We start from the raw sequence: 72,089 nt of genomic DNA, 5'->3' as shown, positions 1-72,089 counted from the left end.
AGGGCTCCGCTTCGTACACCTTGTACACACACAGCTCCGCTCTGTACATCTCATACATACATGGCTCTGCTCTGTACACCTTGTACACACACAACTCCGCTCCGTACACACAGGGCTCTTTTTCGTACACCTTGTAAACACGCGCTCCGCTTCGTACACCTCATACACACGTGGCTCCGCTCCGTAAACCTCGTACACACACATTGCTCTACTTCGTAAACCTTGTACACATGCGGCTCTGCTCCATACACCTCGTTCACATGCGGCTCCGCTCCGTATACCTTGTACACGCACGGCTCTGCTCCGTACACTTTGTACACACAGGGCTCTTTTTCATACACCTTGCTCACCCTCGGCTCCGCTCCATACATCTCGTACACACACCGCTCCACTCCGTAACCTTTTACACACACTGCTCCGCTCCATACACCTCTTACACACAGGGCTCTTTTTCGTACACCTTGTACACACGTGGCTCCGCTCCGTACACCTCGCACACACGTGGCTCCACTCCGTACACCTCGTACACATGTGGCTCCACTCCATACACCTCGTACACATGTGGCTCCACTCCGTACACCTTGTACATGCATGGCTCTGCTCCTTACACCTCATACACGCACGGCTCCGCTCCACACACCTCGTACACACACAGGGCTCCGCTCCGTACACCTCATACACACACAGGGCTCTGCTCCGTACACCTCGTACACACACGGCTCCGCTCCGTACACCTCGTACACACACATCTCCGCTCCATACACCTTGTACACATGCGCTCTGCTACATCTACCCTGTAAACCCCTCCTGACCCCACTCATAAACTTCCTCTCATCCAGCACCATGACAACCAGCACAGCAGAGTCCTGCATGCATTGAGGCCCCTGATTATGTGACACCTGACTCCTCCCCTCCTGTGACCTCATCACAGTTCCTGTGTGCATAGAGCATCCCAGCCACATCAATGCTGGGATTTATTAGCCGTGAGGGCCCGGGGCTGCGGTGTGTCACTCTGGGAGGGCGAGGATAGGGTGCATGGGGGGCGTGGAGGTGGGAAAAGTAAACTTGCTCTCCACTAACGCAGCCAGGAGGTGTTCTTTAATTGTGCACCCCTGCTTCTGGGGGAGGGCAGCTGCCCCCCCCCCCCGTCCCACGGTGGGTACGCCCATGAGCAGAAGTCTGAATTGTTACTTACAGCAGCACTGTGTCCCCTGTCCTGCTCCTCTCTGGATGAAAGAAGTGCTGTTCATCCTGACTGCTCTGCAGCAAACACCACACAACATGGAATGTGGGCATGTCTGCAGTATACTGGAGGCAGCTGTCATAGGTACAGTGCCGGCACCCAGAGTCCAGTGGGACATAGGCTCCTCTGCCTCTCCCCCGGCCACTGTCCACAGTAATGCAGAGATCGTGTCTCACTGCTCTACCACGGAGCTTAACTATATCGGTGGGCTGTGCTCGCTGATATAATTAAGGATAGTGTTAGCTCCGGGTGGGTCCCTGTGAGCAGTGGGCCTCACCCTCTGCCCCCCTGGTAGATATGCTACTGCGACCCAGGAATCTCGCAGAACTTAAAGAATTTTCCAAAGAAGAATGGATAATCCCTCATATAAGAATTGAAAGACTCTGTCTTGACTGAATACAAGCTGTGATACTTGCAAAAGGGGATACTACTAGGTACTAACCATGCAGGGTGCCCGAACTTTTGCATCAACCCTTTTTCTTTTTTTGCAATTTATAAATTGCAAATTATGAGAGCATATATTTTTTACCTAAAGTACAAATGTGCAATCTTTAACTTTAGCCCTTTTAAATATTATTTAATCTTCAACTTAGCAAACTGATCACAATAACAGTAATTTTGACCCGGAGTGCCCAATCTATTACATGCCACTGTAAAAGTGGAGAAGTTGTCTAAACACCCTCTCCGTAGACTTCCTATATATTAATGTATTGATCTGCTGTTTTATGAATTTCATTCGAATGTGGGCTGCAGATTCCTGGTGATTTAGAGGCGACAGAGTTATCTGTTAAGGGCAAGTCCAAGTGGGGAGAAGTTAATTGGGCTTAGGAAGCTAGTTACTGGTTGTTGCTGAGTTAGAGAGAAGCTTTTGAAAAAGAAGGAAGCATTATACACTGTTGTTCAGAATATAGGCCATGCAGGAAGAGAATAAAGATAGCATGTTTGAGATCAAGTAACCTATCAGCAACTGAGTGTAATATGGCCGGAGTGTGGAGATTGAGTAACAGAAACTAAGAAGGCATCTGCCACCCACAGTGAGTACAGCTGGTAGCATAACAGTATATACTAGTGAGGGAGGTGTAATTCCCATAGGTAGCTAGAAGGATTGGGATGCATAGCACCGTGTTAGCCTTTTTTAAGAGGATTAAAGAATTCCTTTTCCATCAAGGAGAGGACACATGGTATTACTGTAGTGGTGGATGGAGAATGCAAAGACCAGGGGAGGAGAGTTTGGTAAATATCTCCAATATGCAATAACACTGAAGTGCCGTATCTAATAAGCTCAAAGAAAGAACATCTGTGTGCCAAGAAGAAATGTATCAAAAGTACGGTGCCTGCTATCAATTGCTGAAATCCTGTCTGATGAGTTCCAGTAAAAATGTTTATATTTTTATACAGTACATTGGACTTTGGTCTCATTTAACTGCCAACCATTGCAAAAGTTCCCATACTATCTACAGACATGTGGCCTGTACAGGCGAAGTCAGCAACCCCTTACATCACACACTCAAACTTAGAAATACAACCAGGTGGTTTGAGACCACAAAGCAAACCGGACTACAAGAGGTCCCTTGCAATCATAGCATCAATTCTTCTAGACATATGTGCACACAGGTTTCGAAGGAACTTAGCAGAGATGTTCCAAACATCTTGGAAAACTAACCACAGATCTCCTGTGGATGGAGGCTTGCTCAAATCTTTCTGCATCTTCATATAATCCTAGACAGACGCAATGATTTTGCAATAAGGGCTCTGTAGGGGCCATATCATCACTTCCAGGACTCTGTGCTCTTCTTTACGCTGAAGATAGTTCATTGTGTTTCGTTAAATAACTTTGTCCAGCATGAAAAGTTATAAAACTTTGTAAATCACTTTATTAGGCAATTTGTCTTCATTACTTCAGCAGCATAGATGTCAGAAAGTACTCATTTGAAGCACAGATGATGGTAGTGAAAGGGTCAGCACCTGCCTCTTTCTCTTAGTACTATGCTTATCTGAACAGTACCCAGCAGCAGCTTATCCTCAGAGTTAATGAGACACAAGTGCTAAGCTGATCCTTTCACTGTCATGCTCTATACTCCAAATGAGTATTTTGTGATGCAGATAAAGACAGGCAAAAAAAAATAGTGAAAAGCAGGGTTTACATTTGTGTCAGATTGCACCATTTTTTGCTGACTTGGCTAAAATGGACCTCATGGAAGACGACTGAGAAGTAAAAGCAAATCATCAAAAAACAAGACTGGTATTTGACAAAAAATCATATTTACGAGCCACAAATCTTCTGGGAGAATATCCTTTGGGCAGATAAGACAAAACTGGAGATTTTTGGCAAATCACATCACCTCTATGTCCACAAATGCAAAAATGAAGCATAAAAAGAAAACAACATTACACCTACTGTGAAACATGAAGGAGGCTAGGTTATGTTTTGAAGCTGCTTTGCTGCATCTGGCACAGTGGTGTCTTGAACCTTTGCAGGGTACATAATGTAATCTCAAAACTATATGCTGAGAAGTGTTAAGATGTGCTACCCAGTGTCCGAAAGCTTGGTCTGAGTCGCAGGCCATAGGTCCTTCAACAGGATATTGACCCAAAATACCCAGCTGAAAACATCCAAGAATGGCTCATAGCAAAACATTTGACCATTCTGGAGAGTCTTCTATGAGCCATAATCTAAATCCTATTGAACATCTGTGAAGGGAGCTGAAACTTGGAGTCCGGATAAAGCACCTTCACACTTGAGACAGCTGGAGCAGTTTGCTCACGAGGAGTGGCCCAAAATACATGTAGACGTGTGCAGACATCTCACTGAGAGTTAAAGAATTCATTTGTTTACAGTAATTGCCTCAAAAGGTTGTGCAACAAAGACTAAATTAAGGGTACCATAATTTTATCCAGACAATTTCCATTAGTTTTTTTAAATGTTTCTGTCCAAATTCGATTCAGAAGCAATGTCTGATTTTCATTAGTTTGATACTCAGTAAATTTAAAATTTCCTTTGTCAGTTTCAAGTTATTTCAGTGTCCGTGCATGTACTTATCCATCATGCATTACCATCAGGGAGGCGTCTGATTGGCTCCAAATGTATTCTGCAGCAGGACGAGTCCAAACATACAGCCAATGTAATTTGGAACTATTGTCAAAGTAAAGAACAATGTCTCCTGGAAGGGATGATATGGCCTCCATAGAGCCCTCATCTCAACATTATCAAATCGTTCTGGGATTGCATAAAGGGACAGAACGGTTTGGTCAAGGCTATATCCATAGTTCTCCCAGACATTTGGAAAACCTCTCTGCCAAACTACTTCAAAAACTATAGGCAAATGTACCTAGAAGAATAGATGCTTTTTTGATGGCAAAGGGTACAAAGGGTGGTTACTAGAAATGAACAGATCTGACCAGATTTAAATTCCCCAAATTTGCCAATTTTTACTGGGAATTTAATCATAGAACCATAGAATGGTAGAGTTGGAAAGGACCTCCTGGGTCATCTGGTCCAACCCTCTGCTCAATTTAGTTTTGTAGTGAATTAATTTTCTACAAATTGATTGTATTTGTTTCTACTTTGTGCTTTAGAGAGAGCCAAGAACATAATAAACATAAGATCTAGAAACAAATCTGATTAATACTCACCTCACCACTGACCTCCGCTGCTCACTGCCTCCAGTACAGTCCATGGGACCTCTTCCTACCACCACTGCATGCTCAATCCTCGGCATCTTCACAATAGGGCAGGAAATTGCAACTTTACTGTGTGCATGTGCAGGGAGGTCCAATGCTTAGTAATGGCGGAAGTCCCAGGCCTCGCATGATAAGGTTTTGGTACACGTCGTGAAGACACAGCGTCTCCATGATCTTACAACATGCATGTGCAGAAGAGAGAAGTTCTGGCAGGGTTTCAGCATATAACAGTGGTAAAAAGAGGTGTCAAGAACCATATGGGGGAGAACAAGCAGAGGAGTTGGTTTCAGAGAGGAGAGCGTTGAGGAATTAATTTTTCCTCCTAAATTTTTGTCGGCCTTTATTTTGCTGAATTTGTGTGGAGTGAATTACCCCAAAAAATCTGCATTCTGGAGAATACAGTTTTATAAAATTCGAATACAATTGAATTTTATTTGACTAAATTCACCCAACTTTAGTGGTTACACCAAATATTGATTTATTTATTTTTCATTTGTTTTACTCATTTATATAGCGCCATTAATTCCACAGCGCTTTACAGACAATATCGGCACTGTCCCCGATGGGGCTCGCAATCTTGATTTGGTTTAGATTTTTCTCTTGTTCATTCATTTTTGTAATTAATAAAGGTAGACTATTCACATTTCTATTTTTCAAAGAATTCTTTCTTTTCAGCAGTTTTTTCCACACCTGCCTCAAACTTTTAGATAGTAAATAGCATTATCTTTATGGAAATGCACTGTAATTAGTATATATGGCTTCTTAGTGTACAATGTGTACCCCACCCCCTACTCATTCAGGAGTTTGGAGGACTGTTCGAGTGAATTGTTATTAAAGCTTCCACGTTGTAATAAGTCACTGATCTAGAAGGCTGGTGAAAGCCATCTTATAAAATCAATCATTCTGCATGTGCGGCGCGGCAGCAGCTGTTGTTCCACATTTACACAATTTCATGTAATCAACTCAAACTGCAGGATGCAAAACTGCATACTATCTGCATACACAGCGAAGCTCATTTACAAAGAGGAGAAACAGAACAAAAGCTGAGATTGCAAGTCTTAAGGGAAAAATCGGTTCTATGCAGAGTAAATGTTCCATGACATGGCATTCATATTACCTTTGAAAAAGGAGCCGCAATAATCATATTTAATAAAACTTTGTTCACCCCTTCAGAATACTGCTTTCCTTTTGAAAACACAGCAGAATCTGATAGCTGTAGTTTTCAACATCTGAATTTTCTTAAAAGAATAGAATGACATCTTTAAAGGGAATGTCACTGTCATGATCTAGGCCAGGTTTATCTTGTCTCTCCTTTCCTGGTCTGGTTGTGTCAGGGGTTAATTTTCTTTTCCTCATTCCTGTGTCAGGTAATACATATCTGTGCTGGAACCTGTGTGCAGTGCCAGTTATATTGCTTGCCTTCGGCGTGTGTGCTGGCTCTGGTGAGTTCCTGATTTGTCCTGCTGCGTACATCTGAACCTACCCGTGTCTGTGTACTTCCCTTATGCCCGCCCCTGCTCCTTATCTTTCTGTGTGTTTGGATTCCCCAGTATTGACTTTGGCTCGTGCCTGACTTGATTTGTCTCTCCCTTCTGATACCTTTGCTACTGACTGGTACTGACCTGTTGCTCTCTCCTGACACATTGTTTTGGATTTTCCCTTTGTACTTCATATTCTCTTTTTACTACCTGGCTCTCTGACTATTCTATTGCCACCTAGTGGTTGTTTCGCTGTGTTACTGCAGGTCTGCTTGTGAGCTAATATTCCACTCTCTCTTTCTGCCCTGCTGCTATCTAGAGGAGTTGGTGTACTCTGTTTAACCCTTCGTATCACAGCATGACAGTCATCAAGTTTTTGTCGGCTAATCTGAGAGGAGCATGATGTAGGGGCAGAGACCTTGATTCAAGCAATGTGTCACTTACTGGGCTGCTGAGAGTTATATTCAAGTGAGAACAATAACAGCAGGCGCCGTTTGATGGAACCATTACTCCCATCAACTACCCCTAATAACAGTGACAGCAGGAGCAGCTGATGGGAGTATTCATCACCCGCCTGCGCTATAAATAAATAAATTAAAAAGCCTGGCGTTATTTTCTGTAACCAGCCAGGCAAAACTCACAGATGGGGGCTGAAACCCTCAGCTGTCAGATTCATTAAGGCTGCTAATCAATAATAAAGGGGTCCCACTTTTTTTATTATTTAAATAATTTTAAAAAACGGCATGGGGCCCCCCTATTTTTGACAACCAGCCTTGCTAAAGCTAACAGCTGGGGGTTGGTATTCTCAGGCTGGTAAGGGGCCATTGATATTAACTCCCCCCAGCCTAAACATAGCAGCCCGCAGCCACCCAGAAAAGGCATATCTATTAGATGCGCCAATTCTGGTGCTTTGCCTGGCTCTTCCCACTTTCCCTGTAGCAGTGGCAAGTGGGGTTAATATTTGTGGGGTTGATGTCACCTTTGTATTGTCCGGTGACGTCAAGCCCACTGATTACTAATGGAGAGGCGTCTATAAGACACCTATCCACTACTAATCCTATAGATACATGGTAAATAAAGACACAGCCAGAATAAAGTTCTGTATTAGAAGTAAAACAAAACACAGTTTTCCACTTTTATTTAAAAATTATAAACACAGATATACCCACCTAACGCCTATTCTAACGAATAATAAAACTAAAATAAAAAAACAACAATATACCATACCTGTCCATCGTTTCGTGACATGCCGTAATCCATGTGTGTGGGACAAATAGTTTTCCACCTGGATGGTGCCAATATGCCACTTTCCAGGCTGAGAACCACTGATGAATAGGCTGCTGCGAGCGGCAGCAGCTATTAAACCCATAAAAATGTAATGAAAATGTAACGCTGAGGCCGTGTTCACATGTAGCATAAATGCTGCATTTTTCTGCATGTTTTCGGCAGGTGTCAACAAAAGCTTTGAGTCTGCGCTTAAAATACAATGGCAATTTTTTACATGCATTTTTTCAGGCTACCCATAGAAGCTTATAGAGAAGAAAAGCACTAAAACTGCACACTTTGGCAGCATATTTAGAAACATCAAGGGTCACCGAAAAGGAGAAACTCGAATTTACGGATCTAGGGAAAGGTCAATAAATATATCAGTAAAGATATATATAAAAAAATATAAATGAAAAATACAATATAAAATAATCGACCTTTATTTAGACATAATTGGTATATAATAATACTAAAAGCAGAACGTGCCGATACTTGGATTTATATGATAAAAAAATGAATGTTGATGAATATCAAACTTACAAATAACACGGCGGACCAGACATTTGTATAATATATAAATAAAATACACATGCAAAATAAAAATACAGTCATGGCCAAAAGTATTGATACCCCTGCAATTCTGTCAGATAATACTCAGTTTCTTCCTGAAAATGATTGCAAACACAAATTCTTTGGTATTATTATCTTCATTTAATTTGTCTTAAATGAAAAAACACAAAAAGAATTGTCCTAAAGCCAAATTGGATATAATTCCACACCAAACATAAAAAAGAGGGTGGACAAAAGTATTGGCACTGTGCGAAAAATCATGTGATGCTTCTCTAATTTGTGTAATTAACAGCACCTGTAACTTACCTGTGGCACCTAACAGGTGTTGGCAATAACTAAATCACACTTGCAGCCAGTTGACATGGATTAAAGTTGACTCAACCTCTGTCCTGTGTCCTTGTGTGTACCACATTGAGCATGGAGAAAAGAAAGATGACCAAAGAACTGTCTGAGGACTTGAGAAACCAAATTGTGAGGAAGCATGAGCAATCTCAAGGCTACAAGTCCATCTCCAAAGACCTGAATGTTCCTGTGTCTACCGTGCACTGTGTCATCAAGAAGTTTAAAGCCCATGGCACTGTGGCTAACCTCCCTAGATGTGGACGGAAAAGAAAAATTGACAAGAGATTTCAACGCAAGATTGTGCGGATGTTGGATAAAGAACCTCCACTAACATCCAAACAAGTTCAAGCTGCCCTGCAGTCCGAGGGTACAACGGTGTCAACCCGTACTATCCGTCGGCATCTGAATGAAAAGGGACTGTATGGTAGGAGACCCAGGAAGACTCCACTTCTTACCCCGAGACATAAAAAAGCCAGGCTGGAGTTTGCCAAAACTTACCTGAAAAAGCCTAAAACATTTTGGAAGAATGTTCTTTGGTCAGATGAGACAAAAGTAGAGCTTTTAGGGCAAAAGCATCAACATAGAGTTTACAGGAGAAAAAAGAGGCATTCAAAGAAAAGTACACGGTCCCTACAGTCAAACATGGCGGAGGTTCCCTGATGTTTTGGGGTTGCTTTGCTGCCCCTGGCACTGGACTGCTTGACCGTGTGCATGGCATTATGAAGTCAGAAGACTACCAACAAATTTTGCAGCATAATTTAGGGCCCAGTGTGAGAAAGCTGGGTCTGCCTCAGAGGTCATGGGTCTTCCAGCAGGACAATAACCCAAAACACACTTCAAAAAGCACTAGAAAATGGTTTGAGAGAAAGCACTGGAGACTTCTAAGGTGGCCAGCAATGAGTCCAGACCTGAATTCCATAGAACACCTGTGGAGAGATCTAAAAATGGCACTTTGGAGAAGGCACCCTTCAAATATCAGGGACCTGGAGTAGTTTGCCAAAGAAGAATGGTCTAAAATTCCAGCAGAGCATTGTAAGAAACTCATTGATGGTTACCGGAAGCGGTTGGTCGCAGTTATTTTGGCTAAAGGTTGTGCAACCAAGTATTAGGCTGAGGGTGCCAATACTTTTGTCCGGCCCATTTTTGGAGTTTTGTGTGAAATGATCAATGTTTTGCTTTTTGCTTCATTCTCTTTTGTGTTTTTTCATTTAAGACAAATTAAATGAAGATAATAATACCAAAGAATTTGTGTTTGCAATCATTTTCAGGAAGAAACTGAATATTATCTGACAGAATTTCAGGGGTGTCAATACTTTTGGCCATGACTGTACATAAAAAATAGTCTATATTCAAAGCATGTGTAATATAAATCATATATGTATTACCTTCAAGCCAACCCTAAAAATATATATATATATATATATATATACACAAAAACATATATATATATATATATATATATATATATATAAGAAAAAATTTGAAAAGGTGTGTATAGAAAAATTGTGTGTATTAATATACTAGTATAAAATAATACAAGAAATTACATGCAAAAGTGCCAAAATTCAGTGTGCATGATGTGTGTGGTGAGTAGAAACATATTACATGCCATAGTAACAAAGTAAAAAACAAATAAATAATTTCATGTGCAAAATAATTCCGCAGCACTAAACTCACAAATTAATAATCATATATTGAAAAAAGGCACATGTGAAGCGCTACTAGTGTATACCAAAGTGCAGTGTGCAGCCAAATAGAGGATGGCAGTATAATTTATACAAATAAAGAGCCAGAGTGCTAATGAAGTAAAAAAGTGCAAGGTGCAATGGGCAAGGATTGGCAAGGGAATCTATACCTTAAAGGTCCACCGGGCCAAGGATAGCACAGCCCCGACGCGCGTTTCGGATACAACGATCCTTCGTCAAGGATTCATTTTTTTATCATATAAATCCAAGTATCGGCACGTTCTGTTTTTAGTATTATATACCAATTATGTCTAAATAAAGGTCGATTTTTTAATCTTGTATTTTTCATTTATATTTTCTTATATAAATCTTTATTGATATATTTATTGACCTTTCCCTAGATCCATAAATTCGAGTTTCTCCTTTTCTGTGTTTCTTCAATATCGCGAATGGTCTACCATTCTTTCCATTAGCCACCATACATCACGTATTCAGTACTTATTAGTGTGTGTGTGTGTATGTGTATATATATATATATATATATATAGTGGCATGTAAAAGTTTAAGCACCCCTGGTCAAAATTACTGTTATTGTGAACAGTTAAGCAAGTTGAAGATAAAATGATCTCTAAAAGGCCTAAAGTTAAAGATGACACATTTGTTTTGTATTTTAGGCTAAAAAGTAATACACATTGTCATCTTTTCACATTTTAAAAATTACAAAAAGAAAAATGGTCTGATGCTAAAGTTTGGGCACCTTTGGAGATTTGGGTGCTCAGATAACTTTGACCAAGGTTTCAGACCTTAATTAGCCTGTAAGGGTTATAGCTTGTTCACCCTCAATGTTAGGAAAGGCCAGCTGATGCAGATTCCACAGGTTTAGAAACACATGGCCTCCTCTAACATTGTGCGAAAAAACAGCCACCATGGGTTCTTTTAAGCAGCTGCCTAGCACTCTGAAAATGAAAATGGTGGAGGCCCACAAAGCAGGAGAAGGCTATAAGAAGATGGCAAAGCGTTTTCAAGTTGTCCTTACCTCAGTTCAATATGTAATTCAGAAATGGCAGTTTACAGAAACAGTGGAGGTCAAGATAAGGTCAGGAAGGCCAAGCAAAATTTCAGAGAGAGCTGCTCGTAGGATTGCTAGAAAGGCATATTAGAACCCCCACTTGACTGCAAAAGACCTTCAGAAAGATTTAGCAGATTCTGGAGTTGTGGTAATTGTTCTACTGTTCAGAGACACCTTATCAAATATGGCCTTCATGGAAGAGTCATCAGAAGAAAACCTCTCCTGCACCCTCACCATAAAATTCAGCATCAGAGGTATGCAAAAGAACATCTAAACAAGCCCAATGCATTTTAGAAACAAGTCCTGTGAATCGTTGAAAGTTAAAATAAAATTCTTTGGTCGCAATGATAAAGGTATGTGCAGAGAAAAAATTGCATAGAATTTCAGGAAAAGAACATCTTTCCAACCAATAAGCATGGGGATGGATCAATCATGGTTTGGAGTTGTGTTGCAGACAATGGCACAGGAAACATTTTATGAGTAGAGCGAAGAATGGATTTAATGAAATTTCCACAAATTCTTGATGCAAACATAACACCATGTGTAAAAAAGCTGAATTTGAAAACAGGATGGCTTCTACAAATGGATAATGATCACACACATCAAAATCCACAATAGACTACCTCAAAAGGCGATAGCTAGAGGTTTTTCAATGGCCCTCACAGTCCCCCGATTCGATCATGATTGAAAATCTGTGGCTAGTCCTCAAAATAGCAGTGCATGCAAGACGACCCAGGAATCTCACAGAAATGGAAGAATTTTCCAAGGAAGAATGGATGAAAATCCATCAAACAAGAATTGAAAGACTCTTGGCTGGCTACTAAAAGCGTTTACAAGCTGTGATATTTTTAAAAGGGAGTGCTACTAGGTACTAACTATGCAGGGTGCCCAAACTTTTGCATTGGCCTATTTTCCATATTGCATGTGAACACAGTTTAAATGTCCAAGCAAAGTGGATGTGATTTCATGAAATCTCCACCCTTGATGTTTAAAAAACACCAATATAACCCAAGGAAAGCCAATACCATATATCACTTTATATATATATAGATATATAGATATATACAGTGGCATTTAAAAGTTTGGGAACCCCTGGTCAAAATTACTGTTATTGTGACCAGTTAAGCAAGTTGAAGATGGAATGATCTCTAAAAGGGCTAAAGTTAAAGATGACAAATTTTCTCTGTATTTTAGGCCAAAAAAAGTATATATTGTCATTTTTTACATTTTAAAAATTACAATAAGGAAAATAGGCCAATGCAAAAGTTTGGGCACCCTGCATAGTTAGTACCTAGTAGCACTCCCTTTTAAAAATATCACAGCTTGTAAACGCTTTTAGTAGCCAGCCAAGAGTATTTCAATTCTTGTTTGATGGATTTTCATCCATTCTTCCTTGGAAAATTCTTCCATTTCTGTGAGATTCCTGGGTCGTCTTGCATGCACTGCTATTTTGAGGACTAGCCACAGATTTTCAATGATGATTGAAAAACCTCTAACTATCGCCTTTTGAGGTAATCTATTGTGGATTTTGATGTGTGTGATTATTATCCATTTGTAGAAGCCATCCTGTTTTCAAATTCAGCTTTTTTACACATGGTGTTATGTTTGCATCAAGAATTTGTTGAAATTTCATTAAATCCATTCTTCGCTCTACCCATAAAATGTTTCCTGTGCCATTGTCTGCAACACAACTCCAAAGCATGATTGATCCATCCCCATGCTTATTGGTTAGAAAGATGTTCTTTTCCTGAAATTCTATGCAATTTTTTCTCTGCACATACCTTTATCATTGCGACCAAAGAATTTTATTTTAACTTCAGCGATTCACAGGACTTGTTTCTAAAATGCATTGGGCTTGTTTAGATGTTCTTTTGCATACCTCTGGTGTTGAATTTTATGGTGAGGGTGCAGGAGAGGTTTTCTTCTGATGACTCTTCCATGAAGGCCATATTTGATAAGGTGTCTCTCTGAACAGTAGAACAATTACCACAACTCCAGAATCAGCTAAATCTTTCTGAAGGTCTTTTGCAGTCAAGTGGGGGTTCTAATATGCCTTTCTAGCAATCCTATGAGCAGCTCTCTCTGAAATTTTGCTTGGCCTTCCAGACCTTATCTTGACCTCCACTGTTTCTGTAAACTGCCATTTCTGAATTACATATTGAACTGAGGTAAGGACAACTTGAAAACGCTTTGCCACCTTCTTATAGCCTTCTCCTGCTTTGTGGGCCTCCACCATTTTCATTTTCAGAGTGCTAGGCAGCTGCTTAAAAGAACCCATGGTGGCTGTTTTTTCGCACAAGGTTAGAGGAGGCTACGTGTTTCTAAACCTGTGGAATCTGCATCAGCTGGCCTTTCCTAACATTGAGGGTGAACAAGCCATATCCCTTTCAGGCTAATTAAGGTCTGAAACCTTGGTCAAAGTTATCTGAGCACGCAAATCTCCAAAGGTGCCCAAACTTTAACATCAGACCATTTTTCTTTTTGTAATTTTTAAAATGTGAAAAAAGACAAATGTGTATTATTTTTTAGCCTAAAATACAAAACAAATGTGTTATCTTTAACTTTAGGCCTTTTAGAGATCATTTTATCTTCAACTTGCTTAACTGTTCACAATAACAGTAATTTTGACCAGGGGTGCCTAAACTTTTACATGCCACTGTAGATAGATAGATAGTTTGTGGACAATCCATAAATATGGGGAATGTTTTTTCAAGCAATGTCCCTTAAAATAATTTCATGCGTCTGTGAATTATTTGAAGCTGGAGAAACTTGTACAAATATTTAATGGCTGTAATTATCATCATTTTACAGTTTATAGAAAAAGCAGCTAATGGCTTCATATGAGATTTATGGATTATAGACATATATCACATATAATCTTAATTAGTTATTATAGTTTTCTAATGTATCCTTGAAAAAAACTTGGCTACCCAAGATTGTTTGATAAGCTGTGTAGAAAAATTAAAAACTCAAGTTGGTCAACTCTTAATCCTTGTTATATAATAAATGTTATATCCAGTATGTTTGAATGCTGCCTTAAAGAGCACCTTTCAGCTCTGTTGACATGTCTACTTTACTACATACAGTTGCATGGTAAAGTAAGTGAACCCTTTTTATTAATTAGATTTCTGCATTGATACTAGCAACATGTGGATTGTTATTTGCATCTTATTTATAGATAAACACAATCTAAGTAAACTAATAGCATGCATAGAGTTGTAGAGTTGTATAATTCATGAAAATTAGTTTTTAGATATAGTTGTGTCTAGTTGGTATACTGTATATGTTAGGCTGGTTTCTCACTTGTGTTTTTTTGCGCTGCGTTTTTGCGCATAAATGCGCATGTGTTTTTTTTCCTATACTTAACATGGGTGCGCATAGTCATGCGTTTGTACGCGTTTGTATGCGCATGCATTTTTTTTAGTGTGCGCCCGGGCGCACAAAATGCATCCTGTTGCATTTTTTGTGCGCCTAACCTGTCTCAAAAAACGCATGCACACGCAATGCGCATGAAATTCACCCAAAAGCCCATTATGGTCTATGTGCACGTCAGTGCAAAAAAAGCATGCGTTTTTTGTAAAGACCATGCGCAAAAACAAGAAAACGCATACAAAACGCATGATGCGGTTTTTATGCGCGTTTGCACTGCGCACGCAGCGCAGCGCAAAAAAACCGCAAGTGTGAAAGTAGCCTTAATAGATGATTATTTGCTTTTTATATTGAATTTATGGCTATTCATATGTATATTACCTTGTAAAGGAGCAGGAGGTAAAGTCCTGGATTACACGTATATGTCACTGAGGTGGCTAACCTCATTGACGTAAGTCCCAGAATTGAAGGCTCCAGCAATGGTACATTGCTGAGATTGTTTCCATTGGGACCAGATTTGAGGTCCAGGATTTAGGAGCGACCAAAAGAGCCTGGGTGGGAAAGGTCGCTCCCATTCCTCCAGTACGGGCATTGCAGGTCCTATGAAAGGCAGCTAAAGCGTCTAAAGTGTTGGAACTGTAGTGTGATGTTGGAACTGGAAAGTAACCAATAAATATGAAACACTGAGCCTACTGCAGTACCTTGAATTGCTGTCTGGGTGGGAGAGGTTGTTCCTTTGCCTTCATTTTGAAAGGATGTGATCTTTGTTATTTCGCTTGTACCAGAAAAAAGGTTGTTTTTTAAATTAAAGAACTGTAAAATATTTTAGAGTTTAATAAACCTCACACTATTTTGACACAAGAACCGGTCGGTATAAACTATAGTGTCTACCTAAGTGCATATGCAAATTGCTTCTTCAGAGAGAAAGAGGACTTGAACTCTATAGCGCCACCTGTTGGTAGTAGCGATCCTACAAATCACAATCAACCATTTAACGAGTCTTGTAATATGACTTAGGATAAAAGCCAAATCAGAATCTCAATTTGCAGACACGGTGTTTCGGGCTATTGGCCCTCGTCAGTGCAAAGTATGAGATCTGATTTGGCAGGGTGAGAGGCTCTGGACTGAGGTCTAAGGGGTAAGGTTTCTCCTTGTGGAGAGTGACATACCAGCTCTGGCTTGTCAAGGTAAGGAGGCTTATTCACCGTGCAATGCTCCTCTGGGAAATTTAATATGCAAATTGCCTCTTCAGAGAGAAAGAGGACTTGAACTCTATAGCTCCACCTGTTGGTGGTACGTAAGTGCATGAACCTCTACAGTGTCGATACAATTGCTTGTTCTCCAGGAATCTATTTATAATTTATTATGCAGTGTCCATTTAGGTTTTTGTAAATTAATGCAATGTAAATAGTATCTGCAGCTACAGGAAACATTTGGTGGAATGCATTAATTTCAAGGATTCATTTACTTTTCCCCTGTACTGTGGACCTTTACATAATTTGCTCAGTAAAACACATAAACAGTTACACTATTTGTGCGTTCATCCCTTTTCTATGACTGACATAACAATCAGGCCACATTTTATTTGTAATCAATGCAGAAATATTTAAGGAATGAAATAGGTACTTCCAAAGAGTTCACTTACTTGTTCTTGCAAATGTAAATTTATTTCCCAATTTGAGAATGCAACCACTTATTGGAGAAAACCAGATTGGGTAGGTGTAAAGGAGTGGAAAAGGTGTTGACATCCCTCTTGAAGACGTTATGATTACTTAAGCCCCCTCTCACAAAGCGAGAACGGTAGCGAGATGGCTGAAGTGTCACCGATTTTGTAACGCACCAGCGACCTCGCCAGCAATCCCGCTACATGTGACACGCAGCGGCGACAGGGCCCCCGCTAGATATCGCTGATCATGCTTGAATGTCCTTAGCCATTCTTTCATCGTTGGTGTCCCACTGGCCAGCGCGCATCGCTGTGTTTGACCCGACGAGCGACCTCGTTGGCAACGCAGAACTCAAGGACGCAGGAAGGAATCGTTCAGAAAAGCTGCTGTGTGACAAGGTACCAACGACCGCCAAGGATCACTGGATGGTTGCTGCATCGCTTAAGAGATCTGCCTGTTTGGCAGCTTACTAGCGACCATTTAGCGATGCACCAGCGATCCTTACCAGGTCGTATCGTTGTCAGGTTCGCTGGTGCGTCGCTTAGTGAAACGGGACCCTTACTGTATTGTACTGTTTTAAATGTTCATTCATCCATTTTGGGTTCTGCAGCAATTAGCTATCCAGTGTACAGGGTTAATTATTTGGGGCCAGCCCATGGTGGGAAGGCTAAATAGGCATAGGAAATGTATTTTCCTGTTAGAAATGTTTATTTTTGGACTCTGGTCTCTCATTCATCTCTACTTTGATGGGTCCTGGCCTGCCATGCCAAGCGGCAGCAAACAGTCTTCTGTGGTGTATCCCTAAGGTAAAAGCATACACATGCAAATAGGATACCCCCTTTTTTTTCCATAACATTTGGAGTAGTCATCAAAATTGAGTCTTGCAGAAAGGAAATGTGGGAAAGACTCATGGCGCAGTGAAAATGGTGCCTGAATGGTATGTTAAGATGGCGATTGGTGTTGCAGTACAGAAGATAATGTCCGCTCATCATAAGCATTGTGGGCACAAAAGAGAGCAAAGGTTTGCCAGATTTCGAGATTTCAGTCTCAAGAAGGAAGTGTCTTGTAAAGAGTAGCCAGCCTGCTATGGAAAATGCATGTCAGAGGAAGGTGTTATGGAAGGAAAAGTCCTGCCCACTGGGACATGAAGTAAGAAGACAGGAGTAATGGCTGGAGACATAGACACCAGAAAAAGGAGTAAGACATGTTTAAATCAGGAGAAAGACAGCCCAAGCAAGAGTGGTACTACCATAGGAAGAGCGAGGTGAAGTTAATATCGACACCATTAGTTGGAATGGTAGCAGTGTCTCTTGTGTTCGAAAAAGAATGTCTGGAACACAATGACGGTTGAAAGTTTCAATTTTGTCGAGACTACATTAGCCTCTGCAGAGGAGCCCTATATCAAAGCGACTGCTTTGCGTCCTTTGCCTGAAGTGCTTAAGAAGACAATGAGAGGTACCGGCCTGGTGAGGAGTTGATGCCAGAGGATTTCCTGGGAAGGAAGTTCAGGCTGGCGATACATTCGGAGGGGCACAGGTAGATCAGGGAAAATATGTCTCAGCAGGACAGAAAGACCCTTAAAACTCTACAGGAGTAAAGTCACTATCGGTTCATTGTACTGTAAGTTGACGAAAAGGGTCATGTTCTGGAGATTCCCTTTCAAGTGGCTGTTCATATGGAGCAATTGAGTTCATGAGGTAAGAAGCTTTGCAGCCTCACTTACTGATAGCTGGATGGCGGAACTTTGTTTTAGTTTTATTTTTGTTGAGCCTGTTGCTCCCTTTTTTGCTGGATTGAGGGTACTTAGGTAGCTGAAAGATCCTACACTCTCAGTTATGGACTGGGCCGTATTCAGGACTGTTGTTGCACTATACTGTTACAAAGTTTAAGGACTTTGCTCCGGATGTGGGGTCCTTACCAAAAATGACCAAAACAACTCTATTGACTGTTGCACCTTAAAGGAAAAGATGTTCAAAATCATCCCAAGTTCAAAAATGCATTATATTGTGTTTTATGGTGTTGCTGCTTTTATTGTCATGCAGACTGAGGATGACTAAGGACTGCATCCTCAAAGGAGGAGGGAGTGTAAAGGAGTGGAGAAATTCTTGATGTCCCCCCTGCTTAAAGATCTTATGATTGTATAATACATTTTTATGCTTTCAAATGATAGCTAACCAGTGAGAAGGATTAACTATTGAAGGGGGCAAACCAAGGATGGGAGGAGTTAAGTGGGCATAAAAAAATGCAGTTTCCTGTTAGAAGATAGCTAGGGAAAAGTGCTGAAGAGAGGAGGACCTTTGGTCCTATTGTTAGCAGACCTGTATTGAAAAAGGTGTTGTGTGCGAAGAAGGGAGACCATACTCGGATAGCATGTTCTAAAGTAAACAAAAATTAAGTGTCATAACTATTTCTTATCTCAGGCATCTCATACCAGATAACAAGTGAAAGTGTAGCCAGACCTGAAGGTCATAGAGAAGAAGATGGCCAGGCTGGGACACATGCTCTCCTATGGGTAATTGAAGATGCAGTGGCTCACGAAGATGTGTGTGGCCACATCAATTGAAAGTTGAGAATAGTTGTAAGGAGTCGTAGCAACGTACCTCAGCCGATTATATTCTCACAAGGAGGAAAGATGGCGGTTCCCATTGTGATGTGTTTATTGACTGTTACGTGTTACAGAAGAAATGTACTGCCATGTGTAACCGTGAAGTTCCTGCCTCTGGATTGTGCAGGAGATGTGTTCTTTAAGCGTCATGCCTGATATCTGATATATATGTTTCTTCAGTTCATTCAGTAAATAAATGTTTATTTCTAGTCTCTCTTTCATCTCTACTTTGTCGAGTCCTGGCCTGCCATGACAAGCGGCATCATGCAGTCTACAGTGGCGTATCGCTAAGGTAAAAACACACACACTCAGCCAGGATCCACCATTTTCTGCCATGGCTGCCCTGTCCGTTGCATAGGGACTTTTTATTGAGAAAGGAACTAGTTTAATGTTTTAAGTGATTGTTCATATAGATCAAATAATGTAAAATCCTACCAGTTTTCAGCTCCTGGAAGATTTTAAAGCATAATTTTAATAGTGGAAAAAAATTCTATATTGGTCTGTATATATGTAGTATAGTATCTGAAAATATGCTTGTGAGTCTAAGAAAAACTTTTCTACTTTTCTTGCCCCTTCTCTCTTCACAGCTTCGTGCAGCTAAAACTAGCAGAAAAATATGCTATATCACCCAAAAACTACTGACACTATGCTGCATTGCTTTTATCTGTTTTTGGCAGTACAGAGGCTTTTGTCAGCTCCTTATGAGTTAGTAAACTTGCTGAATTATATTGCGTCCTACGTTCTTCTGACAGTGCAGCAGAGTTATCAGGAAGATGGAGGGCAGTGTGCAGTGCTAGCAGACGAAGTAGCTTAATACTAGTTCTGCAAAAGAGATAATTGACAGAGTTCGTCCTTTAATTGATACCTGTAATGGCTAATTATGGTTGTTGAACATTCTGGCATTATAATGAAATTAACCCCTCAACGACCTCTGTTACACCTTTTAACGGAGGTGGTTAATGGGCCTGTATCCACAGCGCCGCTTGGCGGGTGACAGCTGACACCCTGCAGTACCAGACTCGGGCGGTTTTCTGACTGATCAGGGCTGATTAACCACTTTAATACCGCTGTCAATCGTGATAGCGGTATTTAATTTGCTGCAAGGGGGTCACAAGACCCCCTTAGTAACTATCCGATCCCCACGATGAGAATCGCTGGTCTCGATGGTTACCATGTTACCCTGAGGTCATGTGATGACCCCAGGATATGGTGGCCTGTGATATCCAGCTATAAGCTGGCTCTCACGGGCTAACTCAGTGACTCACTGACGGCACTCATGCACTGCAGTACACAAGTACTGCTGTGTATGAGGCCAGCAATCACAAGAAAAATTTTGCATGTGAGACTAGGTGAAAAAGTAAAAAAAAAGTAAAATAAAATATGTAAAAAGTAAAAAAAACACACAAAAAAGTGCACACAAATCACAAAAAGCTGCTTCGCCACTCAAAACACAGAGTTTGTGATAAAACAAAAATAACCAAAAAAAGTACGGTACACATAATTGATATCCCCACTTTATAAAACTAGCACATTATTTATTCAGTATGGAAAACGCTATAAAAAAATAAATAAAAAACATGCCAAAAATGTTGCTTTTTCATCATAGTGACTCACAAAAAAAGTGAATCAAAAAGTTACAGCTCTCAGAATATGATGATGCAAAAACAAATTCATTTTTGTAAAATATTGTTTTTTTAAGTCTGTAAAAATAGCAAAGCATGAAAAAACAATATTAATCTGGTATCGCTGTAGTCGTAACCCGACAAACAAATGGGTCTTATCACTTATCACATCGTGAATGGAGCAAAAAATAAATAAAAACAATTACCGTATATACTCGTGTGTAAGCCGACCCGTGTATGAGCCAACCCCTCTAATTTTGTCACTAAAAAACTGGGAAAACTTATTGACTCACGTATAAGCATAGGGTGCACAGTGAGTGGCCACAGATAATGCTGCACAGTGAGTGGCCCCAGTTTTGCTTCACAGTGTGTGGCCCCAGATAATGCTGCACAGTGAGTGGCCCCAGATAATGAGGACAGTGAGTGGCCCCAGTTTGGCTGCACAGTGAGTGGCCCCAGTTTTGCTGCACAGTGAGTGGCCCCAGTTTTGCTGCACAGTGAGTGGCCCCAGATAATGCTGCACAGTGAGTGGCCCCAGTTTTGCTGCACAGTGTGTGGCCCCAGATAATGAGGACAGTGAGTGGCCCCAGATAATGAGGACAGTGAGTGGCCCCATCATGTTGCTGCGCTGCTGCCGCTACCTCCATTACAAAAAACAAAAAAATAAAAACTGTATACTCAGATCCTGATGCCTGCTGCTCATCAGCGTTGCCAGCTCTGGAACAGGGACAGGTGAATATGGCTCCCCCCATTCATACTCACCCCCTCCTGGTGCTTGTCTCTGCAGCGCAGCCCCTGCTTGTTCCATGTTCTCGGTGGCTGCTCTTCGCCTCTTCCTGCCTTCAGTGGTCACGTGGTACTGCTCATTAAAGTAATAAATATGCGCATATTCATGAGTTTAATGAGCGGTACCACGTGACCGCTGAAGCAGGAAGAGCAAGGGCACTGAGAACATGGAACAAGCAGGGGGGCTGCAGAGAAGAGCCAGGAGGAGGAGGAGCCAAACCCCTTATGGAACCACTTATTACGCATAGGGAGTCACTTAGGACTTTCTTTTTAGAAAGAAGTGTGGACAAGAGATCTGTGCACACCTAAAAAGATTGATACCACTAGAGCAGACACCAAATGGAGTGTAAAGTGTCTCCATCTGCCTCTATATGATGAGTGATTCCATTGGGGGTGTCGTCTGAATTGCATTTTTGTGGGATTTACATGGAAACCCCGTCATAAGTGCTCAGCGTTAAACACAAGAATGTTCTCCCAGCTGTGGCACCCCAGGAGTCCGGTTACCAGAGTGGCATTGCCTCCCTCGCAGGGAGTAATATCATGCCTGGAAGCAAGGAGGGGTCCCCTTACCAGGTGTCAGTAGGAGAGAAGTCGATCAGAACATGGGGATTGGAGCTGTGATTAAATGCACCCCAGAGCTGAGCGCTAGGAACTGGATACCGGTGTCCGTGGTTGCACGAGTACTGAAGCCCCGGCAGCTAAATCCGGAGGGCAAGGGACTGCAGGTCTCCTGGCCTGATCTAATACTCGGCTGCACAGCAGCATACCAGAGCCTGGAGTCGACACAAAGGAGCGATACCTGTTATAGGCTCTAGCTGCTTGCCATGAAGGCAACGGTTTGTTTTTAAAAACAGACAGAGACAATTTGCAGCAGGAGGATGAGCTGTTAGGCAGCGAGGAAAAAGGGAGGACAGCGCAGAAGGAAGGGCTCCGTACCTACCTGGCCAGGTGTATCCAAAATTGCTTCCAGGCTGCCCGGCTCTGTTCCAAGGTTTCAGGTATGAATGGGGAGCAGAGGTGGTAAATTTGGTGTTATCGCTCTCATACTCTCTTTTTCTGGTCACTGGAAGTTCAACAAGGCACCTCATGGCCAAGAACCCTGTCAAAATCCGAAAAAAATAATTGTTGTTCTATATAAAAATGGCCTAAGAATAAGAAGATTGCCAGCACCCTGAAACTGAGCTGCTGTATGGTGGCCAAGATCAAACAGCAGTTTAAGTAGACAGGTTCCAATCAGAACAGGCCTTGCCATGGTCGACCAAAAAAGTTGCATGGATATGACCAGCATCATATCCAGAGGTTGTCTTTTCAACATAGACGCATGAGTGTTGCCAGCATTGCTGCAGAGGTTAAAGGGGTGGGTGTCAGCCTGTCCATGCTCAGATCACACTCCGTACACTGTATTAAATTGGTGTGCATGGCTGTCATCCAAGAAAAAGGTCTTTTCTAAAGATGAGACCACACCTGGGACCGAAATGTCGCACATGGGCCAATAAACCACATCTATTTTTCCATTTGGAGTGCTGCATTCATTCTCTTGGACCTTAGTATGAGGTTTGGTACATACCTGGAAGGATTTTTTGCACCCCTTGTATTCATTTGGTGCTGCTTTTTGATTTCTACTTTTAGATATATATGTATATTTCTATTTAAATTACATTAAAGGGTAGGGAAAGTGTAGTGATTGACTTAGCCCACTAGAGGGAGGCAGTGTAGGATAGTAATAAGTGTAGGATAGGAATTAGTTAAATTTAGGAAGGACCAACTGGGGTAAGCTACAAGGTTTTCCTGTTTTCAGTCAGTAGAGCCTGAGACCCTGGACAGGGCAGTTGAGCCACGTAACATTTCTTTAAGTAAAGGAGCCCAGCTTGTCCAGGGCTTGGGAGTAGCGATTGCTGGTGAAGCAAAGGAATACAGGGCAGCTTTGTCATGGTGTTGGTCAGCTACATAGGAAGACGCCTGCGTGTCCGAGGTGAAACGGACCGGAAACTCCTAAAGATAGTCAGACTGGTCAGACAGAATGCTGAGGTATCGAGGAAAATGGTGCGACCCTGCGATAGTCCTGAAGAAGTGAGGGACAGCACAGGGACAGAAAATGACGTGTATTGTGAAGTATCTTGTGCTGTACCTAAATTTGGACTGGACGAGCTGATAAAGGAACTAAGTAAAATCATTTGTTTTAAGTTGGAATTTGACTCTGTCTCTATTTGTGTGGAACCCCAAGAAAAAGACCCCCAGTGGACCAGACGGGTGGGAAAGCTGACACAAAGGTACGCTACCACTGGGACATTGTGTGTATTTGGCAAGAGACCAGGGTGTGACAGAGCAACCACCACCAGCCACGACTACCCCCCTAGTCCCCTCAGACAAAGGGTTAAATGGCTGGAATTTGCATTATCTAAAATCCCAGCCATTCAGTGAGGGCCCATTAGCTCCTGGTGCAGATAGTGAAGTCTTCACTCTTCAACAATTTCACTGCTTTCTAGCTTACATTTATATTTCCCAACAGTACTGTATAAATATGGGAGAAATTGGAAAGGGGTGAAATAAGACACAAACAAATTTGTACCAGCATCTGGTAAGTTTGTCCTGACATATAACACTTTAATATAATCTATTGCTTTAATGTATTCTTCTATAACATCTAATGGAAATATTGGGCATCATAAACACTTTCATGATTCCATATCAAAATTTATTTTCCATCCTGTTCACACTGCACTCTTCACTTCCATCAGAGTGTGTATGTTGGGGGCATTCTTAACCATTGGCATATTTTTTATTTATTATGTGTGGCGCCCCTGAGGCTCAGTCACCACAGCGGTACTGCACCTTCTCCTAAGGTGTAGTGCCCCACCAACTAGGTAAGTTGGGAACTCCTTTCCACACTCCAACCTGCACCCCACACACAGGATAGTTCAGCACTGACCACATTGCGGCTTCATGCTTAGAGGGTAGCAGAGCACCTTTCGTGGGTCCTTGCTTCCTAACATGAGATGTACTGGGAGGTGGGTGGAGTTGAGATTCATATAAAGGGTTTGGAAGGTTTAGAATTACAGGATCAGTCTGACAGAGGGTCAGAGAGGAAGGAAGCCACTCGGGAGGAGTGGGGATCCCTGGAAGAAGGAATGGAAGAAGGAGTGCTGCAGCTGCCTCAGTGATCTGAGCCAGTTGGCACGGGAAAGGAACAGAAGGAGAAAGACGTAGAACTGCAACCTAAGCTCCATAAGAGAGAGAAGGAACAGCGCGGAACGAAGGAGTAGGAGAACAGAGAGGAGTTGTGGGTTGGAAGAGGAACCCTGCCTATAGGTTCTCAGCGCAAGGCTGGGGCCCAGTCCCCGAGGTTGTATGGACACTTATGGTTCTGCAGCAGACACCGGTGGAGTAGTTGGCTGTAAATGCACTACCCCCATCTAAGACTTGGGGCAGAACAGCAACTGAATAGAGAGCCAGGACTCCGGAGAAGGGAGTCCCCGAGAGAGGCTACAGCTGTCTGCCATACAAGTAGAGTTGTTAGGAACATCTGACAGGAGGAACTTCAGAGTACCACGGTACTGGAGCTCTTCACACTAAAAGGCGCAATAGAGGAGTTGTTCAGGAAAGGTACATGTTGGCGGAGTGTTGGAGAGGAGAATCCTGACTTGCCCAGAAGGTTGATTGAGTCTCTGCCCCGGAGGATGAGGCACGGAGGCAGGCACCAGTGTGTCCCATGAACTGTGAGTAAAGCTTTGGAACTACAAGCCCTGGTGTGTTCCATTCAATTGTGCGCCAACACCGCCAGCACCGCTACATCTGGGTATCAACATTCCTCACATCCCCTGCGCCGGACACTACACCATCAAAGTGTCCCCACATCTACACTGCCCTGGGGTTACAGCTTCACCTGTGGGAGCTACACCATCTATGCTGCAACACACCATCAGCCCCAGAGGATCTGCACGCAGCGTTGGCTTAACACCTTGCTTGCCAAACACCACAGGTGGGGTCACGAACTATCACATAAACTATATTACAAACCACCATTGATTTGGGCGCCCAGGGCCACGGACCGGGTCACAGCTGCCGTGACACATCCCACTGACACCGGCCCGGTACCGAGTACCCCACAGCCCTGGGACAGGGCGACCCAATTTTGACATCACGAACAGGATGACGAGACCCGATGCCATCGGCTTCTGTGTGCCTGAAATTTGTGAGACTTTATACTTTTGAAAATGTGCAGAAGACCTGACTTGATAGACTGTAAAATGGACATTAGAAATGGCCGCTGGCGCGGAGAAGAAGGGCGTGAAGAGATGGGAGGTCCTAGGAAAAGACCACGAAGAGTATTGGGCCTTCCCTGCCTGAATTACTATGTGACAGCGACATGGCCCACGCCCTGAGGGGTTCGTATAGTGGCTTGGTATGGAGGCGCTGGAAGAAGACGCCGCCCCCGGAAGGAGGGGCAGAAGAAGCCAGTGGCGGGAAAGGGGCCGAGGCAGGAAGAAGAACGCCAGAACGCCATGATGGCAGGAGCGCGGAGGCCAGAAGAAAATGACGGGGGGAAGCCACCCGCCCCCAGGCAGTGCTCGCGGAGCGTGCCACCGCTCCGACACCCTTTACAACCCCCGCCGCTGCCGCTAGGCCGGTGCTGTCATTGGATGCGGTCTGCCAGGAGAAGATACATGAGAGTCCTGGAGATTGTGGGACGGGAGCGGAGTCCCAGCCAGAAGCCACCGCGGCCACGCAGGCTCCTGCCTGCCTGTCCTGGTCCTGAGCCGGGACAGATACAGCTACCGGCCGTACAACAGACAACCCTGGGGGTTACGGCCACCATCATTCGCCATCCAGTTCCTTCCGCAGGAGCCGGAACATCACCGGGAGGTAGTAGGTATGATGACAGCCCCTACCATGATCCTAGTATTAGGAGCCACGCCCGCAGACAGAAACGGTCCAGTGATCGCACCGACATCAGGGGGTGGCCACCAAATTGCTTTATACCCGCAACAGCCGGCCATAGTATCATTCGCTGTGATACCCCCTGCAGTCACGGAACAACATCTATCGGTATCCGCTGCCGCTTTGGCCGAATCGCTGACGGCAGAAATACCGGCTACAACCCCTGCAGGACCCGAAGTAACAGATGAAGATACCACATCTGGTAGCGGGACCCAAACCTCCAGATCCCCAGGAGGGGACCAGCATTAAGAATTTACAGTAACTCTCGTTACCCAGGAGGGTTTATTTGCACCAGTTGTGCCTTTTTGCTATTTTTTCTATTGTTCATCATGTTCTGTTTTTCTGGTAGCACTTTTGTTGCCTAGTTTTTGCAATGGCAGCATTCTTCAATTTTGAACTAGCGATCATGAACTTGGAGTGATCCAAAAACTTTTAGTGTAAATAGTTGCACCTCTTTAGGTGCCTTTTCTTGGTTTTACATATAAAAGACACTTTGCGAAGATGATGTTTTATATAAAGACACTTTCCGAAGATGATGTCTACCTCAAAGGACACTGCAAGAGATCCCGGCTGGGAGTGGTGTCCAGCACTTACAAGAATAACTGTTGAATGTTTTACTGTAAAGTATTTGATAATGTGTTTTATAAGAGTATTAGTAACTGAGAAATGGCTTTTATAGAAGAATTAGGAATGTCTGATATAGAGATGAGTGATATGAATAAAGAATTGAAAGTGACAGGTGACGGACCAGGTACTTGAGGTCAGCGTCTTGCGTCTAGAGAAAGAGAGGAAAATGAGAGAAAAATGTGTTACAGAGAATAGCACTTTGAATTGAGAATTGCACTTAGAATTAAAAATTTTAGAATTTAAGATAGAATTGTTTATAACGTTCAAGATGAGTACCTCCTATACTAGGAAGATTAGTATAATAAAAGTTTGTTATGCATTACAAAATATTTGTATGTTTCTTTGCTGTCTTACTTTGTTGTCTTGCAGCCCGCAGACGTGCTGTGTTTAACGGGGGGTATGTAGCGCCCCTGAGGCTCAGTCGCCACAGAGGTACTGCACCTTCTCCTAAGGTGTAGTGCCCCACCAACTAGGTAAGTTGTTGGGAACTCCTTTCCACACTGCAACACCTGCACCCCACACACAGGATAGTTCAGCACTGACCACATTGCGGCTTCATGCTTAAAGGGTAGCAGAGCACCTTTCGTGGGTCCATGCTTCCTAACACGAGATGTGCTGGAAGGTGGGTGGAGTTGAGATTCATATAAAGGGTTTGGAAGGTTTGGAATTACAGGATCAGTCTGACAGAGGGTCAGAGAGGAAGGAAGCCACTCGGGAGGAATGGGGATCCCTGGAAGAAGGGATGGAGGAAGGAGTGCTGCAGCTGCCTCAGTGATCTGAGCCAGCTGGCACGGGAAAGGCACAGAAGGAGAAAGACGTAGAACTGCAACCTAAGCTTCCATAAGAGAGAGAAGGAACAGCGCGGAACGAAGGAGTAGGAGAACAGAGAGGAGTTGTGGGTTGAAAGAGGAACCCTGCCTATAGGTTCTCAGCGCAAGGCCGGGGCCCGGTCCCCGAGGTTGCATGGACACTTATGGTTCGTTGGCTGTAAATGCACTACTCCCATCTAAGACTTGGGGCACAACAGCAACTGAATAGAGAGCCAGGACTCCGGAGAAGGGAGTCCCCGAGAGAGGCTACAGCTGTCTGTCATACAAGTAGAGTTGTTAGGAACATCTGACAGGAGGAACTTCAGGGTACCACGGTACAGGAGCTCTTCACACTAAAAGGCGCAATAGAGGAGTTGTTCAGGAAAGGTACATGTTGGCGGAGTGTTGGAGAGGAGAATCCTGACTTGCCCGGGAGGTTGATTGAGTCTCTGCCCCGGAGGATGCGGCACAGAGGCAGGCACCAGTGTGTACCATGAACTGTGAGTAAAGCTTTGGAACTACAAGCCCTGGTGTCTTCCATTCAATTGTGCGCCAACACCGCCAGCACCGCTACATCTGGGTACCAACATTCCTCACATCCCCTGCGCCGGACACTACACCATCAAAGTGTCCCCACATCTACACTGCCCTGGGGTTACAGCTTCACCTGTGGGAGCTACACCATCTATGCTACAACACACCATCAGACCCAGAGGATCTGCACGCAGCGTTGGCTTAACACCTTGCTTGCCAAACACCACAGGTGGCGTCACGAACTATCACATAAACTATATTACAAACCACCATTGATTTGGGCGCCCAGGGCCACGGACCGGGTCATAGCTGCCGTGACACATCTCACTGACACCGGCTCGGGACCGAGTACCCCACAGCCCTTGGACGGGGCGACCCATTTTGCTTTGCTTATATAGTGCCAATAATTTCATAGCGCTTTACAGACATTATCAGCACTGTCCCCATTGGAGCTTATAATTTAGATTCCCTATCAGTATATCTTTGGAGTGTGGGAGCAATCCCGGAGGAAACCCACACAAACATGAGGAGAACATACAAACTCCTCGTAGATGCTGTTCTTGGTGGGATTTGAACCCAGGACCCCAGTGCAGCAAAAACAATAATGTAGTGGGTGAATTGAGCACTAAGATTACTTGTGGCGAAATAAAGAAACAGGGTATTAAAGAGAACCTATCATCAGAAAATTGCTGTTAACCTGCAGATATAAGGTTAATCTGCAGGTTAATAGAGTTATTGATCTGCACAGTACCTGCCCTTACCCTAATGCTGCATGGAGAAAATGAACTCCCCCCCCCCCGGCAACATTCTGGTTTCAGCCACGTGGACCGCACCGGCGCTGGTTCAGTTGGTGGCTGTAACTTTGCCGCCGGCCCTGACTGACACTGGCTCTGCTCTGGGGTCGGCTGTCAGAGCTGTGACTTAACAAGCGCCGCCCCCTTGACTGAAACCAGAATGCTGCCAAGGGAAATAAAGTTAATTTTCTCCCAGTAGTGTTCGGGTAAGTACGGGCGTCAGCAAGTTAATAATGCTATTAACCTAAAGATTAACCCCATATCTGCAGGGTAATAGCGTTTTTTATGGTGACTCGTTCCCTTTAAATAAATTGTCATTTATTAGTATACATTGCATTGATTCAGTGTAAGTACAAAATGATTGCTATAATATTACATTGAGTTCACTAAGAGGGCATAGAGACCAGCAAAATTGTCATTTTACTTAACGATCTGCAGTGGTTAAACTCATAATGCAGTAAGTCAGTAGAATTTCCAGAAAAGCCAAGATGAGCTGCTTCCAGTTAATGATTAAAACTCCTATGATAACTGCAGGGCTTTTGCATACAATAGAAGCTTGTATTTATATATATATATATATATATATATATATATATATATACACTAGCTGAAGAGCCCGGCGTTGCCTGGGCATAGTAACCAACTGTGGTTAGTTATAACAAATTATAATGATTATATTGCACATAAAAACATTTCACATCATATATTCAACACTACAGATTTGCAGCACAAATTAACTAAACGATTACCCAAGTATTGATAGTATTTTATTTTCAACTCATTCAAGATTTTTGGTTTTTCCTTTCAGTGCAAAGATGAACAGATTTGGCAGTTCCAACTCTTGAACAGACCACGTAAAGTTGACTATGAGAAAAGCATGGAGATTGAAAATCGATCCCTACTACTTTCAAGGACTGTCCCTGAGCAATGTTAATGGACATTGCAAATAGGAGTTGAACTGGAAACTGGAGGCGTTTAAAATCAAAAAACAAATCAGATGGAATGAGTGAAATTCTTGGAATGAAAATGTCCTCTCCTTTGGCACATCCTGTTTCTGAGCTGTGTATCTAACCCTATCCTGTGTGATAATGTCTGCTGAGCTCTGTACCTAATCCTCTCCTGTGTGATACTTTCTGCTGAGCTGTGTATCTAATCCTATCATGTGTTACTGACTGCTCAGCTGTGTATCTAATTCTATCCTGTGTGATACTGTCTGGTGAGCCGTGTATCTAACCCTATCCTGTGTGATACTGACTGCTGAGCCGTGTATCTAATCCTATTCTGTGTGATACTGTCTGCTGAGCCGTGTATCTAATCCTATTCTGTGTGATACTGTCTGCTGAGCCGTGTATCTAATACTATTCTGTGTGATACTGTGTGCTAGAACTGTGTATCTAATCCTATCCTGTGTGATACTGTCTGATGAGCCGTGTATCTATTCCTATCCTGTGTGATACTGACTGCTGAGCTGTGTATCTAATCCTATCCTGTGTGATACTGACTGCTGAGCTGTGTATCTATTCCTATCCTGTGTGATACTGACTGCTGAGCCATGTGTACAATCCTCTCCTGTGTGATACTGACTGCTGAGCTGTGTATCTAATCCTATCCTGTGTGATACTGACTGTTGAGCAGTGTATCTAATCCTGTCCTGTGTGATACTGTCTACTGAGCCGTGTATCTAACCCTATCCTGTGTGATACTGACTGCTGAGCCATGTACCTAATACTATCATGTGTGTTACTGACTGCTCAGCGGTGTATCTAATCCTATCCTGTGTGATACTGACTGCTGAGCCGTTTATCTAATCCTGTTCTGTGTGATACTGTGTGCTGAGCCATGTATCTAATCCTATCCTGTGTGATACTGTCTGCTGAGCCATGTATCTATTCCTATCCTGTGTGATACTGACTGCTGAGCTGTGTATCTAATCCTATCCTGAGTGATACTGACAGCTGAGCCATGTATCTAATCCTATCCTGTGTGATACTGACTGCTGAGCCGTGTATCTAATCCTATCCTGTGTGATACTGGGCTCCCCCTGCAGTCTGTGTCAGAGGGTGGTCTGTGTTGGCACGGTATTAAATTGTGTTATTTCCAGCTTTACAGAAGGGCGATAACACCATAGAAATGATAAGAATAATAGGCAAAATTGTTTGGTGAATTGGAACACGCGGGGTTAAAATTTCACCTCACAACATAGCCTATGACGCTCTTGGGGTCCAGACCTGTCACTGTGCAAAATTCCGTGGCTGTAGCTGCGACGGTGCAGATGCCAATCCCAGACACACACATACGTACACTTTTTCCCCATTATGTACCTAGGGGCAAAATTGTTTGGTGAATTGGAACGCGCAGGGTTAAAATTTCACCTCACAACATAGCCTATGACGCTCTCGGGGTCCAGACGTGTGACTGTGCAAAATTGTGTGACTGTTCAAAATTTTGTGGCTGTAGCTGCAACAGTGCAGATGCCAATCCCGGACATACACACACACATACACACACACACACACACACACACACACACACACACACAGACTGGTACAGAGGGGAAGGGACCCTGTCCTTGCGGACTTACATTCTACATACAGGCATGTCCATTGTGGTAATGGAAATAGGATGACCGGCAGGATGGTAAATGACCGTTATGTATTCCAGGGTGGGTGGCCCTGGGATGGAAGCTTGAATGTGTGTTAATCAGCAGAGGTACTGCTGAGGTTTTTGTAACAGTGTGTCAGGGAAGGCTTCCAGGTGGCTGGTGAGACTGGTGGGACCAGTCACCTACAAACCCACCCAGGGGCGTGTGTCTGAAGTAAAGCCTATGTGTGTGGTTGTGAATCTGAAGGACCTGCAATGAGGTCATAACCATGTGATTCTGTGGGTGTGGCTACAGACCATATGAGGTGACCAGGGTAGGTCACATGAGTGAATGCCTTGATCTGATTGGTCCGTGTGGAAGGTTCCAGAAGGCCGACGTGCTAGAAGGTGTGCTGCCTTCCTGAAGCGCACATGTGGACGCCGCTGACCATGTGTGGCCTGTGTGTAATAGCCTGTGAGTACTGGACAGTCCCCAGGAGGGAAGGGACATCAGGACTGAGAAGCAGCTAAGAGGTAACCCCGGACAGGGGGAATTAACTGAGAGACTGTAGAGCCTGTTTGCTGGACAAAGCGCAGCTTGTGTGACCACAGGGCTAAGAGAGCGGAGCTCTACATTGAATCTCCATTTGGTCTGATGTAAGACTGTTGCTGCTATATGGTTGATACTGCACATTAAACCAGATGGACTGATTTATGTGAACAACCCGTGCCTGACGTGGTTAATCCGCTGCCGAGTGAGTGTCCCTCAGCATGAACACTGGGCGCTACCTTGCTATATATATATATATATATATATATATATACAGTACAGTGCAGACCAAAAGTTTGGACACACCTCATTCAAAGAGTTTTCTTTATTTTCATGACTATGAAAATTGTAGATTCACTCGGAAGGCATCAAAACTATGAATTAACATATGTGGAATTATATAATTAACAAAAAAGTGTGAAACAACTGAAAATATGTCTTACATTCTAGGTTCTACAAAGTAGGCACCTTTTGCTTTGAATACTGCTTTGCACACTCTTGGCATTCTCTTGATGAGCTTCAAGAGGTAGTCACCGGAAATGGTCTTCCAACAGTCTTGAAGGAGTTCCCAGAGATGCTTAGCACTTATTGGCTCTTTTGCCTTCACTCTGCGGTCCAGCTCACCCCAAACCATCTCGATTAGGTTCAGGTCTGGTGACTGTGGAGGTCAGGTCATCTGGCATAGCACCCCATCACTCTTCTTCTTGGTCAAATAGCCCTTACACAGCCTGGAGGTGTGTTTGGGGTCATTGTCCTGTTGAAAAATAAATGACTGTCCAACTAAACGCAAACCGGATGCAATAGCATGCCGCTGCAAGATGCTGAGGTAGCCATGCTGGTTCAGTTTGCCATCAATTTTGAATAAATCCCCAACAGTGTTACCAACAAAGCACCCCCACACCATCACACCTCCTCCTCCATGCTTCACAATGGGAACCAGGCATGTAGAGTCCATCCATTCACCTTTTCTGTGTCGCACAAAGACAAGGTGGTTGGAACCAAAGATCTCAAATTTGGACTCATCAGACCAAAGCACAGATTTCCATTCCTTGTGTTCTTTAGCCCAAACAAGTCTCTTCGCTTGTTGCCTGTCCTTAGCAGTGGTTTCCTAGCAGCTATTTTACCATGAAGGCCTGCTGCACAAAGTCTCCTCTTAACAGTTGTTGTAGAGATGTGTCTGCTGCTAGAACTCTGTGTGGCATTGACCTGGTCGCTAATCTGAGCTGCTGCTAACCTGTGTTTTCTGAGGCTGATGACTTGGATGAACTTATCCTCCACAGCAGAGGTGACTCGTCGCTTCCTTTCCTGGGGCTGTCCTCATGTGAGCCAGTTTCTTTGTAGAGTGTTGTGAGTTCACTTTCTGGTCTGCCTCTGGTTGCTGGTGAGGGTGGTGGAGCTGGTTGTATTGACAGAGGAGTTGTGAGTTCTCTTTCCGGGCTCCCTCTGGTGGTTGCAGGAGGTAATGAAGCTGATCTAAGTAACAGAGACCTGCCACCTGATAATGAGGATGACGATTGGACATCTGGAGCCTCTGATTGGATTTAAGACAGACGACTCCCTCCAGCCCCTGCTGGTGATTTTTCCTGCCTCCTGAGGTCTTAGTTTCCTGTTCAGTCACTGCCTTCTCAAGCTATGTGTTCTTTGCTATTGTTCACATTTGATTTGGTTTAGACTATTCAGTTTTGTGTGGTCAGCCAGCCCCAGCTGGGGCTGTGCTGAATTTCCATTCTTATGCTACTGTTTGTCGCAGTTTGCTTTTTGTCCCTTATTAGATTGGCCTCTTTTTGCTCTGTTTTCAGAATATGCCAGAGTGCTGATATAGTGGGTGAAGTCTAGTGACTTCATGGTTTTTTTTGCTATCAGAAGTGTTGGACATTTTTGCAGGGCTTTTTAGGCGTGATTGCAGACAGTATCTTTCCTTTCCTGTCCTTTCTAGTTAGTGTGGGCCCCATCGTTTGCTCAGCCTATTTTCCTAACTGTGTTTGTGTTTTCATCTTGTCTCACCGACAATACATGTTTGGGGGCTATCTATTCCTTTGGGGTCAGCTCTGGGGCAGTTTAGATTTCCCCTTTTCTTGCTTTAGGCTTATTTAGTCCTCCGGCTGTGTCGAGGCGTCTAGAATCATCGTAAGTACGCTCCACGGCTACTGCTAGTTGTGTGGATAGGGTCAGGGGTCTGCAATCCGCTTAGTTACCAAACTCTCTGGTTTTCTGTGACTTAGCTTGATCTTATTTTCCCCCTCGGTGACCCAATTATAACAGAATCACCAGCCTAAACCGCAGATTCTAGGGTACTCAAGAAGGAAAGAATTGCAAAAAAAAAAAGAAAGTGTCAGAATTTTTTTTTTATATATGTATTTTTTCCTCTTTTTCTCTGGGGCCATGGGAGGATTTCTTCTTTAATGGAGATTAAGCAATTGTCTGATCGTGTTGAGCAGCTCGCTGCTGAAGTGCGGGGAATTTCCGCCTATCTCGCTCAATCACATGCTGTTGAACCAAAAATCCCTACTCCTGATGTGTTTTCTGGGGATCGGTCTAAATTTTTGAATTTTAAGAATAATTGTAAATTATTTCTTGCCTTGAAGCCTAACTCATCGGGGAGCTCTGGGCAGCAGGTTAAAATTGTCATCTCCTTGCTGCGCAGCGATCCCCAGGATTGGGCTTTTTCTCTGACACCTAAAAATCCTATTCTGACTAATGTGGATGCATTTTTTCAAGCCTTGGGGTTGTTGTATGATGAACCTAATGCTATTGATCAAGCTGAGAAAACCCTATCGGCATTGAACCAGGGTTAGGATCCTGTAGAGTTATACTGTCAAAAATTCCAAAAGTGGGCGGTCCTTACTACATAGAATGATTGATGGTGCCTTGGCAGCTCTCTTTGGAAGGGTTTATCAGAAACCGTAAAAGATGTTATGGTGGGATTTCCTTTTCCCTCTGGTCTTGATGATTCTATGTCATTAGCCATTCAAGTTGGCTAATGACAGTGAACGGCATTTACGTGAACGTAAAACTACATGAGAGGCGTTGCCGCCTTTTGAACAAACGTCTAAACTAGAGTTGAGCGAAACGGGTCGAAAAATTTCAAAAGTCGCCGACTTTTGGCAAAGTCGAGGTCGGCGACTTAAGCGCCAAAGTCGCGTTTCAAAAGTTTGTTTTGCGCTTTTTTTCAGCCAATCAGGATCCACGGACACTGTGGGCAACGTGCTGACATAGGCAGGGGTCACCACCATCTTTCAGAAGGGCATGCAAGTGATTGGCTTGCTTTGGTGGGCGTCACAGGGGGTATAAAAGGGCGTGCACGCCGACCACCATGTCACTCATGCTGATCTCAGAATAGGGAGAGCTGCTGCTGCTGCTGATGATTTTGTAGGGAGAGCGTTAGGCAGGGAAGAAGACACCAAAAACTGCTTCTGCTGCTAGCGATTTTGCCTGTACAACACACCAGTCACTGTGTGTGCAGTGCAAGTGGAGGCTATATTTTGCTGGATCAGAGGTGTTGGTTGTTATTCTGCCTTCTAAGGCTTCCTGACGGCTGCATTGCTGTTTATCCACTGCTCTGCTAACTGCTTTTTTAAAAGCAATCACAATTTTTTTTTTGTCCTGGTGAGGTACTGAGCGTGCATTTTTTCACACCATACAGTGGTGCACACTCCTCACACAGTACCGTGTAACGGCTGTTATCACAGCCACAGTGAAGCTATCTGTGTGTCACTCTGTAAGGATAAGTCGAGGACATGTTCCGTTCTTACAGACCTGCACCTTTTAGTTTTGTCTAGTTTTCAAACAGTTAAATATATTTGCTGTTTGATCACATTCAAAACTATAGAGAGACAGCGTGTGTCAGTCCGTATACTTAAAAAACACGGAGCTTGACAATTTTACGTACACCGGACAGCCGTGTACGTGCACGCTCCTCTCTCAGTACCGTGTAACGGCTGTTATCACGGCCACAGTGAAGCTATCTGTGTGTCGCTCTGTAAGGATAAGTCGAGGACTTGTTCCGCTCTTACAGACCTACACTCTAGGGCGATTCCTATTCTGCCCAATTCTATATACACCTTGCAGTTTGTCATACACTAGCCAATTTCTGCCTGTGACATAGCGCTGTGATATTCAGTGGGCCTCACACAATCCAAAAGTGTCCAGTGTCCACAAGTGTGTGCAGAAAATCAAAATCTCCGTTATCCTCTAGTGACATTTTTCACACCTGCGACATCGAGCCTGTGACATAGCGCTGTGATATTCAGTGGGCCTCACACAATCCAAAAGTGTCCAGTGTCCACAAGTGTGTGCAGAAATTCAAAATCTCCGTTATCCTCTAGTGACATTTTTCACACCTGCGACATCGAGCCTGTGACATAGCGCTGTGATATTCAGTGGGCCTCACACAATCCAAAAGTGTCCAGTGTCCACAAGTGTGTGCAGAAATTCAAAATCTCCGTTTTCCTCTAGTGACATTTTTCACACCTGCGACATCGAGCCTGTGACATAGCGCTGTGATATTCAGTGGGCCTCACACAATCCAAAAGTGTCCAGTGTCCACAAGTGTGTGCAGAAATTCAAAATCTCCGTTATCCTCTAGTGACATTTTTCACACCTGCGACATCGAGCCTGTGACATAGCGCTGTGATATTCAGTGGGCCTCACACAATCCAAAAGTGTCCAGTGTCTACAAGTGTGTGCAGAAATTCAAAATCTCCCCTGTCCTATAGACACCTTGTACCTTGTTTTACATTACTATATAGTTTGTTGGATTTTGTCTACATTTCTACCAAAAATGAGGAAGGCTGGTGGAAGAGGCCATGGAATTGGGCGGGGGTTGGCAGCTGGTAATGATGGTGTTGGTGGTGGATCTGATGGTAGTGGCAAAAGCAAAATAGGACCGAATGCAGGAGGTGTTGAGCCTGCGTCATCGTCTGGCTCCACAAGGCCTTGAAGGCTTAGTTTTCTAGGAGTTGGCAAACCGCTTTTAAAGCCAGAGCTTCAGGAAAAAGTTTTGTCTTACATTGCTGACTCAGCCTAAAGCTCTATCGCCTCCTCTTCTGAAGTTGTAAAAAATAAAAGCACTGAGTCGTCATTGGAGGCTCATGTTCATGAACCACACCTTTCCTTGTGTCCTTCACCCCAACCAAGATTGAAGGATGACGCAGGCCATACTACTGATTACTCCATGGAGCTGTTTTCACATACCATGCCTGGATTATCAAGTGAAATGGTGAATTACCCAGGCCAAGATGAATCTGACATGGAGTGCACTGATGCACAGCCACTGATAGATGATTCTGCTAGTACATTCACTCAGAGCACTACATTGTCCTCGCAGTGTACAGAGCCAGATTCTGACCCTGATGAGACTCAGGTGCCCCTTCCCGCACACTATACCACCATACACGGTGACACAGGGGAAGGTGCACATGACATTGAAGAGGAGGTGATGGATGACCTAGTTGTTGACCCAGATTGGCATCCATTGGGGGAAGAGGGTGCTGCTTCCAATAGCTCAGATGAGGAGGAGGAGCATCCACAGCAGACATCGACATCGCAACAGCTGTTATCTGGCAGGCCCGGAGCACTCCAAAGACAGGTTCCAAAAATCAAAAGAGTTGCTGGACAGCTTGTCCAGAGGGTCAAAATATTACAGCGTGCTAGGCCGCAAAATGTCTGCCAAAGTAGGAAGAGTGCAGTGTGGCACTTTTTTGAACAAAATCCTCATGATCAGGCCAAGGTTATCTGTAAGAAGTGCGCAAAGACCTTTAGCCGAGGGAAAAAGCTGAAAAATTTGAATAGCAGTTGCATGCTTAGACATTTAACCAGCATGCACTTGCAAGTGTGGACACAACACCAAATCTCAAGTACCACATGTGCAACTGATCACAAAGAAGGTAGTCAGCAATGCTACATTGTTGCCCCCACTGTAAGCCCACCGATTAACACAGCAGCAAATGTTGAGGTGTCGTTGCAAGGCCACAGCAGTCAGGGAATCCCACTGTTATATCAATGAAAGACTGAATCTAGGCCATCAGAAAGAACACCAACTCCATCACCATCATCAACCCTCTCTCAGTCCGCCCTGTCCACCGCTACTTCCACCATATGCAGCTCTCAAGTCCAGCTCACCCTCCCAGACACTATGAGTAGGTCAAGAAAGTACTCAGTCTCTCATCCGCGTACACTGGGTTTGAACGCCCACATTGCCAAACTAATCTCGTTTGAGATGATGCCCTTTCGGTTGGTGGAAAGCGCAGCTTTTCGCGAACTCATGGCCTATGCAGTACCACACTATGACCTACCCAGTCGCCACTTCTTCTCTCGCAAAGCCATCCCAGCCCTCCACCATCATGTGAAAGACCGCATTGTCCATGCACTCAAGCAGTCAGTGAGTGGAAAGGTGCACCTCACAACTGATGCATGGTCCAGTCGGCATAGCCAGGGCCGTTACGTGTCCATCACTGCGCACTGGGTTAATGTGGTGGATGCAGGGTCCACAGGGGACAGCGGTGGTGGGACAGTGCTGCCTAGCCCACGGTATAGGAAACAGTTGGCTGTAGGCGTTCGACCCTCCTCCTCCTCCTCCAGAAGAGAAAGCTCGTCCACAGAGCGCAGTCGTACGAGCACTCCATCTGCAGCTGCCACTGTTGCACACGAGGTGTCCCCCTATCGAGCAGCTAGTGGAAAGCGTCAGCAGGCTGTGTTGCAGATGATGTGTTTGGGCGACAGACACACCGCCGAGGTGCTGGCCGAGTACTTGAAGCGACAAACTGAGTCATGGCTTGGCAGTGTACATCTGGGGGAAGGCAAGGTAGTTAGTGATAACGGCCGTAATTTTGTGGCAGCCATAACCCTTTCAAAACTCAGCCACATACCTTGCTTGGCTCACACCTTGAACCTGGTGGTGCAGTGCTTCCTCAATAATTATCCGAAGTTAACAGCCCTGCTCCAGAAGGTGCGAAGTCTGTGCGCGCACATCCGCTGGTCGCCTGTACACTCCATTCGTATGCAGAAGCTGCAGCGATTGCTCCACCTTCCCAACCACCGCCTCATTATCGACATTGCAACAAGGTGGAACTCCACCCTGCACATGTTTGAGCGGCTGTGCAAGCAGAGGCAGGCCATAATGCATTTGTGGGAGGATACACGGCCAGGCACTTTGAGAGCAGACATGGAGTTGACAGGTGTGCAGTGGTCGAAGCTGAAAGACCTCTGTAAAGTCCTTCAGTGTTTTGAGGAATGCACACAGCTGGTAAGCGCAGACGATGCCATCCTAAGCATAAGCATCCCACTTATGCGTCTGCTTATGCAAACTTTGACGCACCTTAAGGAGCAGGCGTCTGCAGCCAATGTTGACGAGGAGGAAGAGGTGGAGGGAATCCTTGATGACATTCAGCCATTGTCTGCACAGGGACCTCTCCTGGACGAGGTGGAGGAAGAAGAGGCGGAGGAGGATGATGATGGGGATGATTACTTAGGGGAGGAGGATGCATCTCCTGGGGCAAGTGAAAATGTTGGCGTGGCAAGGTCTGGTACAGGGTTTGTGCGTGACTGGAGGGATGTGGATTTGCCAGAAAGTGCTCCTCCACCCAGCACTCGCAGTGCATCACTGACACCGGGAACATTGGCCCACATGTCAGATTATGCCTTGCAGATCCTAAAAAGGGACCCCCGCATTGCCAAAATGATGAACGATGACGACTACTGGTTGGCCAGGATCCTGGATCCACGCTATAAAGGCAAATTACAAAACATCATGCTACAGGAGAACCTTGACCTAATATTGGCTACTAAACAAGAAACTCTGGTTAACCGTTTGGTTGAGGCATTCCCAGCACACAGCAGCGGTGATGGTTCTCACACGAGCCGTACGGGCCGGGGGCAGCTTGGCAGAGGTGTTCGTGGTGCACACAGCAGAAGTGGCGTTGGAGACAGGGGTTTCATGACAATGTTGTGGACTGATTTTTCACGGACCGCTCACACAACTGGTATTGCTGCATCGATGGAAAGTGACAGGAGACAGCAGTTGTCAACTGTGGTTAACAACTACTCTTCCTCCCATATCGATGTTCTCCCACACAGGTCATTCCCCTTTGACTATTGGGCCGCTAAACTGGACACCTGGCCTGAATTGGCACAATATGCCTTACAGGAGCTCGCTTGCCCAGCTGCAAGTGTGCTATCGGAAAGAGTCTTCAGTGCAGCTGGATCAATCCTGACAGAAAAAAGGACCCGTCTGTCAACCCAAAATGTGGATGATCTAACCTTCATTAAAATGAACCATGCATGGGTTTCCAAGGATTTTGTCCCACCTTCCCTTGATGACACATAGGTTGCTAGAAAAATGGCTTGCTTTGGTCCTCCTCCTATTCCGCGAACTTGACCTATTTCGCCTTTTTGCAGCAGCTGAATGACCCACATCTACATATGCCACTTTGTAAACCTCCCTAAGTGGGCGGCCCCCCCATGGCCGGGGTCACCACCTAGCGCACAAAACCGTGCGAGTGCCGTTGCCCTGGACAGGTGGGTAGGCCGACTCTTGGGAGCGGGCACTGGCATAGGGTCCCTCATAGTGCAATCAAGTGTCTCTGACAGTGGTGGTGCACACCCGCCGTCAGACACACCGCTGTACTTTGAGGGGCCCAGTACCAGTACCGACGCCCACGAGTGTTCCCCCCTTGTTTGGGCAGGGCCCCAGCATTTGCAATGTTTACTTCTCCCTGCTCCTCCTCTGTGTAGTCTGGGCTGTCAAATCCTTCACTGGGACTGCCCCTACAAATTGATTGAACTGAAAGATGATGGTTAAGATGTAGCTATGCCCTTTCCTGCTGGCCGGGCTCTAGCTCCAGATGATCAGTGGCTTCCATTTCTTATGGACGTCGACTCACAATTACATGCAGTGGTGGTTTATCATCAGCTTTCAAAGTTTTCCTACTCACAAACGTGTGACATTCCGGCGCACATTTCAAAATGTGCCCTCTCATGCCAATCAAATAGAATTGCCTACGGCCTGTGGCTTCTGTCTTTTGCACTCCAAAGTTAAGTGACAGATCATGATAGCCAGTGAGCACCATGTTTACATCGCTCCCTGTGATAAAAATTGGATTGAGATGAGTAAAAATGATGGAATCAACGGAAGTGCGATACAGCAAGACTTTATTCACAAAAAAATGTTTTCACTGTCTCAACACACAAATTAATTGAGGGTCAGCATCGCCTATGAGAATTGTGACGGAAGTTTTTCCCGTGAATAATAATTCCTAGATTTCTGCAATCAATAGCCTTTATGTCACTAATTGTATGCATCTCATTTCCTATTGCTGAGAGGCTGGGCTGTATTACTGAGACAGAAATATATATGAAGATTTAAAAATAACACCAAAAGTATATAGTTGTGTACGCCTCAAATGAATTTCCTTTTTTCCACTTTTTAGATTGCTGTGTAATCCATACTGAGAACACAGAGATTTTACATGTTTAAACTATGCTATATATACCTGCTATCCAGTGATAAAGTACCCTTTCTCAACTTTGTACAATCTGGTCAAATCCATACTGGGCCTGAGAACATCTGAGACTGCCTCCTGATCTATAGACATATGTTTTTAATGTGTAAACTAGGCTACATATATACGTGTTATCTGGTGAAACTGTACCCTTTATCAACTTTCTATAATGTTGTTGAATCCATACTGGGCCTGAGAACGGCTGCCGAGCTGTTAAGCAAGCTACAGCACCTGTGGTTTGGACACGTAATTTTTTCAGGAATGACAGTTTGGCCTAACTCCGGAATTGCGGTTGACCTGAACTTACTGGGAATTCATCGTTCGCGGGGAATAATCTGAATAACAGATCCCCATCACTAACGGAGTTCAGCAGGTTATCTGCACCTGTAAGCGACAAAAGCTGGTCCTTTCAGTGTAGCGTGCATGCAGCCCCGGACATGTACTGGAATGCTAGACCTGTTATTGCTCGATCTCACGTGCCACAACCTCGCATATCCCTCTAGCTTGACGCGTACCGCGGGGCCATGCCGGAGTCTCGGTCGTTAACGGTATAAAGCTGAGAAATCGCTAGCACAACTACAAACGGACATACCACACCACACACAGAATCGACAAAGCTTGCAATCTGTCCATCTTTTCTGTAGCTTGTATGGTAGTGGTTTCCCGGGTGCAGTCCAATTAAGCCACAGGCTCCACTCCTGGTGGTGCCCTTTTGGACATTCCTTTAAGGTTCAGCTTTGCAATCATACCGCCCCCGGAAACCAAAAACTTTGCCTTCAGGGACGCTGTTTGGAGGTTCGTGGGAATAACGCAGCCCAATCAGCAGTCGGCATATGGGTCGCCCTCCCAGGGCTGTGGGGTACTCGGTACCGGGCCGGTGTCAGTGGGATGTGTCACAGCAGCGGTGACCCGGACGGTGGCCCTGGGCGCCCATGTAAATGGCGTGGTATAATGGTAAAGAGTTTATATAGATAGTTTGACGCCACCTGTGGTTTTCAACAACATAGATGTAAGGCCGACGCTGCATGCAGATCCTCTGCGACTGATGGTGTTGTGCAGCAAAGATGGTGAAGCTCCCCACAGGTGGAGCTGGAGTCCCAGGGAAGTGTAGATGTAGTGATGGGGGAAAGGCACAGGCGGTGTGGGTGCTGGTACCCAGATGTAGCGGTGCTGGAATAACTGTAGGACACCAGAGCGTGCAGTTCCAAAGCTTTGCTCACAGTCTGTAGGTTACACAGATGCCTGCCTCCGTGCTGTGTCCTCCGGGTCAGGACCTCTGCCAACCTCCGGGACCAGAATGGAAAGCTCCCTTCCAACACTCCGCCAACATGTACCTTCCTGAACGTCTCCTTTCTAGCACTTGTGGGGGAAGCACTCACAGGACCGTGGTTCACTGAAACGCCTCCTGTCTAACAGATGTTCCTCAGACTTTACTTGTATGGCAGACAGCTGTAGCCTTTTCCTTCTGCCTCGCACACGGCGATGCTGGGGCCTCCAAGCCTTAGTTGGGTACAGAGCATTTATAGCTGCTACTTCCCCCGGTTTCTGCTGCAGGAACGTCAGTGTCCCTACAAACTCGGAGACCGGAATCCGGACCATGCGCTCCAGCTAGGAGTGAGCCTTAACTCTGCGCATCCTCCAGCTCCCCTTCTCACGTCCACACACTTCCCAGCACAAAGTTCCCTAACTTACCTCCTGCCGACCACAGAGAGCAGCACCTCAGCAGTCAGGTTCAGAAGTCTCCCTGCTGGCCTGGAGTGGAAAATGTGTTGTGTGTTGGTTTCACTGCTAGAGAGATCCTTCGTTGCTCCCAAGCTTGACAACACACTCCCTGGAGGAACGCAATGCCACAGTGGCGACCGTACTCTTGGGGACGCCACAAGTGCACTGAGGCCCAGCCACTGCTGGATGATGCTGCTGTTTCATTGACCCAGATCACTACATTCCCCTCGCACTCTACACAGCCAGAATCTGACCCAGAGGAATCTCAGGTTCCCCTTCCAACATACTATACCACCTTACACGGTGACAAAGAGGAAGGTGCAGATGAAAGTGCAGGTTCCTTGAGCAGGTGGGGGGGCATACTCATGGGTGATGGCACTGGCACAGGGCACCGCATAGTACGCAAAAGTGTCTCTGCCGGTGGGAGGGCCTAAACAGCCAAGTGCAGTGAGATGGAAGATGGGACGACAAGGAGTTCAGAGTAGTGCAGGGATTCCCTAGCAAGGAGACTTATGTAATTGTTTTCAATGTTGGGACAGCAATTTTTGGGGAGCACTATACTCTGGTGAATGATATATGGGGCCCACCAAACACTGGAGCATTCCAAAGGTGGACATCAGACACTGGAGCAGCATTTACAGGGCCTATTATACACTAGAGCAGTAGAAATGGGGCCCATTATATATGGAGCATTATTTGGGCCCATAAGACAGTGGAGCTTCATCCATTGGGACCAACATATTCTGTAGCATTATGTGGAGCTCATCATATACGGTTTGAAACATTATATGGGAATAATGATTCCGTATGGAGAAATATATGGGCCTCATTACTCTGTATAGCGCACTAAGCGCTGGCCATAATACTGTATGGAGTTATATACTGTCCATTTTTGGAGGTATTGGAGAATTTAAAATGGATATCAGTCATGAGATGTAAGAGGTGAAGTATTTTTCATTGTACTATACTGCTATTTCTCTGCCGTATCGGAGCATCATGAGTTGTGGTATGTGTTAAAGGGGCGCTCTTTGGCCCTGGGCCCACGAAAACCTGGAGCCAGCCCTTCCCCCCCACAACTGTAGAAAAATAACCCCCATTTTTCAGTGCGTAACTAGTATTATGAAGTTAATTAAGGTTGACAAACTTCAGTAACAAGAATTTATGCTTTTGGCATTCAAATGGGCACTGTTGGTGTGTTTCCTGTCCTCCTCTCACTGCCAACTTTAATTCTGCATTGACTTACATTGGGTTTCGTGTTTCGGGACGACCCCGACTTTTCCCTATAGTCGGCCGATTTTGCTCGACCCGACTTTTGGAAAAGTCGGGTTTCATGAAACGAAACTCGACCCTAAAAAACCAAAAGTCGCTCAACACTAGTCTAAACCCATGCAATGTGATAGGGTTTTGTCTAGGGCGCAACGTCAGGAGTTTAGAAGGCGTAATAAGCTGTTTTTTTTCTCTGGAGACGCCTCTCATACTATTTATGTCTGCCCTAAACGAGAGAAACGTTTTGCACACACATTTGCTATGGGCAGAGTACAACCTAAGTTCCTTTTGGCAATTACTCTGATCTGCTCCTTATCCACATTTTCCGCTAAGGCTTTTGTAGATTCAGGAGCAGCTTTGAATCTGATGGATTTGGACTTTGCTAAACATTGTGGTTTTCCCATGATACCTCTGCGGATACCTATTCCTTTGAGGTGTATTGATGCTACTCCTTTGGCAGAGAATAAACCTCAGTTTTGGATCCAGGTGATAATGCAGGTTGCCCCAGACCACCAAGAAAATCGTAAATTTTTTTTGCTGCACAATTTGCATGATGCTATTATTCTGGGTTTTCCCTGGTTGCAAACTCATAATCCAGTTTTGGATTGGAAATCTGTGTCTGTGGTGAGTTGGGGTTGTCAGGGTGTTCTTAGTGACACTCCTGTTTTCTCCACCTCTCCTCAGTCTCATGATATTCCTGATTATTTGGCTGATTTTTCTGATGTATTTAGTGAAAGTACGTCTGCGTCTTTGCCTCCTCATAGGAGTTATGACTGTGCAATTGCGTTGATGCCTGGGTCTAAATTTCCCAAGGGTCGGCTTTTCAACTTATTGGTACCCGAACATGATGCTATGCGATCTTATATCAAGGAGTCGTTGGAGAAGGGTCAGATTAGACCATCCTCTTCACCCTTAGGTGCAGGGTTTTTTTGTGACCAAGAAAGATGGTTCAATAAGGCCTTGTATTGACTATCGTTCCCTTAACAAAATTACGGTTAAATATCAGTACCCGTTACCCCTGATTTCTGATTTATTTTCAAGAGTTAAAAGTGCCTGCTGGTATACCAAGCTTGAACTCAGGGGGGTGTATAATCTTATTCGCATCAAGCATGGGGATGAATGGAAGACGGCGTTTAATACTCCGGAGGGACATTTTGAGTACCTGGTGATGTCTTTTGGGCTCACTAATGCCCCTTCTGTCTTCCAATCCTTTATGAATGATATTTTCCGGGACTTTGTGGATAAGTTTTTGATCATCTATCTGGATGATATTTTGATCTTTTCCAGTGATTGGGATTCTCATGTGGAACATGTCCGGACTGTGTTCTGGATTTTGAGGGAAAATTCCCTGTATGTTAAGGGATCGAAATGCCTCTTTGGTGTTCAGAGGATTTCATTTTTGGAATTTATTTTGTCTCCGTCGACTATTGAAATGGACCCAGCCAAGGTACAGGCCATTTATGATTGGGTTCAGCCCACTTCTCTGAAGGCTCTCCAGAAGTTTTCGAGTTTTGCTAATTTTTATCGTAAATTTATAGGTAATTTTTCTGATATTGTCAAACCACTGACTGATCTGACCAAGAAGAGCGCTGATGTGCTGAATTGGTCTCCAGAGGCTGTCTCGGTATTTCATGAGCTTAAGTGGAGATTCACTTCTGCTCCGGTTCTACGGCAACCTGATGTCTCACTTCCATTTCAGGTGGAGGTAGTGTCATGAACGCGCGCGACTGGACACACCGCCTCCAGCAGGGCGAATTTATATGACACGCGTGAACCTGGATACACCGCCTCCAGCAGGGCGAATTTAAATAATAACACGTGCAGCTGGATACACCGCCTCCAGCAGGCAAATTTCAGTAGTACACGTAAGTCTGGATACACCGCCTCCAGGAGGGTGAATTTCAGAATAAAGGGGAAAACCAGGGAAACAATTACAATGGTGGCCCTGCGATAGGGAACGGGGACGTGGAGACCTCCTGCACTCCCCTGAGTCAGAGTCTCTACACTCCTAATGATCCCTATGCCGGTTCCACACCGGGCGCCGATCAGGATACCTAATATCCCTAGCTCGCCCTGCACCTAGCCCTTTCTAGTGAAGTGGATGGTGCAGACACTAATCCCACCACTGCACTAACACACATAAGGAAAAGAGACAAACAGGGAACACCACTTAGCTTTGCTCTGTTGCTAATGCTCTCAGCAACAGAGTCCAACACCTGAGTGCATCTTCCTCCGACCGTGTCCAACACCTGAGTGCAGCTTTACAGCAACAACGTCCAGCACCCAAGTGCCGCCTTGGAGCAACAGAGTCCAGCACCTGAGTGCAGCTGTCCACAACAGAGTCCAGCACCTGAGTGCAACTGTCCAGCAACAGAGTCCAGCAATTGAATGCAGCTCTACACCATAGCTGCCACTCCACCAAGCTTTGCAGGAACTCCTCACTGACGCCATAGCTGCCACTCCACCAAGCTATGCAAGACCTCGTCACTGACACCATAGCTGCCACTCCAGGACTCTGACTGAGCTGCTCGGGACTCTCTCTCCTTCAGCTCCTTCCTTCACCAAGGATGGTTGGAAAAGACCAATAATATCACCAACTGTAAGTGAGCACAACTGACACACCTTTATTGAGCAATCACACCTGTTAGTGATTCCCGTGCAATAACACTAACCACCACCGGGGGCAAACTAGAACTAAAAACGCCAGGGCAATGACCATAACGGCCACCGGGGGCAAAAACCAATCTTAAGCACACAGCTTAAGGAAAAAAAAGGTTACTTTGTACATTTATCTGTCAGATCCAACCTGGATCATGACAGGTAGATGCTTCTGAGATTGGTGCAGGAGCTGTTTTGTCCCAGAAAGATCCGGTGACTTCTAAAATGAATCCTTGTGCCTTCTTTTCTCGAAAGTTCTCCCCATCTGAACGTAACTATGACGTGAGGAATCGGGAATTGTTGGCCATGAAATGGGCATTTGAAGAGTGGAGACATTGGTTGGAGGGAGATAGACATCAAGTTGTGGTCCTCACCGACCACAAGAATTTGATTTACCTTGAATCAGCCAAACGCTTGAATCCTAGACAGGCTAGGTGGGTATTGTTTTTCACGCGTTTTAATTTTTTGGTCTCTTTTCTTCCGGGCACTAAGAATGTTAAGGCAGATGCCCTTTCTAGGAGTTTCTTTGCTGATTCTCTTATTGTGACCAAGCCTACTACCATCCTAGGTGAGGGGGTAGTTCTTTCTGCCATCTCGCCTGATTTGAGACGCTCCCTGGAGGAATTTCAGGAGGACAAACCTGAGCGTTGTCCTATGGGAAAATTGTATGTTCCTGACCAGTGGAGGAAGAGAGTGATGTCTGAAGTTCATTGCTCCGCATTGGCTGGTCATCCAGGTATTTTTGGTAACAGAGATTTGGTGATTCGGTCTTTTTGGTGGTCTGCCTTATCTCGTGATGTCAGGAATTTAGTGCAGTCCTGTGGGACTTGTTCTCGGCCTAAACCCTGTTCTCGTTCTAGTGGGTTGTTGATGCCCCTGCCAGTGCCCAAGAGGCCATGGACCCATATCTCAATGGATTTTATTTATGATTTTCCTGTCTCTCAGAGAATGACTGTTATCTGGGTGATTTGTGATAGATTTTCGAAGATGGTCCATCTTGTACCACTCCCAAAGTTGCCATCCTCCTCAGAGTTGGTGCCCTTGTTTTTACAACGGGTGGTTCGGTTGCATGGGATTCCTGAGAACATTGTGTCGGACAGAAGAGTCCAGTTTGTTTCCAGATTCTGGAAAGCTTTTTGTTCCAATCTGGGAATTCAGTTATCTTTCTCCTCTGCGTTTCATCCTCAGACCAATGGGCAGACTGAGAGAAAAAAACAGACTTTGGAGTCCTATTTGAGATGTTTTATGTCTGCTGATCAGGATGACTGGGTCTCATTTTTGCCCTTGGCCTAATTTGCGCTAAACAATAGAGCTTGTTCTGCCACTTTGATGTCGCCCTTTTTCTGTAACTTTGGGTTTCATCCTTGATTTTCTTCAGGGCAAGTGGAATCTTCAGCCTGCCCAGGTGTGGACACTATGGTAGAGAGAATGCAGCAGATTTGGGACCAAGTGGTGGAAAGTTGTCCCTCTCTCAGGAAAAGGCACAGCAGTTTTCCAACCGGCATAGGACCATTGGTCCCCGGTTTAAAGTGGGTGATATGGTTTGGTTGTCGTTCAAGCCAAGATTTATTGGACCTTATAAGATTTTGGAGATTCTTAATCCTGTTTCTTTTCGATTGGCTCTTCCAGTTACGTTTAAGATCCATAATGTGTTTCATAAATCTCTGTTGAAGAGGTTTGTTGAGCCAGTAGTTCCTATGGCGGCACCTCCTGATCCTGTATTGGTTAAAGGCAATGTGGAATGTGAGGTAGAGAAAATATTGGATTCTAGTTTGGCTAGATGGAGACTGCAGTATTTGGTCAAATGGAAGAGTTATGACCAGGAGGATAATTCTTGGGTCTCTGCTTCTGACATTCATGCCGATAGATTGGTTTGTGCTTTTCAATGGACCCATCCTGATCGGCCTAGTGGCGTGGATGAGGGTTCGGTGACCCCTCTTCAAGGGGGGGTACTGTTGTGAATTTACTTTCTGGTCTACCTCTGATTGCTGGTGAGGGTGGTGGAGCTGGTTGTATTGACAGAGGAGTCGTGAGTTCTCTTTCTGGGCTCCCTCTGGTGGTTGCAGGAGGTAATGAAGCTGATCTAAGTAACAGAGACCTGCCACCTGATAATGAGGACGACGATTGGACATCTGGAGTCTCTGACTGGATTTAAGACAGCCAACTCCCTCCAGCCCCTGCTGGTGATTTTTCCTACCTCCTGAGGTCTTAGTTTCCAGCTCAGTCCCTGCCTTCTCAAGCTAAGTGTTCTTTGCTATTGTTCACATTTGATTTGGTTTTGTCTATTCAGTTTTGTGTGGTCAGCCAGCCCTGGCTGGGGCTGTGCTGAATTTCTATTTTTATGTTACTGTTTGTGCCAGTTTGCTTTTTGTCCCTTATTAGATTGGCCTCTTTTTGCTCTGTTTTCAGAATATGCCAGAGTGCTGATATAGTGGGTGAAGTCTAGTGACTTCAGGGTTTTTTATGCTATCAGAAGAGTTGGACATTTTTGCAGGGTTTTTTAGGCGTGATTGCAGACAGTATCTTTCCTTTCCTGTCCTTTCTAGTTAGTGTGGGCCCCATCGTTTGCTCAGCCTATTTTCCTAACTGTTTGTGTTTTCATCTTGTCTCACTGACAATACATGTTTTGGGGCTATCTATTCCTTTGAGGTCTGCTCTGGGGCAGTTTAGGTTTCCCCTTTTCTTGCTTTAGGCTTATTTAGTCCTCTGGCTGTGTCGAGGCATCTAGAATCATCGCAGGTACGCTCCACGGCTGCTGCTAGTTGTGTGGATAGGATCAGGGGTCTGCAATCCGCTTAGTTATCAACCTCTCTGGTTTTCTGTGACTTAGCTTGGTCTTGTTTTCCTCCTCAGTGACCCAATCATAACAGTAGAGCTTGATGGTTTTTGCCACTGCACTTAGGGACACTTTCAAAGTTTTCCCAATTTTTCGGACTGACTGACCTTCATTTCTTAAAGTAATGATGGCCACTCGTTTTTCTTTACTTAGCTGCTTTTTTCTTGCCAAAATACAAATTCTAACAGTCTATTCAGTAGGACTATCAGCTGTGTAACCACCAGAATTCTGCACAACACAACTGATGGTCCCAACCCTATTTATAAGACAAGAAATCCCACTTATTAAACCTGACAGGGCACACCTGTGAAGTGAAAACCATTTCCGGTGACTACCTCTTGAAGCTCATCAAGAGAATGCCAAGAGTGTGCAAAGCAGTAATCAAAGCAAAAGGTGGCTACTTTGAAGAACCTAGAATATAAGACATATTTTCAGATGTTTCACACTTTTTTGTTAATTATATAATTCCACATGTGTTAATTCATAGTTTTGATGCCTTCAGAGTGAATCTATAATTTTCATAGTCATGAAAATAAAGAAAACTCTTTGAATGAGGTGTTTCCAAACTTTTGATCTGTACTGTGTATATATATATATATATAGTCCTCAAGATGAAAGCAGCATCTGCTGTATGGGCAACTAGCCAGATGGGCTAATAAATAGAACTTTGATTGAAACTCTTTTGGTGTGCTGTTTTCATCTTGAGGACTATTTTTGAGGTTTGGTATATGCCTGGAAGGCTTGCACCTGCATTGTCTGTTTATTTTTTGTGCTGCTTTTCCTCTTTTTTCACACACATTATATATATATATATATATATATATATATATGTATGTGTGTATATATATATATGTATATGTATATATATATATATATATAATATATAAAAAAAAAATTTGGCCTTTTTTTCAGAGAATATGAATGGTTATTGGTTGGGTGAAGCCATTTATCATCAAACATCTGTGTTTTCTCTTTTTGAATCATAGTGACAACCCAAAACATCCAAATGACTTAGATCAAAAATTGATATACCCTGGTGATTTTGGCCTGATAACATGCACAGAAGTTGACACAAATGGGTTTGCATGGCTACTAAAGGTAACATCCTCACCTGTGACGTGTTTGCTTGTAATCAGTGTGTGTACATAAAAACTGAGTTAGTTTCTGGGATCCAGACAGACTCTTGCATCTTTCATCCAGTCACTGACATTTCTGGATTGTGAGTCATGGGGAAAGTAAAAGAATTGTCAACGGATCTATGGGAAAAGGTAGTTGAACTGTATAAAACAGGAAAGGGATACAAAAATATATCCAAGGAAATGATAATGCTAGTCAGCAGCATTCAAACTGTGATTAACAAATGGAAAATCAGGGGTTCTGTAAAAACAAAACCACGGTCAGGTAGATCAACAAAAATGTAGTCCACAACTGCCAGGAAAATTGTTAGGGATGGAAAGAAAAACCCACAAATAACATCAGCTGAAATACTGGATTCTCTGAAAACTAGCGGTGTGGCTGTTTCAAGATGAAGAAAAATGGGCTGCATGGTCGAGTTGCCAGAAGAAAGCCATTACTGCACAAATGCCACAAAGTATATTGCCTACAAAACCCAAAACAGAACAGAGACAAGCCTCAAAACTTCTGGAACAAGGTAATTCAGAGTGTTGAGACCAAAATTAAACTTTTTGACCACAACTTTAAACGTTACATTTGGAGAGAGGACAACAAGAGCTAGAATGAAAGGAACACCATTCCAACTGTAAAGCAGGGAGGTGGATCACTGATATTTTGGGGATGTGTGAGCTAAAAATGCACAGGAAACTTGGTCAAAGTTGAATCAAAGATGAATGCAGCACATTATCAGCAAATACTGGAGGCAAATTTGCAAACATCAGCCTGGAAGCTGCACATGGGACGTACTTGGACGTTCCAAGATGACAACGATCCAAAACACACGGCCAAGTTGACCTGTCATTGGCTACAGCAGAACAAAGTGAAGGTTCTGGAGTGGCCATCTCAGTATCCTGACCTCAATATCATTGAGCCACTCTGGGGAGATCTCAAGCACGCAGTTCATGCTAGACAGCCCAGGAATTTGCAGGAAATGGAGGCATTTTGCCAAGAAAAGTAGGCAGCTTTACCATTTGAGAAAATAAAGAATCTCATCCACAACTACCACAAAAGACTTCAAGCTGTCATTGATGTTAGAGGGGGCAATACACGGTATTAAGAAATGAGGTATGTGAACTTTTGATCAGGGTCATTTGGATGTTTTGGGTTGTCATTATGATTTAAAAAGAGAAAATACAGTAGTTTAACAATAAATGGCTTCACCCAACCACTAGCCATGAGTGGAGAAAAAGTTTTGTGGTATCATTCATATTCTCTGAAAAAAGGCCAAGAAAGCAAAAATTCTCCCTGGGTATGTAAAGTTTTCAGCACAACTGTATATGTATATATATTAATTATGCCTATTGCTATGGTGTGCATTTGGCATGTAATTACAATACAGGTCCCAAGACTTCCTGCAGAGTTCTATGTACATTCTTAATATAAGTGATATAGGAATCATTAACTAAATGCTGATAAGTAATAATTTTAGCTATGGGGATTTTCCACTATAATGATATTGATGACCTATCATTAGAATAGAATAAAAATGAAGGTGGAGGCAAGAGTGGGCGATCATGTGACTGTAAGTATGCCATTTGCATACCTCTGGCCACATTCCAACTAGACATGATGGGCTTTACTCAGAAAAAGTAAATTGAGGAAATTTACCAACACTGGAGAATCCTGACAGCGTGCAATGTGCGCACTGTAAACGATTGTTAGATTAAGAATCATAACTGATCTGAAATGCGTCAATTCCTGCACCTGTTTCTGTATCTTCTTCTATGGATAAATCAATAAAGTATATTGGGATTTTGTACAAACTTGAATAAAATCCAGCAGCTGGTCACGTGACGTCACGCTCCTAGCGTTCTGTTCCCTGCAGTGTGTCGGCGGCGGTGCTATGGCCGGAGCCTGCCGTCAGCCTCTCCCTTTCTAAAACTCCCTACTCTCTATCCCCGCTTGTCAGCTGGATTTTATTAATCAGCGCCGCTCTGAGAGCGCACTTCTACATGTCACACGCTGCTTCACTGCCTAAAAGCGGAACTCAGCAACGTGGAACCTCATCATTGCAAGTAAGTGCTTAAACTTACCGCCATTCACTGGCATTGGTTAGAGCGCAATGTGTGCGGTTCAATTGCTGCCTCACCACCATCTGTCAGCAATTGTGTGCGATTGTAACCTTTGTTTTGAGCAGGGTTTTCTGGCCTCTATTCTTCTGAGGCTTTTTTAGGGGCTAGTGAGCTGAATATGCACAACGTCTGTGTGGTTTAAATATAGCCTCACTGCTATCTGACAGTTATTGTGTGCAGTATTAGCAAAGGGTTTACCTCATTTGTAACCTTAGTTGTTGCTATTCTTTTGGCCTTTATTCACCTGAGACTTCTTGAGCATAAGCGCAGTGGAGTTTGTTTCATTCTCAAGTTTGTACAATTATTCTTCAGGACTTGCACAGTGCCTGTTCTTCACTTGCAGCTATTGCAGTAATTTTTTAGGGGGAGTGCCAGTGTGTATAATTTATTGTTTTATATTGGGATTTTATCAGATCGCTAAATGGTTCCTTTTTCTTAGAAAAAAAGCTGATTCTATGAAAAATTTCTAAAGTTGGACATCATGATTCAATTGTACCTCATATGAGAAGAGACTATTCCTTAATTTTGAGAGCCCTTCAGCAATCAGCCGATTGCCAAGGATCTGGCTCCTGAGACCCCTGAGAAAAAGTTAACTTTCCCCATGGAATAATGTGGCCAGTTGTTGGCAGTTCTCTATTCTAGATCATAGAGGGTGGCCTCTATGATGTCCTAATACCCCAATTACATACAATTTTGGTATTTTATTGTTACACAAACAAATTTAAATTCTTCCTCTTCTGATATATTCAGGATCTTTTTTTTTAGTTTTAAGGTTCCTGTTAACTTTAACCCCTTCACCCCCAAGGGTGGTTTGCACGTTCATGACCGGGCCAATTTTTACAATTCTGACCACTGTACCTTTATGAGGTCATAACTCTCGAACGCTTCCATGGATCCCGGTGATTCTGACATTGTTTTCTCGTGACATATTGTACTTCATGTTAGTGGTAAAATTTCATTCAAATAACTTGCGTTTATTTGTGAGAAAAACGGAAATTTGGCGAAAATTTTGAAAATTTCGCAATTTTCCAACTTTGAATTTTTATGCCCTTAAATCACAGAGATAAGGCACACAAAAAACTTGATAACTAACATTTCCCACATGTTTACTTTACATCAGCACAATTTTGGAACCAAAATTTTTTTTTGTTAGGAAGTTATAAGGGTTAAAAGTTGACCAGCGATTTCTCATTTTTACAACACCATTTTATTTTTAGGACCACATCACATTTGAAGCCACTTTGAGGGGTCTATATGATAGAAAATACACAAAAGTGACACCATTCTAAAAACTGCACCCCTTAAGGTGCTCAAAACCACATTCAAGAAGTTTATTAACCCTTTAGGTGCGTCACAGGAATTTTTTTGAATATTTAAAAAAAAATGAACATCTAACTTTTTTTCATAAAAAAAATACTTCAGGTTCAATTTTTTTTATTTTACCAAGGGTAACAGGAGAAATTGAACTGCAAAAGTTATTGTGCAATTTGTCCTGAGTACGCAGATACCTGATATGTGGGGGGGAACGACTGTTTCGGCGCATGGCAGAGCTCAGAATGGAAGGAGCGCCGTTTGACTTTTTCAATGCAAAATTGGCTGGAATTCAGATTGGACGCCATGTCACGTTTGGAGAGTCCCTGATGTACCTAAACAGTGGAAACCCCCTACAAGTGACCCCATTTTGGAAACTAGACCCCCCAAGGAACTTATCTAGATATGTGGTGAGAACTTTGAACCCACAAGGGCTTTACAGAAGTTTATAACATACAGCGGTACAATTAAAAAATCATATTTTTTCCACAAAAATGATCTTTTCACCCCAATTTTTATTTTCCCAAGGGTAACAGGACCCTAAAAGTTATTGTGCAATTTGTCCTGAGTACGCTGATACCCCACATGTGGGGGTAAGCCACTATTTGGGTGCATGGCAGAGCTCGGAAGGGAAGCAGCGCCATTTGACGTTTTTGGCTGGAATTGAGATCGGACACCATGTCGCGTTTGGAAAACCCCTGATGTACCAAAACAGTGGAAACCCCCCACAAATGACACCATTTTGGAAACTAGACCCCCTAAGGAACTTATCTAGATGTGTGGTGAGAACTTTGAACCCCCATGGGCTTCACAGAAGTTTATAACATAAAGCCATACAATTAAAAAATCATATTTTTTAAACAAAAATGATCTTTTCACCCTCAATTCTTATTTTTCCAAGGGTAACAGGACCCTAAAAGTTATTGTGCAATTTGTCCTGAGTACGCTGATACCCCACATGTGGGGGTAAACCACTATTTGGGCGCATGGCAGAGCTCGGAAGGGAAGCAGCGCCATTTGACGTTTTTGGCTGGAATTGAGATCGGACGCCATGTCGCGTTTGGAAAACCCCGATGTACCAAAACAGTGGAAACCCCCCACAAATGACACCATTTTGGAAACTAGACACCCTAAGGAACTTATCTAGATGTGTGGTGAGCACTTTGACCCCCCCAGTGCTTCACAGAAGTTTACAACGCCCGGGCGTGAAAATAAAAAATTCGTATTTTTTCCACAAACATGATCTTTTAGTCACCATTTTTTTATTTTCCCAAGGGTACCAGGAGAAATTGGACCCCAAAAGTTGTTGTCCAATTTGTCCTGAGTATGCTGATACCCCATATGTGGGAGAAAACTACTGTATGGGCACACGTCGGGGCTCGGAAGGGAAGTAGTGACGTTTTGGAATGCAGACTTTGATGGAATGGTCTGCGGGTGTGATATTGCCTTTGGAGAGCCCCTAATGTACCTAAACAGTGGAAACCCCCCACAAATGACACCATTTTGTAAACTAGACCCCCCAAGGAACTTATCTAGATGTGTGGTGAGCACTTTGACCCCCCCAGTGCTTCACAGAAGTTTACAACGCCCGGGCGTGAAAATAAAAAATTCGTATTTTTTCCACAAACATGATCTTTTAGTCACCATTTTTTTATTTTCCCAAGGGTACCAGGAGAAATTGGACCCCAAAAGTTGTTTTCCAATTTGTCCTGAGTACGCTGCTACCCCATATGTGGGAGAAAACTACTGTATGGGCACACGTCAGGGCTCGGAAGGGAAGTAGTGACGTTTTGGAATGCAGACTTTGATGGAATGGTCTGCGGGTGTCATGTTGCCTTTGGAGAGCCCCTAATGTACCTAAACAGTGGAAACCCCCCACAAATGACACCATTTTGTAAACTAGACCCCCCAAGGAACTTATCTAGATGTGTGGTGAGCACTTTGACCCCCCCAGTGCTTCACAGAAGTTTACAACGCCCGGGCGTGAAAATAAAAAATTCGTATTTTTTCCACAAACATGATCTTTTAGTCACCATTTTTTTTATTTTCCCAAGGGTACCAGGAGAAATTGGACCCCAAAAGTTGTTGTCCAATTTGTCCTGAGTACGCTGACACCCCATATGTGGGAGAAAACTACTGTATGGACACACGTCGGGGCTCGGAAGGGAAGCAGTGACGTTTTGGAACGCAGACTTTGATGGAATGGTCTGCGGGTGTCATGTGCGTTTGGAGAGCCCCTGATGTACCTAAACTATTGAAACTCCCCACAAGTGACCCCATTTTGGACACTAGACCCCCCACGGAACTTATCTAGATGTGTGGTGAGCACTTTGAACCCCCAAGTGCTTCACAGAAGTTTATAACACTCGGACGTGAAAATAAAAAAATCATTTTTTTTCCACAAAAATGATATTTTTGCCCCCAATTTTTTATTTTCCTAAGGGTAACAGGAGAAATTGGACCCCAAAAATTGTTTTGCAATTTGTCCTGAGTACGCTGATACCCTACATGAGGGGGTAAAACACTGTTTGGGCGCATAGCAGAGCTTGGAAGGGAAGGAGCACCATTTGACTTTTTCAACTCAGAATTGGCTGGAATTGAGATCAGACGCCATGTTGCATTTGGAGAGCCCCTGATGTGCCCAAACAGTGGAAACCCCCAATTCTAACTCCAACCCGAACCCCAACACGCCCCTAACCCTAGCCCTAATCCTAGCCCTAACCCTAGCCCTAACCCTAGCCCTAGCCCTAGCCCTAACCCTAACCCTAGCCCTAACCCTAACCCTAGCCCTAACCCTAACCTAACCCTACCCCAACACACCCCTAGCCCTAACCCTAGCCCTAACCCTAATGGAAAAATGGAAATAAATACATTTTTTTTATTTTATTATTTTTCCCTAACTAAAGGGGTGATAACGGGGGGTTTGATTTACTATTTATGGCGGTTTTTATGTTTGGCGGCTGTCGCACGCTAAAAGACGCTTTTTATTGTAAAAATAGTTTTTGCATCACCACATATTGAGAGCTATAATTTTTCCGTATTTTGACCCACCGAGTCATGTGAGGTCTTATTTTTTGCGGGACGAGTTGACGTTTTTATTGGTACCATTTTCGGGCACGTGAAATTTTTTGATGGCTTTTTATTCCGATTTTTGGGACGCAGAATGAACAAAAACCAGCGTTTCATGAATTTCTTTTGGGGGGGGTGCGTTTACACCGTTCCGCGTGCGGTAAAATTGATAAAGCGCTTTTATTCTTCGGGTCAGTACGGTTACAGCGATACCTCATTTAGGTCGTTTTTTTATGTTTTTGTCGGTTTTATGCAATGAAAACTATTTTATATAAAAAATAATTATTTTTGCATCGCTTTATTCTGCGAGTTATAACTTTTTTATTTTTTTGCTGATGATGCTGTGTGGCAGCTTGTTTTTTGCGGGACAAGATGACGTTTTCAGCGGTACCATGGATATTTATATGTGTCTTTTTGATCTCGCGTTATTGCACTTTTTGTTTGGCGGTATGATAATAAATCATTATTTTTTGCTTCGTTTTTTATTTTTATTTTTTAAGGGGTTCGCTAAAGGGGTTAACTAATGGGACAGTTTTATAGGGCAGGTCGTTACGGACGCGGCGATACCTAATATGTGTACATTTATTGTTTTTTTTTTTTATTATTTTAAAAAAATGAATTTATTGGGGAATATTTTTTTTTTTTTTTTACTAATTTATTTGGCGATTTTTTTTAATTTATTTTTACACTTTTTTTTAAATTTTTTTTTACTTTATTACATAGTCCCAGGTGGGACATCACTGTCCTGTGACAGATCGCTGATCTGTCACATCACAGATCACTGTGACAGATCAGCAATCTGTCACAGGCAGTGCACAAGGCTTCCTCATGCCTGCGCTTTGCAGGCACTGAGGAAGCCAGCTTCCCCAGGCCCCCGAAGGCCCCCGTCGCCATCTTGGATTCGGGGGCCTGGAGGATAGGAGTCCCCCGCAGCAGCGCTGCACATTGCGCTGCCGTGGGGGGCTCAGGGAAGCACGGAGGGAGCCCCCTCCCTGCCGATGCTTCCCTTTAACTCCCGGTACACCGCGATCGCGTTTGATCGCGGTGTGCAAGGGGTTAATGTGTCGGGGGCGGTCCGTGAGCGCCCCTGACACATTGTGCCGGGTGTCAGCTGTGATAATCAGCTGACACCCGGCCGCGATCAGCGGCGCTCACCACGTGGGCGCCGCTGATCGCGGTAGACGTACTATCCCGTCCCCGGTCATACGGGCCCGGGTACCGTGGACGGGATAGTACGTCTCATGTCAGGAAGGGGTTAAAAGATGTTGCTAGGTATTTTATTATACTTTGTCGATATACCTTTTGTAATTAGGTCAATGCTATTTCTTTGTTCTATTTCTGTCAAACTTTACCTTCAGCTCTGCAAAACCTTTATTACACTGATGGGTGTTATATTAATCTGTCAACCTCCCTTAGTTATTGCTGACATTTTTTAATATTAGGCAGTTGGCATTTCTTATTGTAAAGTTATTGTTTTTATGCTTTCTAAGAATTTGTTCAATATAGAAATGCGGTCACCGTAATGGCAAATCCATCCAAAGACATGTAAGAAGATCACATCTTTAAGTCTGGCTTTGTATTCCTGCTGATTTGATAAACTACATAGGTGCCTAGACCATTTGGCACAACAGTGGAGGGGGGAGCGCGGCCGGGTGTCAGCTGATTTTCACAGCTGACTCCCGGCACTAAGTACCAGGAGTGGTCATGGACCCCTCTGCCTTTGGATCAGAGACCCCGCGGCCATGGTAACCCAATGCCGTCATGACGACATCCGGGTTACCAGAGCTGAGAGACTTCCTGTCATGCACAGTGCATGTGTCAGGAAGTCTCTCATGTCAGTGTGCACAGAGTGCAGCGCTGACAGCTTATATGCATTCAGATCTGCATTCCAAATAAGCAATCAGCCTGCACAAAATGAGTGTCCCATAATGGGACAAAATGTAAAAGTAAGAATGAAATTAAAAAAATTTGTAAAAATATTAAAAAAATAATAAATAATACTAATAAAAAATAAATATTCCATCAATAAAAAAATTTAAATAAAAATATCAAAACATTAAAAGTACACATATTTAGTATTGCTGCGTCTGTAATGACCCAACCTGTAAAACTGTCCCACTAGTTAACCCCTTTAGTGAACACCATTAAAAAAAAACAAGGCAAAAAATCAATGCTTTATCATACCCCCGAACAAAAAGTGGAATAACAAGTGATCAAAAAGACGAATATAAATATATGTGGTACCGCTGAAATCGTCATCTTGTCCCTCGATATAGCTCCATCACCGGAAAAATAAAAACGCTATAGCTCTCAGAATAAAGTGATACAAAAATAATAATTTTTTTTATATAAAAGTCTCTATTGTATAAAAGCACCAAAACATAAAAAATGATATAAATGAGATATCGCTGTAATCGTACTGACCCGAAGAATAAAACTGCTTTATCAATTTTACCACACGTGGAATGGTATAAACACCCTCCCCAAAAATTCATGAATTGCTGGTATTTGTTAATTCTGCCTCACAAAAATCGGAATAAAAAGCGATCAAAAAATATCATGTGCCCGAAAATGGTACCAATAAAAACGTCAACTCGTCCTGCGAAACACAAGACCTCACATGACTCTATAGGCCAAAATATGGAAAAATTATAGCTCTCAAAATGTGGTGATGCAAAAACTATTTTTTGCAATAAAAAGCATCTTTTAGTGTGTGACAGCTGCTACCCCGCTATAAAAACCCTCTATAAATAGTAAATCAAAGCCCCCTTTATCACCCCCTTAGTTAGGGAAAAATAATAAAATTAAACAAATGTATTTATTTCCATTTTCCCATTAGGGTTGAGGATAAAGTTAGGGTTATGGCTAAAGTTAGGGTTACGGTTGGGATTAGGGTTAGGGTTGGGATTAAGGTAAGCGGTGTGTTATGGTTAGGTTTGTGGTTAGGGTTGGGATTAGGGTTAGGGGTGTGTTGGGATTAGGGATGGAGTTATAATTGGGGGGTTTCCACTGTTTAGGCACATCAGGGGCTCTCCAAACATGACATGCAGAATTCACACATGAGTTAACTTAGGAAGTTGCAACTTTCTGCTATCTGTTCAAAAAAACTGATTTATCTGAATCCAGGCAACTTTGTGAAGAAAAACCCTGGCATACTTCACTTCGTACTCCACTGGGAAAAGGGTCATCTGTTTCTCTAAAAAGCTAAGGGATGTTTTAATTATGAAATACACACCTTCAATAGTTTTTTAAGCTATAAAGCTAGCACTACAAATGAGCAAAAATATTCACACTGCTCTGATCCAGTGTACACTATGGTACTCTTAAACACTGGAATCTTAAGCTCCTCTTGCATGAAAACTTGGAAGTTTATTAATCGGAAAAGGCACCCAGTATACCTGAATTCAAGTGCTAGAGAGATAAAAATCAAGAGAGTCCCCTTGTGTAATGTGTAAGCGTAAGTCTGAGGGTTAATCTTTCACCAGATCAGCTTGTGTGCGTCACAAATACGTGAAGTATGATCTATGATCAAATTGAGGCTACTGCTTGAGCTGTTCTACTCACACCAAAAGAAGAGAGGATATAAGAAGTAAAGGAGAGAAGAGTGCTTTCGATCCCGGGCGCTGCCTCTGACAAAGAATAATCCAGGCAGTAATTATAAAAAAACTTTCAATTATTTGCAACGTGTTTTGGAGTAGAACCTACTCCTTCCTCAGAATACAAAAGAGAAAAATTCCAAGACAATAGTGCTTATCCTAATTGAATATATTACTTATGGTAAACCAATATATACGCACCAAATGGACAAATATAGGATGATTCGGAAAACTGAACAAAACAAACTGCGAAAAACCGAACTGATATCCAAAAATATTTTTATTATTAAAACATATACAAAAATTGTATATATGTACACATGTATATATAAAAGAAAGGGTGGTAATCCAAATACCCGAATGGAGGAATACCGGTAAACAATATGACATAAATAAATAATAATGAAGTGTCCCCAAATAAAGTAATGTACTGTAGTTTAACTAAAATATGTACAACATAGCAAAATTAAATCGAATGGTGTAACAACCAATAATGTGTAACAGGTAATAATACCCAAAAATATGGGCATATATTATATTGCAAACTAGTGCTGACATGAAAAAATGTATATAAATATATGAGCATACAGTTACATGTTACACATTTATATATTATGAACAATTCGATAAGCACCAATGTGCTACAGGCTAGATAGCCCTGCCATATTGCACACACCTGAGTAAAATGCAAATTGATTGGAAAACACTGGAGTATACAATGCCACAATGCACTTAAATATATTTTGAAACTAGTGCCACTTTATATGTACCAATACCCCACAAGTAGAACAGCCATGCCATAATGCCTACAATTGTGATAGACACATGTCCAAAAAAGGGCTATAAATACCTTGTAACTATAAATGCCAAGTCGGACGTATACTGGGAACAGTTTGTTTCCTTCCTCAGGCAGTGGATCTACCGCACTCCTCTATCCTAGAATTCTAGTGCTAACTGAGGAAGTTCACTGCACCAGTGGATGATCCACCAGGGTAGTGCAAATCTTCTTAATTATTTCAAGTGAGCACACTTATGTTCACACGAGCATAAAGATTCAGTTTGGTAATTTCTGCTGATAGTTGCTACTAATAAGAATTTTCACTACAGTTTATCTTTAATTTGACATTTTCTTTTACTAACTGCCTGAAGTTTATTAACACTAATTAACACCGAATGTTATGAGCGCATTTGTATGTTTATAAATTAATTAACGGCCATCAGATCGATCTCGAATCATGGCGACTTGATGATGAACGCTCTGTAAGAAGATTAATCTTGTACAAGCCTAAATAGGTCCACCAGTGTCTTCCCCTCTGTTATCTTAATTGTATCAATCCATCAGGTTGCTGACTGTTCTTCCTTTTTTGCCTTGTTCCTTCTATTGTTCCAACCATGATGCTTTTCTCCATTAATTGCTCTGTTTGTATGATGTGTCCAAAGTAGGCAAGTCGTAGCTTGGTGATCCTTGCTTCAAGTGACATGTCTGACTTGATTTGTTCCAAATTGATTTGCTTGTTCTTCTTGCCATCCATGGTATTAATAATATCCTTCTCCAGCACCACATTTCAAAAGTGTTGATTCTTCTTCTGTCTTGTTTCTTTACCGTCCAGGTTTTACATCGATATGTTGCTACAGAAGAGACCAGACTATGTGTGTGTGCTTGTCGCCAGTGATATGTTTCTTGATTTGAAGACCTTGTCACTTGACTTCATTGTTGATTTGCCCATAGTTATTCTACAATTGACTTCCGGTGTCATTGCTGCATCTTGAGTGATCATTAATCTGAGTAGGTCGAGGTCCTTTATAACTTCTCGTTCATCACAAATGTGTCCCTGGCAGTTGTCAATATCCTTGTCTTCTTTGTATTGAGTTCTATGTTCAAGCTCTCTTTCTTGATACTCCGTAATAAGTCGTTAATTTCAGCTATCAATGTTGTTGCTATCAATGTTGTATCGTCTGCGGATTTAAGATTGCGGATGATTCGTCCAGCAATTTTGGCTTCGTATTCTTTTTCGGCAAGTCCAACCTTCCTGAAAATAGCTTCTACAAATAAATTGAAGAGAAATGATGAAAGGAGACTGTGGTTTCTTGGTCGAAATATAGGTTCCTAATGAGGCTGATCAGATGGTTCAGCACACCCATATTTTTCATGGTATTCCAAAGATTCCGGTGTTCAACACAGTCGAAAGTTTGCTGTAATTGATGAAGCAAAATTTCGATATTAGAATCAAATAATTCCTTGGAATTATTTTGGACTAAATTGTTGGCTGACATGGCCTACATACAAAATTTGTTGGCTGGCATGATGCCTTTACTCAATGTTTCTCCATAGGAAAGAAGTTAGAAGTGACTTTGCAAGCTACGTCAACAATTTTGGAATGGTCAATAATTTTTTTCCTGTGGTTACTAGTCACATTACAAGAGCAACAATTCATTTTGCATAAGAGATTTGCATAGAAAGCCTAGATTATTATATTTGCAGAGAAGGTTATAGAGAAAATGGGTTAAAGTTTGGTTTTATGGTCTGTAGTATAGTGCACAACAAAGTACGCATTTGTAATGTTGTGTCTAACTGAGATTTATAGCTGCTTCACGGGCATAGCTTGCAAGATATCCCTGATTTTTAGACAGACTCAAATGTCACAAAAAATAAATTTGTGCAGACAATCCTGTCACAACTCACTGGTTTTTAGAGTTTTTAGAGTTGAGCTGACAGGTGCTCATCTCACTTATTTTTAGTTTGTATAATTTTTTTTGCTTCTCTTCTAGCCTTTGATGCCTATTTGAGACTATCTAGATATCTTATGGTGTTTTCAAGGCTGAGCATATATGTTTTTTACTATAAAGCAAATATATTTTTGTTTAACCCTATACCGCTGCAGCCAGCATGGGAATTCATGACAAGGACAGATTTTTCAATTCTGACATGTGTCACTTTATTATGTAATATGTCTCTGCATATCCAAGTAATTCTAAGACTGTTTTTTTAGACACATTGTTCTTTATGTTAGTAGCAAAATTATGTCCTGCGTTTGTTACGAAAATATCTGAAATTTGCTGGAAATTTGGAAAAATTAGCAATTTTCAAACTTTGAAATTTTATTTTCTTAAACCATACAGTTACACAATAAAATTAATAAGCAACATTTACTGTATGTCTAATTAAATGTCAACATCGGTTTTCAAACATCCTCCTATTTCGCTAGTATGGTAGAAGGCTTAAAAGTTTAGCAGCAAATTTTCATTATTTCATGGAAATTTACAAAATCTTTTTCTTTCTTTTTATAGGAACTCATGTACTTTTGAGGTGGCACTGTGTTGCAAATATATTGGCAAATAAATGTAAAGACCTAAGAGTGCGCCCCTCAAAGTATTCAAAACCATTATCAGGAAGTTTATCAACCCTTCAGAGGCTGCTTAGAAATGAAGAATAAAAAAATGAAAATTAACATTTTTTTCCACTAAATAGTTGCTGTAGTCCCAAGATATCAACTTTTCACAATGGTTAATTGGAGAACATTAACCCCCAAATTTTGTATGCAACTTACCCAAAACTTGGCAACACCCCATATATTGGAAAAATATGTGGTGAGATATGGACATATTTGATATATAAAATGAGAAGATATAAAAATTGATTATATCTCAAACAGACTGTTTCTGCTTATCTGGTGAGGTGGCTCATCTGGATGGGTACATAGGCCTCAGGCATCAGTGCAGCAGGCAGATAAGGCATGCGGGAAACAAGGACTATTAGCACTGTAGGTTGGAGGCATACAGGAAACCAGAAAGTAGAAATGAAGCAGGTCCTGGAAGCACTGGAGGCAGCAGGCAGGCAGGACACAGTAAAACTAAGAGTTAATGCCAAGAGATAGGTATGTGTCTTGGTGGGCCTTACATAGGCCTAGGCAGACAAACACATGGATGGACTGCAGGCCACTTGCAAAGCTTGATGTGCAGCACATCAAAGTTCAGCAGACCAGGGTGAAGGGAGCAGAGTCTGAACCCAGGAAATGTGTGTAACTCAGACTCAGTAACAACATATAAACAAGTCTTCCAACCGTCTCGGATCCAGCGGGACATTCCCAATTTTGACACGCCCACCCGCTGTCCCCTCTTGGGATTTTACTTTCCCACACTGCACAGAGCCGCCATGCCTCCCCATGCATCGACCCCATCCATTCCTCGCCCTCCCAGTGAAACTCACCGCAGCCCCTCACTGATAAATCCCAGCAATGACGCTGCTGGGCTGCTCTGTGTGCACAGGACCTGTGATGAGGTCATAGGAGGGGAGGAGTCAGGGGTCACATGATCAGGGGCCTCAGTGTCTGCAGGAATCTGCTGTGCTGGTCGTCATGGTGCTGGATGAGGGCAAGTTTATGTGTGGGGTCAGGAGGGGTTTACAGGGTGGATGTAGCAGAGCTGTGTGTGTACAAGGTGCATGGAGTGGAGACGCGTGTGTATGGGGTGTGCAGAGCGGAGCCGTGTGTACAAGATGTACGGAGCAGAGCCATATGTGTACGAAGCGGAGCTGCGTGTGTATGGGGTGTGCGAAGCAGAGCCGTTTGTGTACGAGGTGTACGGAGTGGAGCCCTGTGTGTATGAAGTGTACGGAGCTGTGTGTGTGTGTACAGGGTGCACGGAGCAGAGCCGTATGTGTATGAGATGTATGTAGCGGAGCCATGTGTGTACGTGGTGTACGGAGCAGAGCCGTGTGTGTACGAGGCATAGAAAGCGGAGCCGTGTGTGTATGAGGGGTGTGGATCCATGCATGTACAAGGTGTATGTTGGGGAGCATTCATACCTCCCAACCATCCCGGATCCAGTGGGACAGTCCCGATTTTTGAGAGTCTGTCCCGGCCGGGAGCTTACTTTTCCCACGGACACAGGAGTACACAGCAGAGCCCCGAGGAGCACTTTAAAACTCGCATGTGACGTTCCACCAGAAGTGATGTGCTGGAAGCTGGAAATTAGGTAATTTCGGGAGGAGATTGTGATGGAACCATGGAGGCACTTCAGGGAATGCTTCAGATCCATCACTGTGTCCTCCTCTGACAGCACGGACAGCAGGATCACCTTGGAATCGGGGATGCCGGCCTTGTGAGCGGATCATGATATGTCCTGCATTGGGAGGCTCATGTGGGCACTACAATGAGAGCCAGGCTGCTATAGTATCTTTATAGAATCTTTCTTTCTCTGTTCTTTCTCTCTCTGTTTGTTCTTTCTTTCTTTCTCTCTCTGTTCTTTCTTTCTCTCTCTAATCTTTCTTTTGTTTCTCTGTTATTTCTTTCTCTCTCTGTTTTTTCTCTCTCTCTGTTCTTTCCCCTCTTTCTTTTTCTCTTTCTCTCTCTGTTCTCTTTCTTTGTCCTCTTTCTTTCATTCTTTCTCTCTGTTTTTTCTTTACCTCTTTCTTTCTCTGTTCTTTCTTTCCCCTCTTTCTTTCTTTTTTTCTCTCTCTGTTCTTTCTTTCTTTCCCTTCTTTCTTTTTTTATTTCTTTCTTTCTCTCTCTGTTCTTTTTTCTGTCCCCTCTTTCTTTCTTTCTCTCTGTCCCCTCTTTCTTTCTCACTCTGTTCTTTTTTTTCCTCTTTCTTTCTCTCTCTGTTCTTCCTTTCTCTCTCTCTGTTATTTGTTCCTTTCCCTCTCTGTTCTTTCTTTCTCTCTCTGTTCTTTCTTTCTTTCCCCTCTTTCTTTCTCTCTCTGTTCTTTCTTTCCTTCCCCTCTTTCTTTCTCTATCTCTGTTCTTCCTTTCTCTCTCTCTCTGTTCTTTCTTTCTCTCTCTGTTCATTTTTTCTTTCTCTCTCTGCTCATTCTTTCTTTCTTTCTTTCTTTCTCCCTTCTTTCTTTTCTCTCTCTCTTTTTCTTTTACTCAGTACCAGCCTCTGTGCCCATAATGTCAGCCACTGTGCCCATAATGCCAGCCACTGTGCCCTCAATACTAGTCAGTGAGATCAGCAGTTCTAAATGGGTGCAGTTGGTGCGTGGACATGGGTGTGACTAGTTGTGAGATGGGTGTGGTCAGGGCATGGCCTAACAATTTGCCATGATGCGCTGCGCGTGCCACAGCCTTTGTCCCTCTTTCCCTTCTTCAAAAGTTGAGAGGTATGTATAAACCATGTAGATGTAAATTCTGTCTTCTATGGATCTAGTAGGATTCTCTTTTATTTAGAGTGAATTGTCTAACTGGGTTTTCCACAGGAATAGCTCTACTCAGGTGACATCACCACATCAAAAATACCACCATGTTTTATGTAAAGATGAAGTGATAAACCTTTTTGTAAATTTTTGTTTGTGTCGATGAAGATTCAAACGGAGGCATCAAGTATTGCTGCTATGGTCAACATACTGCAGGCCACAATTGGAATTGTTTATATGAGTTGCGAAATCCGAACTACAAGACAGACCTTGGTGGATCTTAAGCATTTCACCTGAACTCTAGGATTTGATATTTTTGGCAATGTGATTAATTTATCTACAACAGTAGGATTTTATCATGTCACATCTGTAAAGCCGTGTTTTTTCTTAAAAGGAATCTGACAAAAATTTGCTAGTGTTATCCTTCAGATTACTAATGGCAATTATGTTTTTATTATAATCCCCCGACAGGCTGTTATACCTAGATGAGATAGAATTTATTTTTTAAAGAAACCGTCCTTTTTCAAAATGTACCAGTATTTGCTAATTATTTTCCTAATATTACAATTGCCATTTAAGAGAACTGATTCTATGTAAACCAACTTTTTCGGTACATAACATTTTTTGAGGCCAGGTATTTTGATGCCAGGCTCACATTTACCCTGCGTCTTTCACTGAGCTCTTACATTTGGGTTCAGTGGCCAAGTATGTCTCCTGATCTGAATGCTACTGAACACCTAAGGGAAATTTTGTAGAGGCAAGTTGAGCACCACTCTCCATTCAGCATCTAGGCTCTAAAAGAGGTTGTGCTTGAAGAATGGAAAATAATAGATGTTGCAATATATCGCCAACTTGTTGATTTCATCCCTAGATGACTTGCTGCTCTCTTTAAAAATAATGGAGGTCATACAAAATGCTAATTGTAGTAGTTTTTATGTGGGGTGTAATCTTTTTTGCACTAACTATTTTAAGCAAAACTGAAAAGTTGTAAATGAAATTTGTATTATTATACTTACTTTTATGTTATGGATTAAAAAATGTTCTATGAAAGTCACACTTGTCAAAATTTTGGAAATTATTATTATTGTCAGTGAGATATTGATTAAAATCTTACTTTTGAAAGCTCATGTATGCTGAGCACTATGGAAGGAAATTCAACAAGAATGGTGTATCACACTGCCCACCATAGACTAGTTTCACACTAGCGTATGGCCGAGCTGTGGAGGGATGTGGACTTCCTCCTTGAAGCTCCGCCCACAGCCACACCTTCTCCGGTCAGCTCTGCCTCCATCGGCGTGCGTACCCTATCTTTAACATTGGGTATGCAGGCCGTGCCGATGTATGCGGATGCCTCCACATGCGTCGTTTTGATGGTGCGGCAAACGCACCAAAATGTAACTCGTTGCGTGCGATGCAGGTGCTGAATTTATTAAAAGGCATGTTTGGGCTGTCTTTTTGCTTCAAACTAAAATCTATGCCAGCTAAAGATTTTGATGAATCCTCTTACAGCCGCTATGAGGAATGTCTTTTTCAAGGTTTACGGATGTCTATGTATTGGGGATGTTTTTACATAATGGTTTTGATTAGATGCTTTCTTTGCTGAAGTGAAGTTTCCAGCCTAATATTTAGCATTCTTGTAAGCTTTGCATGTTGAATATCCTATGCTACTATTTTGTTTTATTTTTCCCTTTAACAAAAAAAATCAATAAAAAGATGTATACATATATGTATATAATTTTAATTTTTTTAAATATATATTCGTTATACGGACAGATAATTTCAGTGAGCACCATAGCTGCAATGCAGGAAAATTGATCATTTGATGCAATGAAATCATATAATCAATCCCAAGAAGTCATTTCAGTGAGTGAATAATTTTATTTTTGACCACCTTCGAACAAAAACGTAGATATTTGTAGCCCATTTTTAAATTGCAACCTATTGAGTCAATTCATTGTTTATCTTTAATATTGGGACTTACAGTTGAACTGGATCATTGTAATGTGGAATACTTACAATATGAATGAACTTGCACTATTTTTTTTCTTTAATTATGCCATATAATATGACCCTATGGTCCACCAGTATAATATGGCCTACATAAAATCATGGTCACTAAAAAAATGAGTGAGGGTTTAGTGGGTCCTTCTATTTTTTTGCAATATTTATACTAGTCTCGCCAGGGTATATAATCTATACTAATAAATGCCCTAAGCAGCTTCCGGTTGTAACAACTTCCGTCCAGTTGTAACCGGTGACGTCACCGCACACCTCTTTCCCTGTTAACCCTCAACACACCACTCCTCCTCAACACACACACTCCTCTCACCTTTCACCATCTCCACTCACGTCCACTCACTCTTTCACTCCACATACGACCCTTTCTCTCACTCCGTCTCTCATACTCATGCCGTCATCGCCGCTGCTCCACGATCCCCGACATCTTCTTCCGCCGGCGCCATCCTGGATCCAGACGTCCTCCACGCCGGCGACATGTTCTTGCGGCGACGCCATTTTGGATCGGCGAAATCCCGCGATAGTCAAGATGGTGTCGCCGCAATTACATGTCGCCGGCGTGGAGGACGTCGGGATCCAAAATGGCGTCGGCGAAATCTCGCGAGATTTCGTCGACGCCATTTTGGATCCCGACCGCATCCACGCCGGCGACATGTTCCTGCGGCGACGCTATTTTGGATCGGCGAAATCCCGCGATACTCAAGATGGCGTCGCCGCAAGAACATGTCGCTGGCGAGGACGACGTCGGGATCCAAAATGGCGTCGGCAAAAACTCGCGAGATTTCGCCGACGCCATTTTGGATCCCAACGTCGTCCACGCCGGCGACATGTTCTTCGGCGACGCCATCTTGATTATCGCAGGATTTCACGATACTCAAGATGGCGTCGCCGCAAGAACATGTCGCCAGTGTGGACAACGTCTTGATCCTGGATGGCACCGGCGGAAGAAGATGACGGGGATCGTGGAGCAGCGGCGATGACGGCGTGAGTATGAGAGACGGAGTGAGAGAAGGGGTCGTATGTGGAGTGAAAGAGTGAGTGGAGATCGTGAAAGGTGAGAGAGGAGTGTGTGTGTGTTGAAGGTTAACATGGCAAGAGGTGTGATGCTATCGCATCCTCCCGATGCGATAGCATCGGGCCATAATCTAGTAGTATATAATGCTAAAGGTAAAATATTGCACATTAATAGGACACAATAAGAACACTCTTTCCAAAATGTGCAATTACTTACTGGCATTTAGGCTGTTAACAGAGATGGAATTAAACATCACAAAGATTTTAATGAGATAAAGCAGATCTTCAAATCAATCAACCACGCTTTCTTTTCATAGGAAACAATGACAGATAAATAAGACTCACTTAATTAGACGTGTTACAGATTTCAAGACCAATTGCAAAGTTTACCTTTATTTTCTCAGTCTTGCAAGAGTTGCATAATAATTACAATTTGCATCTTTATGGCACCTCCTATTTAAACAGGATCACAGGCTGTTGTGAATCTGAGGTATACAAATCATGTAAAGTAGCGTTTTATGAGAATTCCTCCTTTCGGCCAGCTGGTAATGAACAAGATTTAGTTACAATGATAGCATGCGGAAAACAATTATATTAATGTCACCTAGATAAAGTGCTTTATTAAAGAGCAATTTAATATAGTCACACATTATAGTTACAGAAAACACAGTGGTAAATCTTTGAGTACAGGTAATGTAGTAGATGTTACCAGAAGTCCTATGTAACACCACAGATAACACTCCATAGTAACTCTCTGAGTACAGATAATATAGTAGATGTTACCTCCAATCCTATGTAATAACATAGATAAAACACAATAATGAAGACATATTTAACACACCATTGATTGGCTACATACAAACTGATCGTTGGTCATTTAGCCCTTTCGCGCCAGAGCCTGTTTCCGCCTACATGACCAGGCTAATTTTTACTGTTCTGACCAGTGTCACTTTATGTGGTAATAACTCTGGAACGCCTAAATATATCCAAGTAGTTCTCAGACACATTGTACTTCATGATAGTGGTAACATTTCTTCTATATGACTTATGTTTGTGAAAATATTGGAAATTTGTGGAAAATATGGAAAATTTTGCAGTTTTCAAACTTTTAATTTTAGACCCTTAAACCAGAGAATTATGTCGCACAAAATAATAGTTAATAAATTACATTTGCTACATGTCTACTTTACATGAGTGCACTATTTGAAATATTTTTGTTAGGAAGTTAGAAGGGTGAAAAATTTCTCATTTTTCCAACAACGTTTACAAAACCAATTTTTTTAGGGACTACATCACATTTGAAGTGACTTTGAGGGGCCTATATGACAGAAAATAGCCCAAAGTGACACAATTATAAAAGCTACACCCCTCATGTTGCTCAAAACCACATTCAAGAAGTTTATTAACCCTTCAGGTGCTTCACAGTAACTCAAGCAATGTGGAATGAAAAAAATGAAAGTTTACTTTTTCCCACAAAAATGTTACATTAGCCCCAAATTTTGCATTTTCACAAT

The sequence above is a fragment of the Dendrobates tinctorius genome, unplaced genomic scaffold, assembly GCF_039654945.1.
Source record: "Dendrobates tinctorius isolate UK_male_01 unplaced genomic scaffold, ASM3965494v1 ptg000199l, whole genome shotgun sequence".
NCBI classification, from domain to species: Eukaryota; Metazoa; Chordata; class Amphibia; order Anura; family Dendrobatidae; genus Dendrobates; species Dendrobates tinctorius.
The sequence above is the reverse complement of the archived record's forward strand: the minus strand, read 5'-3'. Positions refer to the sequence as shown.